The sequence below is a fragment of the Diadema antillarum genome, unplaced genomic scaffold (genome assembly GCF_040938485.1).
Source record: "Diadema antillarum isolate AM-2024a unplaced genomic scaffold, OU_Dant_1.0 scf00000022, whole genome shotgun sequence".
Lineage (NCBI taxonomy): Eukaryota > Metazoa > Echinodermata > Echinoidea > Diadematoida > Diadematidae > Diadema > Diadema antillarum.
Window position 1 is genome coordinate 4,839,149 of NW_027270911.1, and position 61,897 is coordinate 4,901,045.

At 38.3% G+C, this 61,897-nt stretch overlaps 1 protein-coding gene and 1 pseudogene across 1 annotated transcript; both read right to left on the reverse strand.

The window, feature by feature from the left end:
• Positions 1-30,695: 30,695 nt before the first annotated feature.
• On the reverse strand, positions 30,696-31,583 carry LOC139731462 (bombesin receptor subtype-3-like). Its single transcript, XM_071642350.1, has one exon. It carries the CDS (start codon positions 31,581-31,583, stop codon positions 30,696-30,698), a length of 888 nt encoding a protein of 295 aa, XP_071498451.1.
• A 13,341-nt stretch (positions 31,584-44,924) lies between these two features.
• Positions 44,925-60,727, reverse strand: LOC139730652 (uncharacterized; annotated as a pseudogene).
• Between the last annotated feature and the right edge of the window lie 1,170 nt (positions 60,728-61,897).

Below are 61,897 nucleotides of genomic sequence, written 5' to 3' on the forward strand. Positions count from 1 at the left end.
GAAAAGTGAGATGCTGGTTAAAAACAAAGATCACGTATCATCGCCAAATGAGGGTCACAGGAGTAGGCGTCTCATACGCCCTCTTCACAGTCGTGCAACTTGTCTTTATAGTCCTCATGTGGCGATTTAGCAAGGACATTTTTGGAAGTGGAGATCGGGTTGATCGATGAAGTGGATAGACAAGACCATTAATTTTGTGGTCACTGCCATCACTGGTGCGACCTCTTTTAAGGGTGAGAAACTTTTTGCAAAGTTGTCAATTTTTAGACTTGTCATCTTAAATCCAGTGCTTTATCGTCCAGCAGAGATGGCTGGTAGCTCTCTAAAATCCCTTTAATGCTCCCCCTGCTATATTACGGAGAATTTTAGTCGTATTCATTTCACCATCCTCACTCCCTTCCTCATCCTACCCCCGGCTGTCTTTCCCCCAGAATCTATCGCACACTTTCTCAATCTCTTAATTCATTTTCCTCAGTCTTATCAATCTCTTCGTTGTCTTTTTATCTACGCCAGTTTATTTCCCTTTCTGTCTCGTCTGTGTGAATGCATTATCAATTTGAGATGTCTGCATTTTCTTTTCGCATTCAGGAATATTCAGACTTACAAATTGTTATCCTTCGCAATTCTCCAAGCTGATCAGTGTATTCAGCTCGTTCCTTTTCAAAAGATTCGGAAAAACACGTCATGCATACGGAATCAGATTCGAATATCCTTGATCATTTTGTCTCCTCTCCGATCTTAGGTTGAAAAAGAAATGTAAACATCAGAGCTTACATTTTCTCGAGCTTGTACTGATTTGATTTACTTTGATTTATGCGTTCCTCGTCTCTCTTTCTCTCTCTCTCTCTCTCCCTCTCCCTCTCTCACTATTTCTCACGATTATTCTCTCTATAGTCACATCAGATAAGTGGGTCAGGTTTATGGTGTATAGATTATTTCATTTGCTTAATTTCAGATACACACTTACGGTGTACGTGAAGTATGCATATATATATATATATATATATATATATATTTATATATATATTAAGCATGTACACCCATGGCATCTATGTAGGCGTTTGTGTGTGTGTGTGTGTGTGTGTGTGTGTATGTGTGTGTATGTGCATATGTGTATAGGCTCCTAATGACATTCATTCCTCCCTTAATGTCTGTATGCATGAATCTAAGCGTCTCTAACACTTTTAGGACAGGATATACTAGTAGGTGAATGGATTGTTTAAACACATCACCATTTTACTCCCGCGAAAAATTGTATCAAATTGTGATAATAAACATTCTCCCGCTTCCCGCCTGCCTAGATATGACTTCCAGAACGGTCTGGTAAAGATTATCCCTATTACAGAAGACCGCTCTATCATATCGTCAGAGCCTGTTAATGTCTACTGGACTCTGAATACTTTGTATGCACAAATTCTATTTTTAAAATGTATGAAAAGTTCACACGTCGAGGATGTAATGCGTCTGTACTGTATATGACAGTGAGCATCTTTGTAGCCATAATATTCAAGGCGCTTCAGCCAGATCGTGTATATAAATACTTTTCGTTTAAATTGCCTTCCTAGGGAACGCTAATGAATGACAGCAAAAATGCATCCATACAAATCAAAGAACCATCTCGAGTTTGTTCTCTTGCATCATTATATTCCGTCGTCTGCATCTACAGGAGCACATTGTTAAAGTGGGTTTATGTCTCTGGACTCATTGGCAAAAGATTTTCCGTTCGAATCCTGCCCATCGCGATCATCCATGAACAAGCTGTTTTATTCACGATGTTCCTCTAGACAGCTCTAGACCAAGGGTGCATTAAATTATGCTTAACTTTCGGATGCCATGATCAGCGTTTTAAAACATGATTAGTGCAAAACACGGTTGCGTCCTGACTCACTTTGATTTAAACGCCGTTTTAAAACGGCGATTCATTACGCAAAAAAAGAATGCGTTTACGACCCGCGGTTTCCTGTGATCAAGTACTGGGGAAGCTGTAACACAAATCACGTTTACGATCAGAAGTTCTCTCTAAACTCTGTATGGGGAAGTACAAACGCAAAATTACGTACGCTGAACAGCGCGCTACAATGGGGATTATAGTTTTTCAACAGAGCGCAGGATATTCATGAAATCGGTTCTTTCTCGAGCAAAAAAAAAAAAAAACCCCGACAACAAACAAAATGTGCATAAACAGCTACCCCCGTGAACGACGTTTTGGATCAACATTTTAAAGCACTGATTCTGCCTTCGCAAATCTATTGAGCATAAACGCACCCGAAGTTATATAAATCATGGGTTCCTGACACTGATGTGATTAATGATAATGGCAGGGCTCTCTGGCAGTGCTAACCCGGGCATAGATAGCCGCGTGCCACTATCATAAAAAGTAGCTGTATATTGGTACAATCATTACCATCAACATCATCAACATCGCGATTTCGTTTAAATCAACTCTCATACCGAGTAATAAGTAAACATGGAGTCCTTGACGTATCTTGAGATGCCCTCATCTCCTAGAGTAATTTTAAATTTTACAAGCTATGCTTTTCTTGTGAATTCCTCTTTTCCCTACAGAGTTACAAAATAAGATTGTATTGGTTACTTGTTTATCTAAAAACCAAAGTTAATATAATTATGATATTGTATCCATGTTTTGTTGAAACTTACGTGATTCAAAGTTTCTTAAAATATGTACTCATAGAAGCGTTATGTATATTGCTTTGTATTACTTTATATGGAAATAAAATCATTTGAATTGAATTGAATTGAATTGAGACATATAACAGCATCTCTTTCATCTGTGGCATCCTGGCGAGTGGTGGCGTCCTTCCGTAAAGACACAGAATATTGTTTCCTTGCAAGGCACACTGTTGTCAAGAGTGACAGACGTTGTCTGGATGGTGTCGTTGACAGACATGAGATTGTTCACAAATCTACCTAATACCCATCTCCGGCAATGTGACGCTCTTCAAAAGTCATCATAGTTGATATCTCTGTCAAACTTCGAAAGGTTAAGCAGCGCTAGCTGATATCTCTCACTGTGTCTATGGCGCACATACTGTATTTCTTTTCTCGTCTCCGCAACACATCCGATGCTGTTTAGCTCTATTCTTTTTATCAAATTTTTCTGTAGTTTGTTAATTTATCCTCTCCGTTCTTTATTCTTCACGCTAATAGTACATTCCATGTAACCCATGATTCCTTATTTTTTAGAATTGTCAAGTTAGTGTACTCCCCATCCGTTATATTGTGAGGGAAATGTGTGCTGAGTAGTAATACACTACTAAATTCTCTTTTGGATTTAGTTTGGAGCCTAATTTAATCAATTTGTCTTTATTTCCAACTTTCTTTCTTATTCTCCAGATTCCTTTTTTTTTCTCTCTCTCTCATTGCCACTTTCCTTTGTCCCTACTACTGCAGCAGCATAACTTGATTCGAAATCCCTGTTTGACAGAGCATGACTCGCGAAACAAAATTTTATTCTACATATTAAAACAAACTCCGCCCTCTTATGGCGAACCAAGGCGACGATTTTTGAGGATGAACTTTAATCTCCGTATGTTGCTTCCAGCTGAGACTTAATTCCGTCCAGGTGCAGGGCGCGCGAGAGACGCTTCCGCTGTGCCGGCATGTTCGCTTCCATCAAGCACATGACATAACTGCGAAGTGAAATTTACCTCGACTCAGGGGAGGTAATATACAAAAATAACACGCAAGGACGAACCCTAAGTAGTACATTCAAAACACTTCTGAACATTTTCTCTAGCAATGTTTATTTTTAGGGCAGTTGAATTATGTACTATTTATCCGCCATGTTGGTGGCTATAGTACAACGCATGCGCAGTAGTAGGTCACTGTCATATTCTATTGGCCAGGACTGGGACAAGCACCAGGTGCGAAATTCGTTGTAATTAGGATGTAGAAAGGTTCTTGGTGTACTCTCTCTCCTGGATGAGTAGGGGCTGGGACCAAGTTATATGTTTTACTCTGCGTAACAGTATACGCAAGGGCTTTGGAGGGAAAGCATGACAGTATTAACACTGTAGACGTTATACCCTGGTTAAATAAGACCATAATCATTATTAAAATTCATCAAAATAAGGAATAGATCATAATATGACTCAAGGATAGGACACCCACAAAGAGAATTGATGTAGACCAATAAGTCTTGCGATCACAATGTGAATACAATAAAGAAGAAATCATATCACAGAAACGGGAACAGTGGTGAGGGCATGTTTGTTTGTTTGTTTGTTTTTGTTTTGGTGCATAATATTTTGTTTCAACGCAAAAGGAATGTCCCAAGCATACAGTATCACCTCATGCCTCCGTCAGAAATCTATGCGTCCATGACACAGCAGTTGTCTTATTATCTTTAAAAATATCAGTGTTTTGCACTTTCCATTGTAAGACGGCAGCATTATGTAGTTGAATAAAGATTAGAAACAAACCTTCTTCATTATAATACTTTCCCATGTCCGCATTGACAGCGATTCTTTTTACAACAACGTCCGTTCATTTGTAAAATATAACTCTATGTCTCATATCCTATATAAGGATGTTTTGGACAATCCAGAAGGGTTCAGGAAGAGTGCAACGAACTTTGACTCGACCCCGAGAGGACTATCAACCCTCTCCGGACGGTCATGATTAAAGGTCACGGACGTCTTGGGCTGTTAAAGGTATACACAGATGGTAAGGAGGGAATCATACGGAGAAATTAAAGGGCAAGTTTCCTTTCAACATTTCATGTCATCATTTCGGAGGAATTAACCGAGTCAAGTACTTTTTTCAATATCCTATGCATGTCTTGGGTTTTATCTATATCTTTTTTTTTCTGTAACGGGAGGGGTGATCAAATTTCTTACATTGTTTTCTTTGTATGTCTCTACTATACTGTGACGTCACGACTTTAATATAGTTCCAATCGGGGTTGTGCATGTAACAACCAATTACTAAATGAGATTTCTCTAAAACTTTCCAGTTGGTGCGTAACTATTCTTACAGCAGTCAATCAACTCAATAACTGAATCTACATTATTATAATCGTGTTGAAATAAACCCTCCCTTTAATGGTGGCGACAACTCTGCGGAGGTATGCACCATTAGGTGTTGTTCAGTTTCAGTAAAGAAAAAAAAAGGACGGGAACCAGGAGTTGACCGGTAAGCAATTAACTCCATGAGTTACTCTATAGTGTCTTACCCTCGACGCCCTGTCTGGGCCAATTTGGTGGGCTGACTCGGTGGACACTTCTTATGGGATTGACTGATATTTTATGGATGAGCGCCATGCACGGTGCGACGCGTTTTCCGTCTGGCTGTCAAAGTTAGGTCAAAGTACCTCACGCAGACGATGTCGTATAATATGAAAACCCAGGAAACAAAGCCTGTATATTGCCTCAAGCGGACCAATCAATTAGTTGGGGAAAGGAAAACGAAGATGATACCGTTGTAATTATCAGTCGGTCCCCTAACACTCGAAGAAATAATGCGAATTGAGATCATATAAAACTGTCTCGAAACCTAGATGTCATCATTCGCGCCTGAATTGATATCTCATTATTATATTTCTTGTCGTTCCATTAATCTATTTTCTTCGCAGTGGGATCAAGTCTGATGACTTCACAACAAAGACAGAGATGACATGTATGTACTACTGGAACATTTTAAGAATAAGATTCTTTATCAGGAATTACATTGTTTCAACTGTACGTTACAAAAGTAGCATTTACTGTTGATTACGAAGAAGGTAATTTATTACTCTAACCCTATGTAGATACACCAAAGTATTATTTGCATCTTTATATAACTAAGCTTGTTAGTCATACGTTTGTGGTGTTATTTGCTATACATTTTGGCCACACCAAGTCTAGACATGCCCTAATTTCTGTTGATTTCGCTACAACTCGTGAACTCGATACCAACAACCATTTTTATGCTCTGACGCGCAAGAGCCTGGTGTCTGCTTAAACGACATTTGTAATTTTTCTTGTAAGGTCACTAAACACCACCGAACTCAATACCTGCCACCAAGAACTTTTCGCGCGAAAAGGGCAACGCCGACCAATTAACAAGCATTTACGACCATAAAGAAAGAAAGGTCGGTGAATAGAAAGTACACTTGTGATATCAAATTGCCTTTACAAAGTTATTGTCTATGCTTTATACAGTAAAGAGAAAACAGCAGTATTAGTCAACTTGTTGGCCATAAATCTACCACGTAAAAAGGTCAGAAGTTGACTCTCGGAACTAATATAATCATACACATCTTTAATGGGCATTAAACGCAAATACAAATATTAATTATAATGCAACCTTACAACCATACAAAAAAGTGTGTTGAAAGTCCACATTAGGCATTATCATTTACATCGCGTTTTATATACTTTCAAACACTGTATATATATATATATATATATATATATATATATATATATGACATAAGATTTGGATGATTGTTAAGGTAGTAAGTATTGTTGAAAAGTTGAGTTACCCATGAATTGTTGCATTAGAGCTGTTAAAATGTTGGAAAGTTGCATAGAGAGTGCATGTCCGACTTGTTGCGCTGTAAAATTAGTTAGTCGTAATGAAACCTCTCGTATAAGTTCATGTTTCTGTTTATGTTTTGAGAGAGAAAGAGAGAGAAAGAAAGAGAAAGAGAGAGAGAATTGCCAAAAAGGTATATGCAGGGAACATTTGAAAGGTTTTAAAACTGGTTAGAGCATGTGGTTAGCAGCAATCCTGACATCAAGGACCCGAACATTACGGAATGGCACTCTCTATGCTCTGGACTGAACGGAAAACGTTCATATCTAATCAAGATTTCAAATCGGTCAAAGAAAAAAAACCGCTTCTTTAAAAGGATCCTTTCTCTCTCTCTCTCTCTCTCTCTCTCTCTATATATATATATATATACATATATAATATATATATATATGTAATATATATATATATATATATATATATATGTGTGTCTGTCTGTCTGTGTCTGTGTGTGTGCGTGTGTGTTTGTGTGTGTATATGTATATATATATATATATATATGTATATAATAAATGTATAACTATATATATATATATGTGTGTGTGTGTGTGTGTAGGCCCTATATAGGAAATATTGCCACTGTTTTGCTATTTTCATTTTCGATCTCTTTTGTTTCTAACAGGGGATCGACACAGGGGCTCAGCTGGTTCTTCTCTGTCTACCCTTGCTCATTATACTACATGTACTACATCGAGTCCTCTCATCTCTCTTTTTGTCTGTCTGTTTCCTCCTTCCTAGTAAACACAATAAGCTTATGATATTGGCGAAAATGACTTATGACGTCTTACGTAAACACCGACGCCATAAAAACCATTTGCAATATTCCTAACTGGTTGTAACATTTACCGTCCATGCCCCATGAATTACGCCACCCTGTAGAAAAGATACCCAAGTGCACTGACGGGAGTCGGGTATTGACATACCAGAGCGCGGCGGCATGAATACGTCACCGTATGCATGTAACTAAAGTTTATTTATCTTGACTCGTACAGTTATTTTCTTTTCAAAAAGTTATCTCTCCCTCTCTCCCTCTTACTTTGTCTCTCACTCGTTCTCTCTCTCCCATCACATTGAGTGTCTCAATAAGTATACTTTGACGAACCTTATAATTTTATATGCTTTGCTTCCTTTGTTATTCTTCGCAATCTGTAGTTTTATTGATTGACTACTCGATTTCATTACAACTGATGTGATGATATTTCTTTCAATCATAATAGAAAATGGTCAAGTCCTCTTATTATCGTCTGCTGAGATCAAAGATTCAGACTATAATTCGTTATGGATGCAATCTAAGCTTACTTTGTATATATTATTGAAATATCGCAGTAGGAATAATGGAAATGGAAGTGAAGCAAATCATATAAACAATGAAATGTATAGGATGTGTATAGGGTGTTGTGCATAACAAACAAAAAATAAATTTTGAAATAGATCTACTCGGTGTTAGAGCTGTATTAAACATCGCCGAAGCAATTAACGTCTAAATCCTTCCCACGTTACACTGAGAATGGTTAAGCCCAAACACAATGCACACGACCTCGTTTGTCTTCGTCATATCATTATTTGCTCTTATTCCCGCTGATATCTCCAACTATACACAATCAAACTAGAAAAATACTTATACATATACTCGTTAACAAACGCGGCGGTTGATGCACATTATATTTGCAGATTCTTTTCTATCACATTGTTTCTCCTTAAACAACAGTGCGTTTTCAATCCTGGGAGATATAAATGTTGGCTTCATCTAAAGTATCCTGTACCATTTGTTCAAGTTTGCGAGCGAGGTTTCTTGTTGCATGTGTTTGTCATTTTTCGAAAATCCATTTGTATCTTAGTGAAAGTGATTAACAACATCACACCAGCTTATTATACACGCAGTATTCGTCCATCGTTGAAAGCATTATACCACAAAAACAGATAATCCGACACATTAAAAAAAAATGTTATTTTCGTGCGCTAAATTTTTAAGCGAAACAGCACATTGAATTGTCCTTTTATAATCAACGAGGCCTATGTATATTTTTGTGCATGTGTATACACATCGTTTTATACATCGTGCAATATCGGACATTATAAAATGGGTTCAAGAATGTAGCCAATAGGAAGCGCTGAAATGAGTCACATGTGCTTTGGTTACTCAGTCCCATTGCACTGCGTGTTAAATCCTATTGCCGATCGTCTGTGCACGCGGCGGCTCCTTTGAATTGCATGCATACGCGCTGTCAATCCTGTAAACAACTTCTAGTTTGGACTGCCGGCCGGCCGGCCTTTCTTCCCTTGTGCATAACATGTACGTGTGGCGTACGTATCATACGTACAGTGTACAGTAGACCAAGCGTTGTGGGACCGGACGCGTACATGGAGTCACTTTGAAGGGCAAATCCAACGATTTAGCAGGTTAATTCTCACGCCGTTTTCAGAGTATGTTGTCTAGTAGGCCTATATGAGGAGTCTATATCAAGTCTTTAAGGTAAAGGGTGCATATTCTATGTAAAATAAGTAAGTTTTCATGCGGGAACTTAAGTGTCCGGAAACCCAACCCCCCATCATACTTACATGTACGGGATTTCCGAGTGCGACGTGCGTAAATGTTTGGGACGAACATCTTTGGACGTCTTGACCCACAGAGGTACGTGAAAAACGCTGAAAATGCTGTTAGTTTTCGAATTTTCGACCCATTTTATAAAACAAATGATGCACAGGATTATTTCGTGGCGTTAGTGGAGGCGTATAGCTCACTCTCGGGTATTTACAATGTAGTGCAACATGCACTCGGCTTCGCCTCGTGCATATTTCACAATTGTAAATACCCTCGAGTGCACTATACGCCTCCACTAACGCACTCTATCCTGTGCATCATTTGTATAGTATGGTGCGTTATTTGACATGTCTGAATTAGATTACATTTTGTTACATTACGTAATATCTTCCGTTATTTCATTACATACAACATTTGCGTGCGTTGTGTCTGTAGAAGTGTAAAAATGTGCGTTTTATAATCTGACACGAAGAATATACATAGGAATCATCCTTTCACCGAGAGTCTGCATGGATTTATGTTTGTAATACATCTCGCACAGTGTCGCATGTACATCACCACTGCCAAATGAAAGCAGGCGAAACTTGAATCTGCGTTGTTTAAAATTCACCAAATACTTCAGAGCACGGGAGAGGTCAAGCTTCGATATACCCAGGGAAATCAGCTGACAGTATAATCCATATACCTCTGTCTTTCCTTCTTTCTTTCTTTTTTTTTTCTCTCTCTCTCCTATTCATTTATTTCCCTGCCTATCTTTCCAACTATCCGTTCTGTCTTTGTTTCCCATTCAAGGACAGAATTCGATATATCGCCGCATTTTTAAAAGAATCTGATTCCAGATATCTTGATTATTCTGCGGATTGCAACACTTGCAACAAATGTAAATTCGAGCATATTCACAATCGCTTGCGGGGAGAAAAGGACAATCTAGATGTGTACAAACCTCTGTTTTATCAGAAGTTCTGCGGTTAGCAAAGAAAAAAGTATTAAAGTGTACAGGACAGTTAAAAAAATAACAAAGATTGAAAAAAAAAGATAAAAAAAGACTTTGATTATACGTCCCAGTAGTGATGATCAAATATAATCAAGGAAAAAAAAACTGTAAAATATGACGGGGGGGGGGGGGACAATAAAGTCGCATCTTTGATGACATAAAAAGAATCTTGCTTTGCAAGTGGCACATAAAAAGGATCAAATAGAAAGAACAATAAAATAACGACAGAAACAGAAACAGAACAGTAAAACAGAGACTCCAACCCCAAGCACCTTCTGATCTGGAGATTCTCCCCCCTAGCAGACGGGAGACTCCAAGTTCATGTGTGCGAAGCGTGAAGTTCCTAGGGTTCTAGATGTTCTCTGGTGCTATCCAAGGCTTATTTTTTTCAACATACGATAGCAATAAGTAAGAAATCCTTTCCAACGGGAGACACAGAGCCAGGGCTGGAGAAATTAATCTCAAGCGGGAGAATGGGAGATTTTGCAAAAAATGGGTTTTCGGCGGGAGATCTCCCGTCGAAAACGGGAGAGTTGGAGTCTCTGGTAAAAGAGGAACACTGACGAGGAAAGAAAAACAGCGAGAAAGAAGGAATGATATGCAGTCAGGGATGTCCTGCCGGCTTAGGACATGTCAGACATGTCGTTTTGATCAATGTTTCACAAGGAAAATTTGCAGAAGTACAGGAGGACATGTTAATGTTATGATTTTTTTTTTCAAAACCAATCTGGTGGATGATGGATGCAGAAGCGATTATGCCATTTTCAATATTCATATTTTAATAAGTGTTTTAGATGATGTTATGTGCTTCGCCTGCAAATCGCAGTGTTCTTCATGTTTCTCTGTCGATATTGTGAATACGCCCCTAGGAGGGTACTTTCACAATGCAGCCCTAGATCTGACTGATGGGTATGTTGAGATAGAATTTGATCAATTTTGACAGAGATCTGCAGGGAAATGCCAATATCCGAGTCTTTCATCCGCAACCCACGGGAAAGTTTGGACTGGGAAGAGTATTCGAACATGTGAAGGATCTGGTTTTGATTGTTTGTTTGTTTGTTTGTTTGTTTGTTTTGGATACCTGTGCATATCGTGTTTGGTCGAGTTGCCAAGTTCTAGCTCCTTCTGAACGTAACCCCGACATTGACTTTAGTCAATCTGAAGTAGAAATATTCTCTTACCTTGCAAACAAATAAGCAAGAAAATTTACCGGGGACGTGATACTTTTCAAGTTAAATAGCGCTTCATTTCATTCTCTCCCTTCTCCCTCCCCCCCCCCTTCTCCCGTATACATCAACCTCACAAAAGGAGTCAATATAAATGGTAAACAACAAAGACACAAACGCGCAGCGCACGCACGAAAATATGAATTGAAGAATAAACGGAATTTTTTCATTCCAAAGCATCCAGGTCATTGACATTACGAAAGAACTGATAACTTTTATTTTTGACCGTAAAGAACATTCGGTCATCGAACTCGAAAGCCAATACCCTGAGTGGTCTCTCTTCGTTTCCGTCCTTCCGCAATCCAACCATTTAGACATCTTCCAGCACAAACATTCTTTCCTAATCTGCACCACGACTCCAATATTCGGACTCAACGCAATGCTGTATGAGTATCGGTAAACATTCCATTGAAAATCAAATTGGAACTTAACTGCCTATGAACTAAGTCCACTTTTACAATGTAAGAATGTATACCTATATTTTGCGACACGTTCTATGAAATAAGGTAGGTGGCCGATTCGATACCGCCGTCATAAAAAAAATCATATAGTCAGTAAACCATAAACTAAACCCTGCATCAAAAAAAAAAAATGGAAAGGTTATTTTAGTAGACAAAAGAATAGTTGATGAAGACAAAACAAAGCCTGCTTGCCTGGATGGACATTTGTCATCAAATCGTGAAAAATTGCCAAACACGTTCAGAATAATTTTTCTCTGATTTGGATTTGATTGGATTCGGAGATGAATTCCTGCACTATTTCAATTGAGAGTTTTCTTCCACGGGACAGATAAATTATATTGAAAAAAAAAAGAAAGTACGTAATACGTTATTCCTGGACGTTCTCTCAAGCGTGCAACGTTAAGCCCTTTGACATTTAGGTACATGATTGTGACTCTCTTCTGCAGAAACTCACACAGATTATCTTAATTAGAAAAAAAAATGATATCATGTTAACTTGCATGCTGTCATCGTTTCTTCTGTTGACGATATCATACATGATTTTATTTTTTTTTTCTTATGGGAATCGGAGCGCTGGGAGACATACATGTATAGGGAAAACCATATGGGAAAAATGAAATAAGAGTAAGATACAGTCATGTCAAAATTACTGCGCAATGCCTTCTATACCGTATCGAGTATTGTAGTCATTCAAAATGTGTGTGAGTTTTTTTCTGGACTTATATACCATAATCTGTCAATAGGGCGACGACATAAAAACCTCATGTCCCGTGAAACACTTGCGTAGACTGAACAATTTAATGGACCGAATATTTCAGACGTTTAGATGACATCACCGAATCCATAGAATTTTCCGAAAACTGCTGAAGTTCATGAATACCTTGCAGTAACGAGCATTCGAGAAGTTGTACTTGGTCTGCTTTAAGGAAATATTGGACGATGTATTCTATGTACAGCAAAACAGGAGTAAAGGTGAAAATACAAATTAACAGCTGCTACAAAGTATGGTGGAGTGCGAAACGGCGACGTGCTATACGTTGCAGTCGTACTTACATTGCATGGAAATTGCAGGGTTCTACAATGTTCAGCGCATCCAAAGTGTGTTGAGTATTAACATTAGAATGTGCATAAAACTCGCTCCGATGTGACAGGAATAGCGGCTATTCCATGGCCCGGAAGTCAACTCGATACTCGTACTCGTACTCGTACTCGTACTCGTACTGGCGCGTTACACTTAACTAGAATTTCGACAATCACACTAGCACCGTATATTATTATTCTCTTTCTTTCGTAATATTATTTCAGGTCACTTCCGGCATGGATAACTAGACTTGGCGTTATACATAAATAACACCTGCTGCAGACCTCAGACTTTAAAAGAAACCCGCCAACTTCGTCTGTAAAGCATAATAAGCCTATTCAAAGCGTTTGCTTCAATGCAACAGCTTAATAAACTCTCGATCCTAAAGCAGATGTTCGTAGCTATGAAAGACTATAATAATCAGTGATGATGTTTTCCAATACAGTAGTTGTGTGTCATAGGCATGGTGTGGAAAGAGAAGTGTATTCCAGTCACCGTGGGGAGTGTCAATTATTGGTTCTGCATGGTCATTTTGATGGCATCCAAATAACATATCAAACGAATGGCAATATTCCTGGGGTGTCTGTGTATATGAGACAAGCGTTCATTCTCTTCTGCTTTTTCTTTCCTTTTTCTTTCTTTTGCTATCTCATTTCGATTTACTTTCATTTGTTGTGGGTTTGTTTTATTTTGGGGTTGTTTTTTTTTTGGGAGGGGGAGGGGCGGGCAGCACTCAGCAGACAGTTGATACTAAAGATCGAAAAGAAAAAGGCGCAATGCCCGTTTCAGTCGGTTGGTATAGATAGCGAGTCTGCAGTTTACCCAGGAAACGTTAATCAATAAAGTTTGACCCCCTTGCCACACGATCAGTGTAATCAATACGTTCCGATGTCGAGGCGTGAGTAATAAAAGGAGAACAGTTACACCAACCCGGTCGGGTGACCAATCCTTGACATACAGACTTATACAGCCATTAGGATTGAGAAAGTTTTCGCAGCGGGATTGTTCCCGCCGATACCAAAATGGCGGGAATCGCACTTCCACGTTGTAAAAGCGGTGTTTTAAAAAAGACCTATAAATAGGCTCTTGAAACCCTTGCAAAATTTCAACAACAGATCTAGCTCGCTCAGACCTTAGCCAGATTTTTCCGGGGACCCATGCAATAATAAGTTGGCGAAAAAGGTGATTGTCAATATTATTACCAAAAAAACAACAAATCTCACTGATTTCGAAGATCAACCGCCAATACTATTGAAAAATTGAAGTTGTCACGATTCTACGTCATCTCGGGGTTGCATGTTTTCCCATTTGGAAATTTTGCAAAAAGAAATGCCTTAATTCTTTGATAGAGGTCTACCTTACTCATAGCGTAATGGAGGTCAGGGATACGGGCTTGTGCTTGGATTTTGAAGTGATAGTTATGCTTCCAAAGCATCGCAACTTCAATATTGTTACATTTCCATTCATCTCAGACATCACCAAGACTCACAATACTTGTCAACTTTCAAACTTCTTATTTTGCCGTGTAGTGGACTTCGAGGCCTTCTGATAAGTAAACCAAAAAAAAATAGAAAGAAAGTGAAAAAAAGAGTTCTTCCAGCACTTACTGATAAACACGTCGGCGGATTGAATAGTAAGATACAAGTCAAACCTGTCTTAGCGGCCACCTGTCTATAGCGACCACTGAAAAATCCCTCGCATGAAATTAGACCCTTTATATAGCGATCACCTGCCTAACGCGGCCAGCGGCCACTCATTTTGTATCCCGTGGTGAATATCTACCTGCGTATAGCGGTCACAAAAATTTAGCTGATCCGTTTAGAATATGCTATCAAACAATGCAAGTATTGAAATTCAAAATGGTCATCGACCTTTCTATAGCGGCCACCTGTCTTTAGTGGCCACTTTTGTTGTTTCCCTTGGGTGGTCGCTATGGACAGGTTTGACTGTATTCCAAACGCGTTCTCCGGGGAGCGAATGTTTCCATTAAATGACATTATACTATCATGTTGACTGGGAGAGATAACTAAGAAAAAATTGATACAATCTATAACTCTTTATGTGCTTTGAGTACAGGCCGATAGGCACATAAAAACCTTATAGCGATTTACACTGTGCCCAAAGCACTTTTCGCAGAAAGGGGTAAATCACCTGGAGACGCAAACTCTTTTACTAGATGGAACAAAAATGACCTTTTTTATCTTCTGATTCTTGTTGAGAGAAAAAAAAAAGATTGAAGGAATAGATTTGATTCAGTGTTAAAAAAAAAGAAAACGCCATTTAGAAGTAGGCCTGTAGTCATCTCGTCGTGTTCCACAGTGAGGCCACATTTCATAAAACTTGTTATCAGTGACAAATTTTCATAGTTGTTATAAGCTGCTGAAATCCTTGCATCTGATTGGCTGAGAGCAAAATTTTCGCCACCTTTCGACAAGTTGATGAAATAACTGAACAATGCCACAAAATGATAGCCTTCACTAAAAACTGGATGAGAGTATAGACTTCATCAGCATACAATCGACCTTCGACACTGCACCGCATTTGATGGGTTTAACTTCCAACTTTTTATTTTCCCAGCAGCAGTTGCCAGAATGTCAAACAATTGAAAAAAAAAGAGAAGAAAATAGACAACCGGCTGAACTCACGCAAGCAGGTAACTAATCAACTCAAACCAATCTGTCATGTTATAGGTGTCGCTTACGGAATGCAAAAGACTAATCTTTAAAAAAAAACCCAGAAACTCAATCCGAGGAGGAAAAAAAAAATCTCTTGCGATTTGATTGAAGGACCTACATCTCACAATTCTTCATGCAACATTATACTCCGGAGTTCTTTGTACAGCCATTTTTATTGAGGTTTGCTGAGACAGATTCAGCAGAGTGCTCGTCGCGATGAAGCTGTTATGTGATACCCAACCATGTTTGTGTGCTTCATTTTCTTTTTGCTTGGGTTTTTGATGACTAGGACAACTCGATGAAATACAGACAACTATATGATGTGCGGAGTTGATTACACTGGTATCATTGGGTTTGCGCGGACACCGTCTTTATGCGCCGCGTTCACACAGAGTTTGGTCACGCCACTCATCAGAACGCTATAGATTGTTGAAACGTGTTGTTGTTTCACTTGCATCAGAAAAGATGGCGGGATAGCCCATATTCCGCCGCAATAGCTGTTCTTCCATGGGGTCCAGTTGGATGTATAAGGTGGGACCACTTCACCGGGTTAAACACCCTGCTCTTCACGATGAATAAATGAAGTAGGATCTTTAACGTGCATGAGTTGTGACTCTCTCACACACGGGACCTCCATTTTATGTCCTATCCGAGGGACAGTGTTTTGCCTCTTACTAGAGGGGACGATATGCTTACACACAACATTGCTCAGTGGGACCCGAGGATCAACCCGGGGTCCTTTGGTTGGATCATGAGGCAGACGCGCTACCGACGGAGCTAACTCACCGCCACTTGACCTGGCGGGTAGATAGACGAATCCATTGCTGCTAAAAGTCGGTTTTAAAAATCCGTTACATCATCTTCTTGTCTCTGTAACATGGAGTGACCTTCTCCAAAGCGATCCCCAACTTAACCCTATAAAATTAATGAAATAGTGAAGGCTGCGAGTGACTATACAAAGAAGGTCATTTTTGTTTAATTAGATGTGTGGGGGTCTCTTGCGTGAAAATGGATGCGAGTCGATAGCATTATTTTACGCCGATATTTCAGCGCCGCCAATCGCTTTTCACTCGGAGAATAATGCTTTGCACTTAACATTCAGTTTTAATGAGACTCTGCGCAGTAGAAATTTAAAACCTATGTATCAAAACATTGAAATAGAATTGTTAAACCTAGTAAACACGACCTATTTTTCGGCTAGCAGAAATAATTTTGACTACTTTTTCGTTAATCCACAAAGTGTGGTTGTTCATTGTAGTTACTGTCCGAGTACCTCAAAAGTCAACAATCAAATAAGGGAGGTAGAATTAATAGTATACACTACTTGAAATACTAAAATCGTCTAAATACTGACACATAAACGACGTTGGTATAAAGAAAGCGTCGTATGAAGGGATACGAAAAAATAAGTATAATGAAATCAGTTTTGATATTATCATCAATGAACATTTAGGATCACTTACAATGAATGAATTTTTGCATCGAGCTATCTTTATCTGCAAATGATTGACAAATAGCCCTTTAACCCCATTTTGTATTTCTATGATTTTTTCATCATGGCTACTATACTAAAACACTGAATAATAGGTGAAACTTTATGTTGCTTTAGGATCTTTTTGATGAATTCATGACATATTTTTCTGTGGAGATGACAATTGAATAATTAAATGAAATGTCCAGAAAACTTCTAAAGGTGCTAAATGTCAGTATTACAGGATTTGTATAGGTTTGATTCCAGTAACCACACTTAATGGTGTGCTGTCCGGGGCTTTTAACCCAATCAGGGGTAGTGAAAACTCACCATACCACAGTATCATGGCCATCATTAGATATCAATAACAATTTTAATAAACAACCAGCAAATATTGCAATAAGTCAGTACGGTGCATAAACACAGTGTCTTCAAATTCAATCTCAGAGCTATACTTCGGTAAACTCAATGTATTTATGGGATAAATCGAACGTATGTCCGATTTTCGGATCTCATACAATGACAACACATGTGGCCATTGGTGAGATTTGCATTGGATGGCAATCGTGCCAGACCAAAAAAAAAAATGGACAAAATAGGATTTAGAGCGTAATCGGGTCAGCCAATTTTGGACGAAATCGGATTTGGAGCGTAACGCCGAGACTGCACCGGGCATACACCAAGGTTCACACAGCAAATATCAAACATCCGTCACTACGACCCCCGGTACGACGTGTTAAAGTGAAATTAAGCAAAACGATCGGAGGGATTATGCTCTTTATATAATTCTGGCAACATCGACTATGGCGAAGGACCACCACATTGTAAGACTTTGTCTGGATCATACCATTCAAACTCTTATTTAATCCGCATCAGCAGGCTCCAAGAAGATACTTTACTTCCAGAGATTATGTGAAACATTTCTTTCCATCTCTTTATACGATACAAACATATCTGTCTGAATTCCGTCGGAGACGCCATGGTGCAAGTATTTGACCGGCAATTACTTTTGTAATTTGTGTAATGAAGCGAGTTATTGAATAAAGAACTACCCGATGAAAGTTGGCCATATAGTGATGGTGATAACTGCTCACTTTATTAATAACCCCGTGGTAATCGAGTAACGTCGTATCATAATATGGTTCGGCAATCCCCTTGATACTAGGCTTTATGTCTTCGTTGCCAACCTCGGTCAGACGACTTTAATTGATTTCAACACTGCCCACTCTTTATAGATTTTGGGAGAATGACTATAAAAGAAGTCGCCACAATTCCACCATGTTGTCACCGAAAACTTGCTCAGTTCCAGTAAATTCCTTCTGCAGAAAGGCAATGAGCTTTAGACGCTGATGATGTCTTTTAGTGAAACTGCGTCCGATGATTTAACCTTTTATATCATGAGGAACTATGATACCTTTCCGATTTTCTTATTGCCTTTTGTAGTTGATTGTGCATGGCGTCGACCAGTCACCATTTCGAGTGTTGTTTAGTTCAAAGTGAGTCTTTCCATATAGTTTTCGTCTTTGGGAAACACTCAAGCAAATAATGTGCAATTACTTCATACTGCCATCTGTTCTTTACTTTGAAGTTTCACAAATGATCAAACGTTCATACTCAGATCAAATCAACGATAGCAAGGAAAATTCGTTTCTTCACTTCATGTGGTTGTTAATGGCGTCAAACTATCACCTTATTAGATTTATTGAGTTCGAGGCAATTTGAGTCGAGCTCCTGCTATAGGCCTACACACATGCAAAATTAACCCGATTTCTGTTTCAACTTCCCTTCGGCCCACGGGAACCGCCCCGACCTGATGTTAACTCTCCACGGGACCCAATGGCGTAAAAGAAGCCTAGATAATGGTTACCAGTCCCTAGTGATAAACATATTTTGTGTCATGGGGGAAATTAACCTTATTCCTCATTCCTTCTTCGTGGCTTTTATCGTGGAGTGGGGAAAAACAGAAATGAAAGAAGAAATACACATGCAATCGAACCGCCACAGAGTTTGTGAAAGGTTTGGCTTGCAATATCGGATATGACCAAAGTTTATCTCCAATAGAGGACACATAAAGCGGAAACTTTTGGATTGTCCTATGAGTTCACACTTCTCAAGCACCACAGCGAGAGCGCGCGTGTTAATTACACTCTGCGAATACTCGAAAAACCCGCGTAAAACGCGACTCTTAAGACGCGAATCAAACCAAAGACAGTGTAACATTCTTGGATATGCCCCGGGCAATATTCTTTTGATCGCTGTCGAATGACGCCATGTATAATAGCTCATGGGCTGAAGAGGGCTTGAAGAACACTGTGCGATTTCAAGCATTCATGTAGACGGAAGAAAAAGAGGGTAGATTGGGGTGCCTTTGAAATTATTTCTCCCCAGCTCGGTCTATGTCTCGCTTTGTCTTTCTGGCTCAAACATTCCACGATGCCCTTTCGGTTGGTTTCCATTAAGGCTTCAAGTAGCTCTTCTGACCATTTTTATTTCTTTTAAACTCTAGAATGTTCTTTTTGTCATTACCACGCCGTTCCTTCTCTTTTATCGAAATGACCCTTTTGCATACAAAATGATTTTAAGCGTCTAAGTGGCAGTCAAAGTGAATAATGCAAAGTGGAGCATGTTAAGAATCGTTGCTCTAGCCATGTTTTTTTTTTCCTTCTTTTTAAGTGGATGCATGTTCCATGCGGTTAAGGCTTGACAATCGCGACACATTATAGTGTAAGACGATATCTTTTGCATTTGCCATATCCCGCGTCGATCACACATACAGCGATACCCTCTGGATTATCATACATAACACTCTGCCATTTGCATCGACGCCAGTGTCTGAAAAAAAAAGACCTCCAGAACAAAATGCAAAAGCAAAAACTTGACACAATCTTGAGAAAAAGTTGGCAAGTACAATACAAAGTGTGAAATGAGACTATTCATGTATTTGAACTGGCACTATTTTATCGTCTGTGCTCTGTCATGTCTGTAATGCACTTTTGCTTCTTTTGAGGCAGGCTGTCAATGTGTGTGCGCTGCAAAAAGTCGGGTGTTAAATATGAAACACCGAGCTGGTCTTGAATTTCCGGTGCTCATTTGTGGTGATAAATTAACACCTCCGGGTGTCACTTCAAATTATAAAACTATTTTTTTTTTCTTTAAAAAGGTAATCAGGTACTGTTTTCTTGTTCATTTTGAACGAACAAGTACTTTGCGGTAAAATACTTGAATTTTGAAAATAATTTGTGAACACATTTACACCACAGTAACATCAGTTGGTGTGGTCTCTTACTGACACTGGACGGATGTTGTACCATTGACATTAACACCAGCAATATCAAACCACCATCATGTAGTGTCATTGATGAATTAACACCAGCGCAGTGTCAAAATATTACCAGCTACAGTGTCAAGTCAACATCACAAAGTGCCACGTCAACATCACAAAGTGCCACAACGTACTTTCTACACCTGTCGGTGTGGTCCTCTAATGGCACTTGATCAGTATTAGATTTAATACCCATGTTGCTAAATCTAACACCAATCTTTTTGCAGTGTGTGTGTGTGTGTGTGTGTGTGTGTATGTGTATGACTGTGTGTGTATGCATTTGTGTATGTCTATGTAATAGTGAAAAGCTTTGATGTGGTTGACCTCCCATCAGTCCCCCGTGGTAATTACTGGCCAATGGTGGCGCCATTTTGACAGTCACATCCTCGTCTCGTAAATAACGGAGTGTCGAAAAAAAGAAAGGAATCAAAAAGGAACGACCGAAAATCTGCTCCCCACCATTAATCCTGTAAAGACGGAGTAGGCCTCCCTACATCCAAATATGTCAGGTCATTCCTTTAAACCGAAACGGAGCGGAACATGGCGAGTGCTTTTGCTTAATGTCATTCAGCTCCCTCAATGCCAAGTTGATCAATGCGGCGACTTGCCATTAAAGTGCGTCTGCAGACACTGATCTCTTAGATACCCCCTAAGATATTGTAAAGATGGGACATTTGCCCTTGTTAATTATGTCGAGAGAGAGTTTGGTGGGGAGCTTACCTTAGTCGACAAATCTGTATTTGATTCTTTTTTCTTTCAAAAGTGGCACCAGGCCGTTATCTCAAATTATTGTGAATGCTTTTCCCTGTTACGGATGTGTGATTTCAATACATGTAATTATTATTTTATAGAACGTAATTCATTTCCATGGCTCTTGTTATGGTGGGACTCCACTGCATATGCAGGGAGACATTTTCGTTGTGTCATGTTGTTTTGTATTGTGTTGTCTTGGTTGTGTGTTCATTTATGCTCCATTGAGCATTATACTTTCACAGGTATGGTATGTACTTTGTTTCATGGCAAATGATAGTTTTCAATAAGAACAGAAATACGAAAAAAAAAAGATATTGTAAAGATCAGTCGTCTGTATGCTAAACAGTTCAGGTTCTTTTTGTACACATACTAGATTTTTTTTTTATAAAGCAAAAAAGAAATAAAGATCGAAAAACTGAAAGACGTTTTTCAATCTTTTTCGCGAATAAAAAGATTTATTTTCAGACCTTTGAATGACGGCTTACGCATCTGAATCAAACTTGCCTATGAGGTGATCGTCCATAGAATTAAATGTCTCGCTTTAAATGGCGAAAAGGGTTACGATCAAGGAAGAAAATAGTCAGTGAAGCAAGTGTCTCGGTATAATGTTGTCTGTTTGAGCACCCATCAGGCGACATCAAAGCGCGCATGCGCAGTTAAAGATTTACATTAACGCCACGAATCAGGAGATGTTGATGATTTCTTGACACTGTGTCCATTATCGGATTGCTGGAGGGCGTGTGGGGAACTTTAAAGCGGCTATGAGATAATTGAAAAAGGGGATAGTGCAGTTGGTTCTTCCGCTTGACGTCAGTTATCAGTCCTCTCTCTAAAGTCACTAAGGGAAAGTAGTTTCGGGGATTAGACTAAATCACTGAGCAAGACATTGATAACGTACATGATATACTTGAGAGTGGATAAGTTAACTCTTGTGCATTCTGGACTTGCTATATAATCATATGGTACAATAGAACAGAAAATGTACTTCAAAACGCTTTTTAAAAAGCCACAATATCATGAATACGGAAGATGTCGAAAAGAGACATCGTTCACCTTTAGTCAAAGCTCTGTCAGTAGCAGAAATGGTTCATACAAACAAAACAAATCAGAACAAATCAAACAAAAACAAACCGAAGTTAGTTACGAAATAGTCCTTTACAAGATATCTTGTAAATTTTTTTTTTACATTTCCTCGTTAACTTTTGTTACATAAAAATGTCGCGTTTTCAGTTGACAAGAGGTTAAGCATGATCATGAAATATTCAGTGATGTTGGATTCAAACGTTGATGTGATTTCATTGTATGATTTTTAGCCGTCAAATTGTAGTTTCTAGTACTTGGTGTTCTTTATTTTCTTTCTTTCGGCGAAGTCGCTATTTTGGGACCCACTTGAAATTCAATTTTCTCAAACTTTGACTCTCTGACAGCCTAAGTCTGTCCAAGACGCACTAAAACGGATCTGCTGACGCCTGACTTTCGCTGACGCGGCTTTAGCTGACAACATGGCGTTGCAATGAAAGAGGCGGCTCACCTATAGGCAGCTCAAACTGGGGCGGATCAACGTTAGCACTTTAGCCTAATCCCCCCCTGCCTGTGAGTTGAAGGCGGGGGAATCCCCAAGAGTGACTGGGAAGCGGTCAACTCCAGGGCTTTCACATCTAGCCGAGATTCTGACAAACGCTCTTCATTTTGAGCTTCTGATCATTTCTCCTCCTCAGCTCAATGGAAGTGAGTATATGCCATCAAGAATGTAAAGTTGCAACCGTGCGGGTAGCTCGAAATCGAACATGTTCTATTTACCATAACCTCGTATTCCACTTTTTGTACTTTTTGTTAACATCTATGTCGAAAAAAAAAAAGCTGTCAAAAATTCGTTGATTATTTACGATAATTGCGATGCTGAAGTATGTCTCTTCATTGCATTTTTGAAGCTTTTTTTATCGACACAATCTGGCATTCCATTTGCTATAAATGAAGCTGTTTATTAGTTGTCAAGTTCTTCTAATGCGATGTCATATTCATACTTATACAATTGCGCAATAGACGTTGTATGTGTTGTTTATGTAAGAATTCATTAAGTTGCAATTCAAGTTTCGTTGGCAGCATGTATAGATTCTTACTTCGCTTTTTAAAACATTTAATGATAAGGGGATTATTTCCTATTTTGTATGAGTATTTGTCATGTACAGAGAGGGTGGTAACACCATTTTGATGAAACTTTCGAAATCCTTTCGAAATAAAACCCCAGCATTTTATTAATGATAACGTGTAGGAACGACTACAGTTTTTTCTTGTATAACTATGTGTTTACGAACACCGAACACAGGACAGATATTATGACATGTGTTTACTGCTAGGCGATATGAAGACACCAACGTGGCGCCACGTCTACATCATTACTCATTTACAGGAGCAAACCCGATGTGACATTGAAAGAAAAAGCACAAAATACACAAAATGTGGTACTAGTAAGCTGCATTTGCTACGACGCTGGAATGAGCAACGGCCTTGGCGCGAATGTCATGCGTAGTTAGGAACGCAGCTTCATGCTGGAAATCTACGTCATTACACGTCTGGTGCTTGCGTGGCGGTTGGCGTATTGTGGCGAGACTCATGCACTCTGCCAACCTTGCTACCTGGGTAGCAGTGACCGTGAACTAATTACGGCATGGGCCCGATAAAAAAAGGGGGTGGTTTCGGAAGTGCAGGTGTTTAAGCTGATTAATTAGCGGGGTAGGCTAGGGTGAGCTTGATAGACAACTTGCTGACTGTCACAGTAAGCGATGACGGTGAATGGAAATCACCAGTACTCAATTACGAACATTAATATAAGGGTTACACGACGCTACCCGCGACGCTGGACCCATACGACTATTTCACGCTAACTATCCCTCCCCTTTTTTGTTACTTAAACCCTGCTCATTTCACTACTTCGGTTAGTTTCTTGGATGCCCAGAAGGTCACTCCTATTCTTAGTTTTTGAGAACTTCTCATCTTATTTAATGATAAACGCGTTTATGACACTGTAATTTTTGTAAGTATTTTTTTGTATCTTTTTGAATAGTCAAGTCTCATGATTTTTTTTTCGATGTACTTGGTGCTTGATGCTAAAGTTGTTTTTTTAAGCGATATGACTGTATATCATTATCAGGAGCAAAAGAAGATGAAGTAACTGTATAACTATATGATTACATACGACAAAACAATCACAATGTTAAAATTCGTGAACCATTTTCATGCAGTGTGGAAAGATAACAGTACTTTCAGTAGAATCGTGCGTGCAGTAACAATCGCATTTTTGATGACAATGTCAAGTTCCTGTGGCAGTTCACCTTTTTTGTACATCTTGTCTTGAACAAACATAAATTGTTCGATTGGGATATACGTGCAATTATTGTAAAGGAGGTCTTCTCTGTAGGGGTGCAAAGCTGCTTCCCACACCCCTCCTGCTCAGTATTTTTTTTCTTCAATTTCACATTTCCTGATCCATGATTAAGGCTTATACGTCAAACAGTATGTCATGCATTAAAGGGGATGGCTAGTAACTGATCAGTGGGAATCAGTGGGAATTCTGGAGGATGATTGTTCCAATCCTTGTGGGACTCATTTTAAGAGTACATTATACATCTATTGTTGTGTGAAAATTATTTGCTTCAGAATGGTCTCATATTCAAGTAATGTGCAGTTTAATGTTTCCAGGTTAGCGTGCCTGGTCAGTGACGGGGCATTAATCTGCACATTACTTGAATATGAGACCGTTCTGAAGCAAGTAATTTTCACACAACAATAGATATATAATGTACTCTTAAATGAATCCCACAAGGATTGGAACAATCATTCCTCAGCATTCCCACTGATTCCCACTGATCGGTTACTAGCCATTCCCTTTAAGTGCTTAGTGTTTTTGAAATATACAAAAAGGATGAGCATTACCACCGTAGCACCAGTGCAATGGTGTTGTGCGATCAGACCAGACCCTGACGCAGTAGAATCCAACTGACGCCAATGACGTAAAACATGATCGAGACCTTGTGTATACATTAAAGTTATCAATACAACCTCACAGAAATACACTGCTACTATAGCACTCCGCTGTCCTTGAGTTTCTTCGCTCTCACACACAGCCTGGTCAAGGCTGCGGATAGGCTCAGAGTATTCGTTCTTTGTTTTGTTTTATTCTGTTTCTTTGTTTTGCTGTCGTTGGTTTGTTTGTTAGTTGGTTGGATGGTTGTTTTGGTTGGCTTTCTTTGTTTGAATACTTATTTTGGCATAGTTATGGGATTTCAATGTGGAGATAACTACGAGAAGTTATAGTTCGTTATTCCAAAGGTTCGTTACTCCGGAGGTTCGTTATCTGAAGGGTCGTTTTCCGAAGGAAAATTCGTAATTCCAAAAGTTCGATACTACGCACCTTTTTTTTTTTCATTCTCGGATTAACAAACCTTCATAATAACGAACCTTATTTCATTTTCGGATTCTTGAACCACATCGTGACATTGTTTCGGTATGAACATAATTTGCCTCTGTCTTGACCCCTCTCCCCACTCCCATCACCACCCAAGTCACCACCACGCAAGCTGTACCTTCAATATAGTATTCCTACCTATACATACTTTCGATACCACGGTGAGAACGAAGACAATTATTGACGGCGAGGTTAGTTATCACTATCTCTAGCCTGTGGGGCCCCTCCATTATGGCAATTGTGTCTGTCCAATCAAAATTACGTGCTACTGATAGTTCTCACTGAATCGATGGAAGCCTCATAAAGGGGTTGGATATCTTCGTCGCCACCTTCAGAATGCAAAAATAACGTCCGACCTGTGGTAATGTTACTTTACCTTATTCCGCAAATTGGTTGCGCGCATTGATCCCAGAGACCATTAACTCAGTTAAGTGTCCTGCGACGTGGATGCTCGACGTAAAGGTGTAGGTATACAATCATACATTTTGCCTTTTTGCTATCTATGGTCTCAGATTTTGCTACACTTAAGTAATAAGGTAGTCCAACTGCTGCTGTTTTGTGTCGACGTCATGGAATATCAATTTGTTAGAGTGTTAAAATGCTGGTCACATTTTAATTGCAGGGAGTAACGCCCGAACGGGATAATTAATGATCGCGGACCAAGATGAAAGCAAGCAAAGATTATCACGTTTCTGACATGTACGACAGCAAGACGGAGCTATAGCTAAAAACGTAAAAAGATTAATGTTTCAGTGGCAATATAGCTGAAATGGACATGGGTCCTTTACTAATGTGGTGTGTTGAATTGACTTGAGTTTTCCGTAGTCTCTTAGAACATTACAGAGATATAAATGACTTGAGATCAAATGGACAGAAGAAATTAGTAAAGTGCTAGACAGTCAATTTTGTGAGGGAACAGGTTTTGAAACCTCTTGCGCGCATTTATCTTTTTCTTTTTCCCGATGTCTAAGTAGGCCTTGAATATCTTTCAATGCTTGCTCTTCGTATTCATCTTGTGTGTGCGTGTGTGTGTGTGTGTGTGTGTGTGTGTGCGTGTGTGTGTGTGTATGTTTGTGTGTGTATGTGTGTGTGTGAATGATGGATAACATACAAGACATACCTCTAAAATGAAAGACAATAAGTTGGGCCAATTAATTCTTCGGGTTTTTAGAATTCCATTGTACCTCGTGTCAGTAAATTTGATATTTTTTCACTCTCGAGCTTCAAACAGAAAGCATATAAATTCTCATTATCATAATGAAAGATCTGTGAATCCGGGGAAGCCCGATTTCCTCTTTATTTAATCAACAGGTCCATGCCCACTCTGTCATGATTAGGAAGTGACCGTTTCTGTTTCTGACGTTCGCTGTCATGCCCAGTCAGTGCCTTGATCAATTCGAATGATAATTGCAATACGTCGTTAATATCAGCCAGTATATCCAAGGTTATCAGCAATTATGCGAGACATCAATATTGTCTGGCCTTGCCCACAGCCGTTTGGGGTGAAAAAAAAATGACAATCTATCAACACTGTCATGAGGGAAACCAATTTAGTTCTCTCGTGTAGAAAACGCTTGACATAGAATAATATGGTAAAATTCGAATTAGCAATCCAAACATATTATTCTTCAAAGGATATTTTGTACCGAGGTGAAAGCATGCGTAGGCCTATATCCCTCTAGATTACGTAATTTGGGTCGGCAAATTCAGGTTTTGTTTTATTGTTGTCGGTGGTGTTGTTTGTTAGAGCCTGTTGAGGAGTTGCTTTTTTTTTTTTCTTGACAAGCGGAAAACTAATGCGCATGAATCAATGATGTACTATGCTTGATGATGAAGTTGATTTGGATAGTATTGACCATATACCCTATAGTATTGTTCTATATGGTAGACGGCTACATGAGACCCTTTATTCATTCTCGAATCAAAGAACGGTCTACCCAGTGTCACGCGTAGGGGAAAAACAACAACAAATAATCAGATTGAAATATACATCGTTGGCACGTTGATAATGATTGTTGTAGTCCCATTGTGAAAGTTTGACGTCATGCTCTCTGATCTCTGTCCACGATTCCCTTCGAACTTTGAGTTCTCCCCCTTCCCATGGTGGAGATAGAGATGTACTTCTCAAATTTTTTTTCTGTTTCATTTTCCTTCTTTAAATGCACTCTTTCTCCAAGAATAGGATTTCGTAGATTGATATCCAGCCGCCATTATTCTTGTTTGAGTATCACTGTCTGTTGTCTGGTATAGGAGCGTTGACTTTACTACACAAATTCGATGGTTTAGATATAGGACTATATAAAGCTGAAAAGAAATACATTAGCTCGGTGGCATCTTCACTTCTCTCAGTGGTTCTTGAGTTACATTTCCTTCGTGGAAACTTCAAGAGATGTGAGTGGAATGGGACTTTTATTCAAATTCTCTTTTGGTTTGTTTGTTTGCTTGTTTATTTTTGGGTTGCTTTTCTATTTTTTCAAAGCGTTTGGAGACCCTGTTTCGGCTTGATGACGGGTTGACGGTTTCGCGATTGCCCATATAGTCTAACCCATTTCCAAGTAAGAAAAGGTAACAGGATTCCACACTGCTCAAGACCAAATTTTATCAATTCTTGTATTTCAGAAAGAGAGGGAGCGCTCGCTCGCCAGGGTTTCACGATGACCACTCAAAAGAAAATCGCACTCAGTGATCGAAGCGCTGGATGGGTCCTTTGGGGGAGACAGCATCACTCTAACAGCAACGCACTATTGATAGAAAACAACAAAATGTCCAATTAATGGATTGGACGAAGACTGGAAATGGATGTAATTTCACTACGAACCAGAGGCTTGAACGCAGTGTGCGCTGTATACGCCTTCGGCCGTTTTGGCAAAGGCGCAATGCCGTTTACTGTCATGGAGGGGACGGGGTGGGATAGGGATGGGTATTGAATAAGCAGGTTTAAAGCGACACAATTGATATGGTCTGTTCGCCATGCGTCCAACTTAACGTACCTGCTGAAGCGTAGACCAACAATTAAACCCCTCGAAATAAATTGATATTTCCAAGCTGTACTTGATTCTCTTTCCTTCTCATTGGTGCACACAGCGTAAAGGGTATTAGCCTTTATCGCCACTATCTCTTGTTCATGACCGTCTTCACAAATACCATCACGATTGTATCGCTGTTATTATTCAGCGCTCATCATGATACATTGCTAGTCCAACTGTGCTCCATTCCAACAAATGATTAAGTTGCCACTAATAGCTAAAACAATATCAATTGCAATTATCATCATTGTTACCTTTGCGGCCAAATTGTTCATTATCTTATACATGTAGGACCCTAGTACCGGTAGTTGGGCGTCTCGCCTCTATCGACACTATACATCCGGTACAAGTGTCCGGAAGGACATACCATAGACACGATAGCACTTAAAGGTAGTGCATATTATTTCCAATAAATTGGGGTTTACAAAATAAGTGTCAACGTGGTTGTGATCATATAACAACCCACACCAAATATTTAAAAAAAAGCGTTTATGAAAGATATAAATATCTATGAGTGGTCCACATTTCTTGTCGCATCTGTGATAATATCGTGACCCCTGGGAATTCCCAGCTTCAAAGAAAAAGGTTACTGCTATACAACTCTGAAAAAGTATGAACAAAGCTAAATTCTACCATTTTCCCTCCGGTACGACTTGTCATTATCCAATACCAACCAAACCCAAGTTTGGTTGATAGTGGACAGGACTGGAAAAGGGCGCCAATATCTTTTAAACAACCATGTTAACTTATATCATAAATCAGAAAAAAGAAAAAAACAGGACTCTAAACAAATTCTTCCTGGCATCTGTCGTCTATCAGTGTGCGGTAAGATTATCAAAAGGCGCTTTGCTAAAATACTGTCGCATACTGTAACATGTACATACACACAAAACGAAATTGCCTCATAAGGCAATTCCGGAGGATTTGCATCATTTTCACAGCATGTAGCACAAAATCAATAGTGCCCTGTATAGATTTGTAGACTTTATTGCTGTCCTTGACGAGATAAACCAATACTCTAAAAACCCCAAGATATCATACACTCAAAAAAGGATGATGACTTTAAGAGGCTCACATAATATTTCAGTCATGCAGTACCTGTCATTTCATTACAATACCAATCACTTAACAAGTTCTCAATTGTAGAATTTTCATGCTTTATTTTTTTCCCTCTTCCCTGGGCACACAACGCATTCCTATGTGAAGCTGCTACGTCATCATCCTCGTTCGATGTGATCTGTTATGAATTTTGAAAGCATTCCTATTCCTCAATTCAATCAGTACAGCTTCTACAACTATGTACATAACACAACATGTGTAACCAATTTATATATCAGTGTTTATATGCACAAGTCTAAACATCATCTGGACGTCTCCTTTAAGTATTCCAAGGGACGTCAAGCTTGTCAACGGGATATACACTGGTCCGTTTTGTTACACTTTGTATACAATAAGACGTATATTATTCACGGTGACACAATTGTTTGTGCGACAAATGCTCCGGTCCTATTTTTGCTAAGGACATAGGTTTAGGGTCGGAGTTGCGATAGGGTTTTACGTTTAGTTTGATTTGATGATTTATAGGATTAGCAGTTAGGGTTATTTCTGTGGGTAAAATCTGTTTCGTCTAGAGCATTTCATTGGAGTAATTGTCGTAGGAGCAAATGTCATGGAACTATATTGTTTACGCGCTTATAGTATTATTTGAGATATTTGACCTGTCATGTAACTTCTCTCTGGCTAGAATGCAAAACAACTGGCTTTACTTGTAAGCCCTAGTTCTCTGATTCCATACACAAGCAGCCAACGTTCCTTGTAGAGATGATGAGCTTAAAGGCTTAACTGAGCTTTGATAGCGACTATCAAGCTTCTATATGGGGATACGCTGCTCACTCGTTTCTCGCTAATACTCCTGCTTTTGAAGTTAACTGGGTTCTTTTTTTCCGGTGTAACAACGAGGAATGCCCACAGCGGAAGAAAAGAAACCCTACAAGTGTTATCACGCCCTCTCATGCACCAGCATACACTCTCTCTTCATTTACAGCGTCAATAAATAATGAAAGAATGGAGGTAGAGTCAAAATTCAACATCATTTTGTAAATTTGTTGGATGCGACAGCGTAAATATTCAATGTGAAATGATGGCTTACCTTCTCAGAAAATGCGGAAACCAGCAGAAACCAAAGATGAAGACAAGAACGAGCACGGCCTTGGCCAGTCGCCGCCGTGCTCGGGCCTGCTTACTCTCTTGGTGACCCTCGCCGGGCATGTCTCGCGAGCTACGGAAGAGCTGGATAGCGATCAGGCAGTAGTAACAGGTGATGACAGACAGTGGGATAACGTACATGATAAGACAGCGCATCACTTCGTAAATCCGGGCCTGCAAGGTGAAGTGCGGCAGGCTGAAGCAGAGGACCAGGGGCGGGTAGTCGTAACTCAGGTAGGCGAGAAAGATGGACGGGAGGCCGAAACATATCGCGAACAGCCAGATGCAGATCGCCACGAGGCACGTGCGCCGAACGACGGGCCGACGGCGCCGCTGCATGGGCCGCACGATGGCCTTGTAGCGATCGAAGCTCAACGCCGTGAAGGTGAACACTGAGACGCCCTCCGACACGACGGGCAGGAAGGTCACGAGCTTACACATCATCTCTCCCAGCAAGAAGCTCTGCTTCACGTAGGACAGAATCGTCAGCGGCACGTTGAGCAAGAGCACGAGCAGGTCGCCCACCGCCACGTTGGCGATGAGGAGGTTGGGCACACTGCGCATCTCCGAGTTGAGCAAGACGCTGTAGATGAGTGTGCTGTTGCCGACCACGCCGCAGATGCCGATCACGACAAGCCAGAAGATTTCGAAGCACTCGAGGAAAGTGAGCTGGGGTACGATGATGGGCGGTGTAATCGTTACGTTCCCGAACATGTCCGTCCCGTTCCCGTACATGTCCGTCACGTTGTCCAGGCCGACGTTGAAAGCAAACCCCACCGAAACAGGGTGGATTGTGGTCTCAGTCCGCTGATAGCTAACCTGCTCCATCTTTTCAACCAGTCAAAAGGCGTTTGAGATGAACAAAGATGCAAGCAAGTGTCACAAATATTGTTCAGCAGAATGAATGTACGGACAAAACGATCCGTCAATGAGAAACTCTTTTATGGCATGCAGTTTCGTCGTGATAAAGATAAAGACACAAATTTTCGTTCAAACTGTCATTGTCATTACTGCCCTGTCAGAGAAAGTGATAAATCAGTCAGGTTTTAATGCAGTAAACTAACCCTTAATCATATCAAATTTCTACTTTAAATGTGTATATTCATTTAGGAAGATAAAAGTCTTATCAGGACTTTATTGACTGCCAATGTGAGGTCCTGGTAAGCAACTAACAAAACGAAAACTGTCAAGATTTGTCTATTTGCAGCAGTAATCCACAACATAAATCCCTGATAATCGGCCTTTTCCCACCGTTACGTAAAGAAAAAACTCCGTCAATTATCTGAGTTTGTCGAGCAAGTGAACTCTCATCAGGACAAAATGAGGTAATAATGCGACGTGTCTTTTATGTTGTGACAGCCCTTATGTAATACAATCCCCTGTTTGACAGACTCAGTCACGCTTCGCCGCAAACACAAGTCTTTCTTGATTTGTTTTTGTTATTGGCAAGCCTGCGAGACTAGCAGATTTGTTGTTGTTATTGAAATGGTCGTGACGTTTCGTACAATGGTGTTGGTGATAGGTTTTCTCTCGCCGCTATGCTGCGTAGACGATGACTCACGCTGAAAACGAGAATCGCTCATTGATGATAGTTATTGTTTGCGAGAGACGGCAAAGTCTGCAACAACTCCAGCAGTTATGCGATTTCACTTTTTAGTACTCCCTTCGTACACAGACGCTATTGTGTCAACTCTCCAATTTCTGTACAAATTGTAATACACATTGGCTATCGCTGACTGTACAACATTCAGAATCATTGTGCGAGAAATTCTTCCTGTGCCATATTATTCCACCGACGGTCCGTCGTCCGCTTAAAGCTCCACCGGCTTATATTACAGTCAGCATAAGCTGCACTTTCGAAGTCTCGTAAATCATTGCGAAGAAGACCACGTGTAGATTTCTTGTTTTAGTGTAGAGAGAGAGAGAGAGTACTCGTCCTTATTCCGTGAAAAGGTGGACACTAACACATGCACCCTTCGTGTAGTACGCGAGCCGTTGCCGTTTTCATCTCGTGGAAGCTGTGAGAGCGAGCAGCAGACATTAAGGGTATCCACCGTTTAACCAGCTGAGCAAAGTTTTCTCCTTAGCAACAGCTCAGGAATGATGACAAAATTTTCGAATGTCAATAGAGAACGTAGAGGCAAGATACCATATCACTTTTGCATGTAGTATCGACGAACCGTCCTGAAGATTAATAAGAAATTATCTGGGTTCTTTTTTTCCCCACTCAATCTCTCTCTATGCAGATTACACAACAGAGTGATCACACTTTTAGATGACGTTTACGTTAAATTCGAACATGTCGTCTTTCCTCGTCATTCCATGGGATTTTGTTGATAATACAATCGATAACTGCAGCTCAAGAAGAAGTATGATGCCAGCAAAGTGTATTATTCTTCACGAGATTAGTTACAATTTTTTTCCTATCAAAATTCTTTGAGTGCAGGCGTCCTGATCGGTTTAGCGGATTTAGTGGAGTAAAGGATGCCAGCATCTAACGTCAATCAAAATCCTGGGAACAAGAGCGATCCACTTAGAGATTCTAACGTCAGACATTTCGTCACATGCTGTAATGACAAATAATATTTCGTTTCACAAAATGGGTTCTTTTATCTATGCGACCGACACTGAGCGTTTAATTTGTTGGGAGGCCGAAACGCGAATGATCCACCACCGTTGACGTCTCCTTGTAATAATGCTGATGCGAATGACCCGCCGCCAACTTTTCAACTGAGCATTATCCTACACAAGTCGTCTGCGCACAATGCCACAAGAGACGTTGAGAAGTTGCATCAAAGTGAAGCATCAGTGCAATCGATGCCGATTTGCTACAAATCTCGACAAACACAACAATACAGATGCTGGCGAAAATCCCAGCCAGAATGAGGTAGTCAGTTGAGCGAAAGGAAAAGGGGGGAAAGTATTCACCTGAGCAAATCAGACCGCTGATATCCCATTTAATGCTATCCACTACGCGCGCTTAAACACATGTGGACATAATATTGACAAGTGCAGACGGTCGGAGTGTCGTCGCTCGCTCGCATTTAGCCGCCGCTAAAGCGAGCGTGCAATAGCAGCACTCATCAGATGCGCACGATCAATACTTCTCTAAGCCACGCCTCCTTTACACCTTTTGATTGGTTGACAACTCTAACACCCACGTGTGGATTATTGACCAATGACTATCTCTTTACGACAACACTAAAAGTAAGATTGGCCCTCGCGATCTTCCTGTCATGTACAAGTTATTATTTAACATAGGTTGACTTGTGGAGTTCGGTAGTTCCTCGTTTTCGTAATTGGGTGTGGGGGTGGCATGTTAAAATGCGTACTAGACGATTCATAATAACATGTTCGTTTTTAATTTGTTGTACTATTATTTAATCCGTTGAATCTTTCAATGTCCTCCTGAAGGAATACTTGCTCACTTTGCTTTTGCGTGCGTGTGCACCTGTTACAAGTAGGGCCTACATCATACAGTATTTCTTTAAATCATCGCGAAGCTAGATCCCACTCTGTACTGAAATTCATGGACGTTTTCTTCATGCTTTTATCGATCGCCTAGCAAGGTCATGAGCAATCAATGAGGTCGTCACGGATAACATTTCAGCCCTACTTGCACTGACAAGAGCATTGTGTCAGATCCTGGTATAATCGCAAAAGAGCAGACAAGACAAATGTATACCCTGCCGTGTAGGAATGGTGTGGTATCAAAGAGTGTAACATCTCTTTATGCATAATCGTAATAGTGAGGTGCTGTCATTGGTCCAGTGGATGATGCCTCGGACGCACTATCTTAAGGTCCCCGATTCGAAGCCAGTGGTTGTGTGCTCAAAAACAATACCATCCTTATTGGCCTCATAAAGCCAGCTCTAACGATCAAACACAATTTGATACAAATTGCTAGACAACCGCAAAGCGTTTTAAAGATAGCATTATAAACAGGAAACTTATCTTAGGCACATAATATGTATACATTCTTCTGATCCCACTTTTGCTTTGCGTTGACTTGCTCTTGCATGATAATTATCATGTCTTCAAAGAGGCATTATTTATATGACTTTGCTAAAGTTACCCGCACTATTTTACATGACAGCGGATTCTTTTTAAAGTAAGAAATACCAGCGCTCGAGATATTCAAATTCATGAGACACAAAATGATATACTTTATGTAACCCTTCAATGCATAATTCTTACATCTAAACGCAGCAATGAAGAATCTGGCGAAATGAGAATTTGGCTGATTGTATAAAATTAACTATATTAACACGAAAGATGTGCAGTTATAAGAGCCGAAGTTGTTTCTCTTCTAAAGGCTTTTATGCAACTTAAAGCAATTGGAAACGTCTTGAAAATAATAAACACCCTGGACATTTTTCTTCTTATTTTTTTTTTGTATAGAAACAAGACTTTATCTAAGTAATGTAAATCTTGACTTTTTGTGGAAAGTCATAATAGTTTTATTCATTTCCTTTACCAGACTCATTCTCTGAGTTCCTTTTATTTCTTACCTGTTTTTTCTTGTCAGATCATAAATAGCATTCGTCTATAACTGTAAATGAAAAGATATGTTCATCTCGAAAAGACAAAACGAAAACAAACTGTTTCAATTGCCTCACTGCGTAACCGAAAAGGTAACATTTCCATCTACACCTTTGTCCATGTAAATGAAGGCATTTATTCATTGTCGCAACACTGCTTACATTAAGTATTTCAAACTTTCATTCTCCACCATTCCCCCCCCCCAAAAAAAAAAAACAACACCAATAACAACAACAAGCCAACAAGAGCTTGGAACAAAAATGAAACAACCAAATGACGGTCATGCCACTGATGATGGCATGAGTGTTTACTCATTGAATAACCACCCTATTGATTTGAACTTGTGGTAACAGACTATAACCTTTGATTTAATCTTTTTTCAACCCTAACTAAACTAGCCGGCTATTGTGGAGAGTGTGCCGCCATCAGGTGCTTCGTCGTGTAAACCCTTTAGTTGAGAGTTTGTGTTATGCTGTTTAAAACCGCAATGGCTTCTAAAATAGATATCTATTTTCTCTGCTCGTTTTATGTTATTTCTTATGTGTTTTATGTTCTTTCGAACCGATTGTTCTTTAGCTGCATCATATCTATGTTCGTTGTGTTCTTCTTTTTAATTGTGTGCATATGCAATGTAATGTATATCAACGCAGGGCTCCCTTGTTAAGCAGGCCTTTGTGGCACTGAATGGGACTACCCTGCTTTTAAAGAAGACTTAATAAAATTGATAAAATGTAATATGCCGCAAGCAGAAGCTGAAGCTTAAAGGGGATGGCTAGCAAGTGATCAGTGGGAATCAGTGGGAATACTGGGGGATGATTGTTCTTATAATTGTGGGATTCATTTAAGAGTGCATTTTATATCTATTGTTGTGTGAAATTTATTTGCTTCAGAACAGTCTCATATCCAAGTAATGTGCAGCTTAACGTCCCGTCACTGTACAGGCATGCTAGCCTGGAACCGTTAAACTGCACATTACTGGAATATGAGACCATTCTGAAGCAAATAATTTTCACACAACAATAGATATATAATTTACTCTTAAGTGAATCCCACAAGAATTGGAACAACAATCATCCCCCAGCATTCCCACTGATTCCCACTGATCAGTTACTAGCCATCCCCTTTAAAGTGACATGCTATATGCGTGCACTATCATTAGAATGGGAAGATAATAAACAAAATGACTGATAATGATAGTAATGATATGATAAAATGATAATAATAATTGATAGTCTTATATCCACTAAATGCGTCTTCAGTGTTGCCGCTGCGCTTTCTGAGAGCCCCGTCGTATAATTGCTCCAGCATATCCAGGTACCCATTCATACACCTGGATCAGATGGCACATTGTGGGCGAAACATGTCACGTGATGATGAAAGCACTGGACAGGATTCTAACCCTTATCTTCATATAAACATAGACCTGATCAGAAGGAACTATCAGTAATTCGTGACTGTGATATTTGACAATTAAATTGAAATATGCCATCCTTCGGGAAATAGTATAGAAAAGGCAAACTAAACATTTGTGAAATTCTTTGAAATATTTAAACAGCTTCTGAAGTCATATATGTTCGCATCTTGTTTTGGTTGGATATTCATAGAAGATCTCATCGGGTATATATTTCTATCTCTTTCTACTTTTTCAACCGTCCTATGTACAACTACATAATGTATGTTATTCTCTTTATATGTCCCTATGCGCCTCAGAATAGACCACTAGATCGATGGCGCATTACAAATGCTGTACTTATTATTATTATTATTATTATTATTATTATTATTATTATTATTATTATTATTGTTGTTGTTGTTGTTATTATTATTATTATCATCATTATTATTATTATTATTATTATTGTTGTTGTTATTATTATTATTATCATCATCATCATCATCATCATCATTATCATTCACTGAAAACGATGTTCTTCGACGTAATGATGCCACGCATCAGTGGTGTGGTCAATTTTCGTTACACGGACCGACAGCGTGATGGCGCCACGCAAGAAAATGCTGTGTCAGAGGAGGCGCCAATGCTGGTACGTGCTTTGCAGGTGATGCCCACACACAGCTCCAGTTATCATAATACTCGCTTGGCACATAACGCGACCACGCAAAACGGGAGCGAACAACTAGTGAGCATGCGGTTGCCCCTCAGCAACGTGTAGAGGGCAGTAAACAACAATGGCAGAGGAGTGTGTTGGAGTGTTTAAAAGACATCAATGATGTTGGTTTGGTCAATTGCTCCCCTACAGCTTGCTCACACTATGATCTGTAAATCACATGTGAGACTTCCATTCTCACCGTGTAATGACACGGTGTAATGACACGTACCGAAGCCTTAGTTGTGATCCATCTCGTTGAAGTGCAATTGACATAAGGACCTGCTGATCGAAATGTTCACTAAAGCTGCCAGTTACTCATCCTAAGACTACATAGGAATTCCTGATTGCAAACACTCTCACAAAACCAAGTTCCGAGAATAAGTCGTTTGTATGTTTGATTTATTTTTTCCAACATTATTTCATACTTTAATCACGATTCTTTTCAGCCATATCACATAAAATACCAGTACAGATTACAAAATACAAAATACATGATATGAAGAGAGAAAATAAATGTGTAAATAACAAATCACATTAATTATGAAACTATACATCGTATAACCAAAATGTGCGAATAATTCCCTGAGAAATTATGCAGAAGAAAGCCTGCCACTATAAACAGATGCTTGAACACGTGGTAGCCCAGGAAACCTAACAAGGTCGAAAAACCAGTAGAAACCAGTAGAAACCAGTAAGCATTTTTAACTGGTCTTTACTGGTTTTTATTGGTCTTAACTGGTTTCAACTGATACCAGTTGAAATCAGAAGGTAACTCCAAATTTCCAGTAACAAAATAAGCAATTCTAGCTGAAACCAGTTGATACCAGTTTAATCATACTGGTACCAGTTTATACCAGTTGAAGTTGCAGTGCTTACCAGTTGAAACCAGTACAAGTCTACTGGTACCAGTTGAAGTCTTACTGGTACCAGTTTATACCAGTTGAAGTTGCAGTGCTTACCAGTTGAAACCTGTACAAGTCTACTGGTACCAGTTGAAGTCTTACTGGTACCAGTTTATACCAGTTGAAGTTGCAGTGCTTACCAGTTGAAACCAGTACAAGTCTACTGGTACCAGTTGAAGTCTTACTGGTACCAGTTTATACCAGTTGAAGTTGCAGTGCTCACCAGTTGAAACCAGTACAAGTCTACTGGTGCCAGTTGATAAGTCTTACTGGTACCAGTTGAAACCAGTACAAGTCTACTGGTGCCAGTTGAAACCAGTACAAGTCTACTGGTGCCAGTTGAAACCAGTACAAGTCTACTGGTGCCAGTTGAAACCAGTACAAGTCTGCTGGTACCAGTTGAAGTCTTACTGGTACCAGTTTATACCAGTTGAAGTTGCACTGCTTACCAGTTGAAACCCGCACAAGTCTACTGGTACCAGTTGAAGTCTTAATGGTACAGTTTTATACCAGTTGAAGTTGCACTGCTTACCAGTTGAAACCAGTACAAGTCTACTGGTACCAGTTGAAACCAGTACAAGTCTACTGGTACCAGTTGATACCAGTTCATATCTCATTGTGTACCAGTTGACACAAGCTGAAGTCTACTTTTTGAATTCGATTAGTTCATCCATTAAAACTGAATTAAAAGGTTAACAAAACTTAGTTAAAACATTACATTAAAAAGTAAACAAAACACAATCAAACAAAACATTTGACGTGATTGAACTTGGACTCTTCATGACTTCAATTAAATGAAACTGGAACCAATTAAGATCAGTTGACACTTCAACTGACAGACTGTATTTTGACCAGTTTGTGCGTGTGCTTGTGTGTGTATGTGTGTATGTGTGTGCGTGTTACGGTGTGTGTGCAAATTAGTTTACACAATTTGATACCCATGTAACAGACTGGACTTGCTTATAACTTCATTCCATATTAACACCCACTAAATCATTGAAATTCAAATACCAGTTGATACCAGTTGGTTTCTATTGGTTTTTACTGGTTCTTTTGCTCATGAATATTCATAAGCTATTCGAATTATCTTCGTGAAAATGAGACAATATTGTTAAATTTACCTTTTTTATGATTTTAATAAACATAGAAATGTCTGAAATGCATCAGAAATTTATCTAATATTATTGCCGTGATATTCACAATTTCAACTTGTACCTCTGATGAGGTATTTTCATATTTTTATAATAAAAGTTTGATCTACTTGGTAACCATGTCTTAAATCATTACAGCAATATAGCCCTATATACAAATGTATATGAATGAAATGTCCCTGGTACTAACTAGGTATAGGATGTATAATATAGGCTAAGCCTTAATGTAGTAGTAGGTATAGGCTTTAGGACTAGCTGTAGGATTATGTTAGGTTAGATATTAACAATGTCCTGACATACACCAAATAATTCAACACCAAATTAATTTTGTCAACTGGATCCCAGTTCATACCAGTTGATACCAGTTGACAAATGGTACCAGTTGATTCCAGTTGGACGAATACCAGTTGATACCAGTTGAATGAATACCAGTCGATACCAGTTGATTTCTAGTCACTCATTCCAATTTCCATATTGAAACCAGTACCAGTACCAGTTGCCAACTGGTTTTTCGACCTGGGTACCGACATGATATATGGACTACATATTTTATTTAGCTGAATGGGAAAAAGACCTGAACATATGAATGCATTATGTTTTACAAGGTAGTGCATCGAGACCGATATATATATATATATATATATATATATATGGTAAATTATGATTATGATGATTACAGGGTGATGATGAGAAGAGAGATAAATAAGACAATGAAGATGAGAGTGATGGTGGTGGTGATGAAGGTAATGGGGATAAAATGAAATGGTAGGCACGGAAACATTCTGTACATTTGCTGTAGATTTTAAATCTAATTCACAGAAAAAAAACAATCTGATCAAACAAAACAAAACCTATACTCAGATTCTATATTCACAGATTATAGTCTGCCAGTGACATAGTGTTCAATCTAGCCTTTAAAGAATATAACGTATCGCATGACTCAACATAATTTGGAAGTGTGTTCCAAAGGTCTGGTCCATTATGTCTCATAGATTTTTGTGCAATAAGCCAGATCGTAATTAGTTCATGTACGCCTTGGTGCAAATGAACTTTCTTTTTTCTCAGTTGGTTAGGCACTTCACTCATTTTAAAGCGGTATAATGCATAAGCTTGCCCGACATACCAATTTATGGAATTCGTGTTCAAACAAAGCATGAACTTGTGTTTAGAACAGGTGACCAGAATAGTCCGTCATACCAGTTGACACTTTAGCAGGCATCTAATTCATTATTTTGTATGGAATGCAATAAACAATGTATCTTTTCATATAGAATGAATTTTTGTTCATTTTTTAGCAGATTTCAGGTTTTAATGAAGTTGTTAAATGACTGTGAAATAATGATACTAAATAAAGACAATTTAAAAGGTAAGGTATCTTGCAATAGTAAAAAAGAGTGATTAAGAACTAGGTATTACAATTTCTAAACATTTTTAATTTCATTCCTTTGTTACCACATATCTCAACCTCTACTTATGCTTTTTTTTTTCTTACGTTCCCTATCTCAAGGCTGTTTCAAATTCGTCAGTTTATTTTCTCCCATGCCACTTCAGCCTCTGCTCACGCATTCTTTATTTTCCAGACTTCTCAGTTAAGTCTCACCCCTTTCATTTTCTGTCAGCAGTCATCGTACCCTCTACTTTATTGCTCTTTTCTTCATCCTCAATCACACAAACATCTCACATCATCACCCTCTAATTTTTTGTCTCTTCCTCGTCCTCAATCACACAAACACATCTCAAAACAATGTGAAACCACTTAAACTGAATCAACTTTCAATCACCAGTGATATTCAATGGGGGAAAAAGCTATAAGTTTTCATTCAAACAAACATGTAATTTCACCCTCTGTTTACACACTTGTTTTCTGACATCTCACTGTCATTTTTAATACTTTATTTCATTTTATTTCTCCAGCCATCAAACCCTCCACTTAGTTATTTCTTCATCTTCCATCACACAAACACAAATCAAAAACTTTGTAAAAATTGACACAAGAAATCCAACTTTCAATCAATCGATGTCCAGTCAAAAAAAGACATACATGTTCATAAAAACAAATATGTATATTTATTTCAAATCATTTTAGTACATATATTGCTAAGGTAACATACCCATACAAGCTATACCTCTTCGGATGGAATTGTCTCAGTGAAACGTTTTAAGTTTGAATCTCCTATACAAACTATACTTATTCGGATAAGATTGTCAAAGTGAAAGGCATGTACTATGATATCAAGCTTGGGTAACATACAACCTGTTCAGATAAAATTGTCCCAGTGAAACATGGTAAGATAAGATAACAAATAACTCGGATAAAATTGTCTAAGTGAAAGATGGTTCCGATAAAAGGCTATTTGTATAAAATTGTCTCAGTTTGACATGGTATGATAGGACAACATACAACCCATTCAGATGAAATTGTCCCAGTGTAATAGAAAGATAGGATAACAAGCTATTCGGATAAAATTGTCCCAGTGAAGCATAGCATAAAAGGCTATTCGGATAAAATTATCCCAGTGTAACATGGTAAGGTAGGATAACATACAAACTATTCAGATGAAATTGTCCCAGTGTAATAGAAAGATAGGATAACAAGCTATTCGGATAAAATTGTCCTAGTGAAGCATAGCATAAAAGGCTATTCGGATAAAATTATCCCAGTGTAACATGGTAAGGTAGGATAACATACAAACTATTCAGATGAAATTGTCCCAGTGTAATAGAAAGATAGGATAACAAGCTATTCGGATAAAATTGTCCTAGTGAAGCATAGCATAAAAGGCTATTCGGATAAAATTATCCCAGTGTAACATGGTAAGGTAGGATAACATACAAACTATTCAGATGAAATTGTCCCAGTGTAATAGAAAGATAGGATAACAAGCTATTCGGATAAAATTGTCCCAGTGAAGCATAGCATAAAAGGCTATTCGGATAAAATTATCCCAGTGTAACATGGTAAGGTAGGATAACATACAAATTATTCAGATGAAATTGTCCCAGTGTAATAGAAAGATAGGATAACAAGCTATTCGGATAAAATTGTCCCAGTGAAGCATAGCATAAATGGCTATTCGGATAAAATTATCCCAGTGTAACATGGTAAGGTAGGATAACATACAAACTATTCAGATGAAATTGTCCCAGTGTAATAGAAAGATAGGATAACAAGCTATTTGGATAAAATTGTCCCAGTGTAACATGGTAAGGTGGGATAACATACAAACTGTTTACATGAAAATGTCCCAGTGAAGCATAATACAATACGACAACAGACTGTTTGGATAAAATCGTCTCTAAGTGAAACATACTAAGATAGGATAACAGACTATTCGGATAAAATTATCCCATATAACGTACAAACTGTTTGGATAAAATTGTCCAAGTGAAACATACATTGTACATGTACTAAGATAGGATACCAGACTATTTGGATGATATTGTCCGAGTGAAACATGCAAACTGATTGGATAAGATTGCCCAACTGAAACATACTAAGATAGGATAACAGACTATTCAGATAAAATTATCCAAGAAAAACATAACAAGATAGGATAACAGACTATTCGGATAAAATTATCCCATACAGAATACAAACTGTTTGGATAAAATTGTCCGAGTGAAACATAAGACAGGATAACAGACTATTCGAATAATATTGTCCGAGTGAAACATACCAACTGATCATATAAGAGTGGCTCACCGAAACATACTAAGATAGGATAACAGACTATTCGGATAAAATTATCCAAGCAGTGAAGATGGGATAACAAGCTTATTGGATGATATTGTCCCTGTGAAACTTTTTGAATAAAATGTGTAAGTGAAACGCATCAAGTAAGGATAACAGAGACAAGCTATACTTATTGGGGTAAAATTGTCCAAGTGAAACATATTGAATTTTGGGTAAGAGACAACCCATGACATTCAGATAAAATTGCCCGAGTGATACTTATCAACTTTCAATTAGATACACATACACATACAGTGCACTCCCAAACAAAATGCTCGGGACCGGCAGTTTTCTTTCGTTATAGCGAAATTTCGTTATAACCGAACAAATACAGTAACGAAAACAAGGAAGCCACACATATATGATATTCTGTTTGTTGAATACTAGTCATACACTGGAAAGCTATGTGAACATTAAAACAAATAGTTAATCAATTTCAGATTATTGTATTACAATAGCGCAAGTTCCCCTAGGAATCTCTGGGTGACACACCAAGCGAACACACAGTGATGTGACGCTTTCGCCCGCTACGTATTTACGAAAGCGATCCGCATTTCGTTAAAACGGAGCAAATTTCTTTTGTTTTTTCTTTTATTGAATAAAACATGTGCAAATCAGATCTCAACCATGCAGGTTATGATCATATATCTGATTAGTGCCTGCAGTCTGTAGCTCAGTGATCTAATGTGGTACCCAACAAATAAGACATAAAACCTACATTTTCCTCAGTTTCTTTTTTGGAGTATATGCATGTACAACCTCTGAATTTGTCATTACAGCGAGAAGAAGTTCTGTCTTGTTAACAGACCAAGAACAAGAGGACCTACCCTCTGACTCTGGTGCCTCTAATACTAGGAGAAATGTGAAGTTTGCCAATAGTCAGTTACAACCACTTGCAAGGTATACAAAACAAGGCATTACTTGATATGATGACATATTTTGGACAGAGAGGCTGTGAAAACTTTGGGACATGAATGTTCACGATGATCTCAACACTAGCGAAGATGGGCAAAATTACTTCCAACATACCGTAATGATATGCTTACAAAGTCCCATCGTGAAAATGCAGACGAAGAATTTAGTGGTCACATGTATGAACTACCATATTCTTCGAGATGCCCAGCCGCTTCTTTTGCTCAAGTACAACAATGTACCTATCTTCCTTGAACCCCAAAACCACCTTTTGGCAGGGACCTAAGTCTTCAACTCCATCTGACAGACCTTTGTATGACAATATCCCATTTGGGATTAATACTTTGAGAAATAATATGAAGAATAATTGTGAGATTGCTGGATGAGTCAACCGCTACACAAATCACGGCTTACGCAAAGACAGTAACAGCCCTAGATCCGGCGGATATTGATAAAATGGCAGTGATGGGGCAATAATCTGAATTGTTTCTAACAGAGCTCTGCCAGAACCAGTGAAGAGAAAAAGAAAAAATTGAATGCCAATATCTCAAAGCAAGTGCAGGGGACAAAGCTTAGAACCTCAACATTGGGATCTAATGACAGATTAGGGTCTTTGGGTCTAATTGTTTGGTTTAAATACACAAACATCAGATCCAGATTTATATAGAGGCTCACTACTCAACTCTGCTTTGCCTCATTGAATAGAACACCTAAATCTTTCACCTTGTGCGACATCTTGTACCATCATACTCATGACCATTAAATATTTGTACAATATCAATCCCCCCCCCATATAGTATAGAGGCTAAATCTATGAAAAACAAGTGTCAAAGTCACAGCGCATGCCTAAGTCCAAAGAGTCTGAATGTTCACTGATTGCACAGTTCTTCCCGTTTTTCTCTTAACTGCCGTTGTATTTCCTGTGGTAATTTGCCATGTCCTGTCAAATTGAACGAGCCTGTTAAAAACGATGTTTTTGGAATCGTGGAGATGTATGCTTCACTTTGTCCGTTTCGTCCCGGCTTGTTGAGTTCATCCCATTGTGAAGTTGTGGTGCCTGTAAACCAATGGACATTTACTGTAGCATTGTGTATTGCAGTGATCTTTCCAACTTGGGGCCATTCATTCCGGAAGTCTTCTAGGAAGACTGCTACCATCTTTCCAACTTCAGGAGTCACAGTCTGTCTCCTCTGGTCGATCTTGCGTCCCAGGTTGACCTAATATTTCACAGAAGAAACAAATCAAAGAAGATTTACAAATGTGGATACGCAAATGTACCAAACAACCTAACATTAGCAAATTTAAGAAAAATATAAAAATGTTGAAAGATAAGGTGAAAGTAGATGATGATCTAGCCTGACATGTCATCTGTCTATATACCACAGGATACAGAAATCTGGATGTAGTTAGTAAGCCCTGTATTTAAGTGTGTTGTGTCTAAATGCCAAAGATTCATCAAAGTCCAGCTGCTGTCGTGAGGAATGAACATATATTCTGGTAAATTTTGAACTGTGACCTTTGAGTGCTGTCCTGCGAATTTCGGATTCAAACTTGAACTGTATGTTAATGTAATTAATAAACCAAAAATTGATAAAATCTGTCCAATATCTTTTGAATTATTGCTAAAAAATCAATACCTCTGCAGTTGGTCTCCTACACTAAGCTCAACAGATGATTTCAGGTACTTTGCATGTAAACATACCTTCTCACATTAGCTGGTGAAGCAGAAACTATTAGCATAACTTCTTTTTTTAATCTAATTTTAATGAGACTTTCAGTGATTTGCTGGGGTAACTTTACTTTCTTTCTTTTTTTTTTTCAAATCATCATAGCTTTGAATGTTAGTCCTGGCATAGTGGGCACTGAGTTTTGACCAGTGGATTTAGAATGCTAACTTGACCTTTATCTCAGTTTCTTGTACCTATGATACCAAATCAAATTAAAATTGCCCATTATTTGTAAAATTGTTGACATGTATTCTCATTTAAAGAAATGGTATAGTATTGGTCGAGATGTGGATTCAGTTATTAACTTTCTGCAAGTTACTTACAAACCACTTTATGAACAAAGTGAAGCAAAATGATCCCAATAAAAGGTGGGTCTTACCATTTATTAGGATTGCTTTGGTTTGGATATCTCAGCCATTCAAAACCGAATCTTCACCAAATAAACTTTGAATTTGTCAAAGAATTATAATCTCTTTCATATTTCAAAAGGGTTTTCACATTATCTCTTTAAAAAAAAAATCATCAAAGAATTGGAAACCTTGCGCCCAATCTCAACTGAAACTGTACCATCCCTTTAAAGGAGAAATGTTACGGATATTCATCCTTCAAAAGATGATTTACACTTTAAATATATTAGGATGGACTGTTACCGGGACTACATCTCATAAACTCTTATAAGACATAATTTAATCTGCAGTGAATTAAGTTTGGTCATTGAATAAATGATTTTAAATGATTAATGCATTACAAAGTATTTCTGCTATTCATGATTGAGACTTCACTGTAAATTGAAACTCACTGGAGGGATGGGATCTTGCTCATCATTGGACACATTGACGTCGGAATGGGGTTCCCTACGCTGATCTGTCTGTGTAGAGTCCTTAGCCATTAGAATATCCAGCAGTATCCAATGGGGGTGGGAATCTGTGAAGATATAAACAATTCTAAACATTAATTTTGCTACAACTCTGTCTCAAAGACAATTTCATAATCAGACACATAATACATTATAAGTCCTTGCGCATAACTTATAGTGGCCACTAGAAATATGAATGCGACCAGAATAATTGAGGGGGCAGAATAATCCCCTTCATTTGTTTTGTTTGTTTTGGGTGTGTCTTTTTTTCAAAACCATACAGAATACACAAATGAGTCTACAAAAGGAATACAGTGCACTCCCATTCAAGAACTCCATGTGACCAGCAGTTTTACTTAAGTTATACAAACAAAATTTTCTTATAGCTGAACAGTAAAACACATAAAGATGTGCAGGTGAATGTTTGGAGACCAGAATTTTTCCTTCTTTGTAACAAGAATTTTGTTATAACTATGCTTGTTTAATGGAAGCGCACTGTATAAGAAGATGCTTCAAATACAAGAAAATACATAGGAAAAAACAATTTATAGCAAATTGTCGGTCATTCAACCAAAAATGGGCATTTTCGAAGTTTTATTTCGGCATGAGAAGCATGCTACTTATTAAACATATGCATAAATTACCTGGATTTATGCTGACTAATTGTTAGAGCAACTGACAAAACATTCGTACTTGGCGGCTTTTTATCTGAAGTTTGTTTCCTATAATACTTACTATCATCTGCTTCCAAGGAGCCAAGAAGTTTCATCCATTCCTGATGCTCTGGTTCAGTAAGGTAGGGCCGGTACTTGGTCATATCTCTGTAGAGACGGGTGATGTAAAGCTCCTCCAACTTCCGTTGGACAGCTTGTGGAATGCCAGAGGGGTGTCCTGAAAGGATGTGGCTGCAGCCCGTTGTAGCCTGCCATTCGGAACTATTACTCCATTTCTTTGTGTGAATGACAGCCTTTCCCTTTACTTTGGTAATTTTGAACTGGTGTGGATGACTGTGATGTGATGGCCTGTTGATGTGTGTTTGTAACCAGTCCCTTATGTTGAAGATGTTGTGTATTCTCTCAGCAGTAGTATTTGGCTTGCTATATGACTTGGGAATGTGCGATAGCAACGAAGACAGTGTTGGTATGTTGTGCTTTGATGTATGGGTTGATATACGGCTGAAGAGCTGATCGATGTCTTCATGTGTATGCCCCTTCATTAGAAAGCAAAGTTTCACCTACAAATGAAACAAAAGCAAAAATAAATATATCAATCAATGGCACTATCATAGCTGCAGTTACTAAAATTTCCTCTTCCTCTACAAATTCTTTTCTTCTCATTCTTTACCTTCACAACCAATATACATATATTTTGGTGGAACCACTAAATGAAAAGTATACAGCTTTAGGAAACTAGATTTGATTGTCAACAATTTTAGTTGTATTTATTGATTTTTTTGAACAAACTTTGTACAAATGAAATGCTTTTCTGCTCTACTTTTGACTACCTCATGCATGATTGAATGTCATCGATAAAAATTGGTGATACCAAGTTCATTTGCAGGCTAACAAACAAAACTTTGGGTTAGTATGTACCTTGGTAGAGTGTTTTGTTTTTTTGGTGGAAAATACATCATTGATTTAAAAAGAATAAAGTAGAAGAAAAAAAGTACATTTTCTCCAGTATTCTGCAATCATTTTTTCACTATTTTCTTCCTTCCAAGGGGGAATCATAAAAGCCATTACTTAACAAATTGAAATTCTCCTTCTCATATAATCTCACCTTTTTAAAGACATCAAGTTCCACCAGCAGAGCACATAGTCCAAGAATGCACTGATTCTTATTTTCTCGTCCACAGTTGTCCATCTGAAGATACAAAGTATCTGGAAGCGTAGTGGCATATCTATGAAGAACCTGCAATAATAATAATAATTATAAACACACCGATTAGCATGATACAAAAAAAAAAAAAAACTAGGAGCGTCGCCATGGCAATAATGCATGCTTCTCCTAATAAGTCCATAGTACATTGTGACAATGTGTGAAAAGTTTCCCATAATTGGCAAGATAGTAAAATGACATGTTTGTCACAAATGTCTTAAGTGTTCACTCTCCTTGAACTAGGTTTAATTGAATTGATGGCTTTACTATGAGAGAGCGCGTGTTTGGGGATTGGACGATTTTAACTGGAACTTCGACCATTTCATAAGTTTATGCAATGAATAATTTCCACGGCATGGAGAAAAGTATAATTTCAGTATCAAATAGTAAAATTGAAACTTTTTTGTCTGACTTTTGACCCTTGACCCCATGACCCTAAAATTCCCAAGAGACTCACTGTCAGGCCAAACTTTCTCGGGAGAATCTTTACTGGGAAATACATGTGTACACTAAATTTCAAGAAAACACCTTCAGGCATTGCATAGATATAGGGAGGAATGACAGTGATATTTGAGAATTTGACCTCAAACTTTAACCTTTGACCATGAGCATGTGCACCCAAAAGTTGATAGGCACAACTTTGCCTACTCATATATATACATGCCAAGTTTCACTGGGATGCCTCAAATGTGTTTTTTTAGTGGCGCAGTCAACACAATTGATTTGGACGGACGGACGGGAAGACGAATGGACAATTTAATCCCCAAACATAATGCCTCCGCCTCCACTTCCAGGCGGAGGCATAAAAAAGACATATCATGTGTCCTTTAGACACAGATGACATTGCTAGACATGATTATCACACCCTGCATTTTAGTGTGATGAACCTAAACATAAAAATATCACAATTCATTCAATATTTTTCAGGGTAATGTGGGGTAAACCATGCAGTGCACGTGCATAGATAATTGGCTGTGCCGGCCCTTTGCCCTTTCCCATACAGACTTTAAATTTGAAGTTGACCAGTATTTCAGTGTGATGTAACCTATCCATAAACAAGAATTATCAAAATCTGTACAATATCTCTCAAGTTAACACACAGATATCTTGACGGATATATGAGCTGTGACTTTTTACCTTAGACCTACATTGTAGGGCCGCTAAAAACTTAAATTTGACAGATGACCGTTTTCTGCTCATGCTCAAAGTGGAACTTAAAACTGGCTTATTGATCCCTGATGGACGAGCAAGTACTAGTAACAGTGCTTGGCAACCGTAAGAAATGCCGCTCAAAAGAAAAATCATTGGTATTGCACATGATTCATCTCCAAGGAAGTGACCTGGGCAAGACATAACCCCTTTTGTGACATTTTTATGGTGTCACACTCCATACTATACATTTAAAAAGAATAAATAATTGTACCTGCCATAACAGCTTCTGAACACTTTTTTTTTCACAATATGGCCATTGACTGAATTTGTATAAAAGATTTTGCAAACAGCGGATATAATCTTCTTTAGAGTATTCAGACTCAGACTAACCTGCAACAGGATAGTTGAAGTCAGGTTTGAGTCGTGTGGATACTCTTTGGTGTCCACAAACATGTGCTGCCCCCTTCCATGTACGATAGTTCCAGTAATGTGGGATGGAAGTCTCCAGGCTGCTGACAAGGACTTCGACATGCGGGTAGAATCTGGGTATACTTGTTGACTTTTGATCCATGCCATCAATGATGATGCTGATGTATTTCTCTGGGTACTTCCTTGCCTTCTGTGCATGTTTGTAGTATTTAAGCCTTTCAGTCCTGTTCAAAGAAAAAAAAAACATAATTCACAATTCAATACACAGTACAGTAACAACTGCCATTATAACAAAGTTCTCGGGATTAGCAGTTTTCTTTTGTAATAATATCTAAATTTTGTTGTAACCACACAACTAAATGATAAAAATTGATAAAGTGGATAATGATGCAGTATGAATTTTTACTTCATTGAAACCGGAACTTTGATATAACCCTGTTCATCATAACGGGAGAGCACTATGTGAAAATAAACTACAAATACAACTGAGAGTGATCAATTCCCTGTACAGTGTTGATCCCCTGCAAACAGGTAACTTCAGACTTATGGGTTAAATAATTTCAATAACTTTGTAAAAATCTACTCCAAGTTACTTTACTAACTGGAATGATAGAAATATAACAGATACAGGTTTGAAAATTCCATAAAGAAATTTTCAAATATTGAAAATTTGAATCAACATTTAAAGAGTTGTTGTTCAGTCAAAAACTTGACAGCAGAGCATATTGTGTTTACACTACTGGTCCACTATCCGGAATGCAAGCATGAAGTTCATCTGCTGATTGTATATGTATTTGGTACCACACTGTAAAGCATTATGGGGAGGTACGTGTTATACATTCCAGAAAACAAAACAACATTCAAATTGTCTTTGAATCAGTGAAGAAAAGCCATAACACCCAGACACTGTCCTAGATCCATGTTCCAAGAATAGTGAAAATGTAATAATATGTCATATTATTATCCATACAGAGGATTTTTAGAGCCCAAATACAAGTGTTATTTTGTCGACACACCTCATAACCTCCGACCAACTTAGAAAGTTTGTTGAACTCTACCAATATTTTTTTTCCGAGGCGACCAATGTTTACAATATTGGACGGCAAGAGGGGGATTCCCCAAAGTTTTTATAAACTGCATCATGATTGGTTGAGATATAAATACGAGATAAACTGACATATGAAGTAAAAACGTCTGTGATTGGTCAATCACGAATTAACTAAAATATAGTTTCTTCTAAAATTCTGTGTATATACAAACAAGTTTCATATATCAATTAGTTGATATTGTTTTTCATACAATTTTTTCAAAATATCACTTTCATAACAGGAAATTCAATTTAGGTTTGATGAAAACAAGTTGCATTTTTTTTTTTTTTTTGGAGCATGCAGGCGACGATTGATTAGCTCAGCGCTACAGCTAGATACAAGTAGCCCACTCGCGATATACAAATACATGTAGCCAGCCGCCGCTTGCATTTGCATGCATGTTACAGTACGGTCGTTATGTGTTATGTTTTGTTAATACAAGGAAATATTGGACTCGCTAAGTGAAACATTGGACTCGTCTTCGACTTGTCCAATATTTGTGCATAGCTCGTCCAATATTTCCTTGTATCAATCTCAAGGCCATCCAATATCATATAAATATTACCCCATTACTCAAAACTTGACCTTTTTTCAACTACTTTGCATGCATTCCAAAATGTGAAAATTGATCATTTACTTGAACGATATTTTGTCTTATTTGGGTATTAAAATTAGCAATAATGGCCACCAAAACATCAAATATTTTGCAGCCCTGCATGTAGAGACAAAAAAAAAAAATTACTTTTGTTGAGTCAGATGCTCCTCCCTCTGTTGATGGAGTGCTTGTCTTTCTTCTTTTTCATTGGCTCTCTCGATGCTCTGCTTAAGCTGTGTACACACGTCGCACTTTGAAAATCTGTTGACCTGAAGAAAACGGGGAACATACATTGAGATCTTTATTCGTTGAGGACAAGAAGGATCTGGGATTCTTTCAGCAACTGACTCTTTTTATCTGTGTGTTATTTGACCAAAAACAATTATTATACAAGAAAGGAAACACTATTGAAATCACAGCCTCACAGATATAGGTATGGAACAGGGTGTCTTACTGATTTTAAAACAAAATTAAAGATAAGGAATTCGTTTTGGGAGAGATTTTGTTAGTATATATGTACATGGGAAATTTTCGCGGTGTTAAAATTTTCGCGCATTTCGCGCAACCAGAAACAAGCGCGAAAATAAAAGCACGCGAATGTTTTTGCTTGCCATATGTGCCTGTGCGTGATGTCTTGATTCCGCAGAATTAAAAACACGCGAAACTCTTCCGACCAGGCCAAGCGCGAAAAATTAGTCACACGAAAATATCCACTTTTACAGTATATATATATATATGTATTGTACATATATATACATATATATATGTGACCGTGCACCTCAAAACGAACATAAAGTCGCACACACTGATTTTGCGTAAGGACTGAAAATAAGTGAAATGGGTCAACCTAGCCGAACTTGACTTTTTCATATTTTCTGAAAGAGCGGGTCTTCTTTTACATTATGCTAAAATTTGGTATCATAAAACGGGCAGGGAAGTGTGTTGTTTTAGCAGTTTATTTCGAACATTTTTGGTAGAATAGTGTGATTAGGTGTGTTTTTAGAATCCCTTTTTCATTTCTGAAAAACCTCGTCCACACTCTTCACTTTCAACTCTAGTAACTTTTGAAAGGATAGTGCTACTGCTTTGAAAAATGGCATTAATTATGGGCAGAATGTGTTAATGAGGCATGCTTAATTTCAGTTTAATCTGATAATCCCTTCATTGTTGTTACTCTGGTGGTTTACTTCCTGTTTTTTTGTCCCATTCATCGCACAGCCAGCACGGTTTGGTAAAGATTAAGCGCTTGAATAGACACTGTACTTCAGAGCCTCTTTTCTCAGTTCACACTTTTCCTGAGTTTGTGCTTTCTTTCCAATATTTAGATAGGTTAGGAGAGTCCGTTTGATTTGAGTTATACATCATTTTAAAGCTTAAAGTCTGCTCTTTCAGAATATGGTCTTAACTACAAATTCATGTCTGGCGACTTTTTGTTTGTGTTGAGGTGAGATTTGTAAAGCAGAATTGATAGGGTAGAATACTCATATATATATATTGGGATGTAGTGATTTTAATATACACGCATACAAAGACTTGGCTGCAATTATCAGACCAAGCTTATTTTACCCTTGTCTAACTGGGGTCGAGGTTCAACTTGACACCCATCAAGAAGTTGAGATCATTGTACAATAGCCAAAAACTGTGACAATTTTTTTAATGAATTTGAAACCAGGCACATCCTATGGTAGTCCTTCAAAGTTAGGCCACAAGTTCCAAAGTTATAACATATTTCATCACAGCACAATGACTAAAAACTGTCAATATTTGTGAATATGTACGACACTAGAAACCAGGCACATCTTATAGTAGTCCTTCAAAGTTAGGCAACAAGTTCCAAGGTTACAACATATTTCATGACAGCACAATGACTGAAAAACTCTCAATATTTGTGTATACATTAAGACACTAAGAAAACAACAAAAACATAAGAAAAATGTCTGGTTTGAAAAATGTTCACATCTTCTGATCAGGATTCCATGCTTACATTTTCCTAGGGGTCTAGTCAGGTGCCCAATTGTAACCAGTTTTGGAAACTCGGAATAATGGGAAATATGGCTGTAATTTGGAGATTCCATTGAGGCACCAAGATTTCTTTACTTTTCATTTTTAAGCAGTATGGTGTTTAGGCAACTTTGTCAGGAAATAGATTGTTTGACACCTACACTATCCCTATCAGAATGGAGCTCAAATAGCCCTGTACATACTGTCCCCTCCATGGAAATATGCAGGTATGGTAAGATACAAGAGTAATGCATCCTGATATTGACCATTTCACCATAGCACCAATAGTATGATTACCTTTGGTATTGACACATGAGACATCTCTTTTCTCCATATGCGTAAGAAGTGAGCCTTGCTACACACTTCTTCTCCGTGCTCCTCCAATTCTTCCCTCATGAGATTGTACATTGTTGCTCGGGTCAAGCAGGATGGGAGATGTATACGCTCTTGGGCTGGCAGTTTGTCTCCAAATCTTCTCGAGAATCTATCCAGCCACATTACAGCTGAAGCTACTGCTTTGGACTGTAGTCCTCGTCGCCGTTGATTTGGAGGGAGATATGTCTGATATCCATCTATAAAGGAGAGTTGTAAGCATAAGCATTTCCAAAATTAACACAACCATCCATCACAATCTACGTTTGTATACAGCATATCACTCTATGACATGTAAGGCTATTGTGGTTTCAGCATTTGGCTCTAAGAACTCCCCAAATAACCTAGCCTAGATAGGGTCAATGAGAGCATTTAAAGCACGATGGGTTTTGAACCTGCAATCTACCAGTCGTAACATCACTGCTCTATATAACCACATGATTTCACTTTCAAATATTGACAACCGTACAAGAATTTCACCATCTTAACTAAGCTAGATGTTTTATAACATAGGACAATGATATCAGAGAAGACTCAGTTGGTGAAAAAGATGGCACACTGGAAATTTAGCATTTAGCAAATGAAACAATTTTTGGCTAACTCCCTGAACCAACTTAAACCACCCACAGGCAGAGTGGAATACTGGATGATCTCAAGTATGGTTACTTCGTTACTTCTTCTTGTTTTGTTTTGTTTTTTCCAAGTCTATTAATATACATTTAAAGCGTACCAATACTATGGAAATCAAATTAGTGTACAGCTCAGATACACAAAAACAGCAATAATTCACTTGTGATAGCCCCTGAGAGCATACATATTTCTATAAATCAGATAATACCTCCACAACAATTTGGCACAATTGGAGTGACAAAAATTCTAAAATTTTGCAAAAGGCATGTCTCAAGTCTCAAGTATGTTCTACAAATATAGCAAACATAATACTCGGGTATTGACACACTTTATTGAAGGTACAATCACAGTTCAACCTCAATTACCCACCCATGTCGGGACCGGGGCTCATCCGGATAAGTGAATTGGCCAGATATGGGAGACACAATGTTAATGTATATAGCTGCCGTCCAAGTGCACTGGCAGCTAGGCAGGTAGCGTACCCCGCAACGGTGGTGTAATCTATGCTAGCCTGCGCAAAATAGTGGTCCCTTACTTTTACAATGATAATAAGGTGTGAATTTATGTTAGTTCTGTCGGGAATATTGTAGGTAAATCGTGTGAGTTTTGTAGACATTCTAATTGAGTTTAAAGTCACTGTTTTTTCTCAATCTTTAGATTTAAAAAAGTCCTTCACTGCATGAACGTGTCCAGATAATAAAGATTTCTGGATAAAAGGAGGCTGGATAATCGAGGTCGAACTGTACCAGATACCAATCTTATTCTTGTTGTTGGGAACAACTACTGTTTATTATTCAAATCGGAAGTATGCAATCCAATACTAACCTCGAAAATGACATTCAATCTGCCAAAAACGGGTTCTAGATATCCCAAGAGCCAATCGCCATCCACGTTGACACACCTCTGTGGCCCCAATAGTGTAGAGGACCTTCAGAGCATTTCCAGAATCTTCGTGGTGTTCAAGAAAGTACTGCAGTATCCACTGTCTCTGCTCACACTTTTTCTTCTCTTGGAAGGCATTCCTGCACAGGGCCACTTCCTTCCGGGACACCTTGTGCAGACAGTAATTCCGACAGCATCTCATGCGAAGAATAGATGTCAGTTCTCGGCTGTGCTTGGTTGACTTGATTCTCTCTACAATGAAAAACAACAACACAAAAAAGAGCATTATAGCATGCAGTTACCAGTCTTGTGACTAACATTAGTACAGATAATGCTTTTTCCTTACAGATTACAGAAAAAGTTTTAACTCACAACATCAGAACCTATCAATTGAGAGAAAATGGTTAAGATCCTATCCTGGATGCTTCATCTGAGGGTTGTTTTTTTGTTGTTGTTGTTGTTTTTTTAATGCTGTTGTCACAAGTGTGGACTCATCCTTGTTACTATTGCACTGAGTCAGACACAAGAAGGTAGCAATATTGTATGTATTAGGGAGAGGGTGTGCCACAGGCACCCACACTTGCTGAAAGTGGAGTTACTCAGAATAGCAAAAAGAATGTAATGAAGTGAAAATGCGAATGGAAACAGATGAAATGATTCTTGATTTATCTTTCACATAAGCATCCATTCCACACGTTTTGTTTGTGGAGATGTACGGGAGCTTCGTGAAGAATTCAACCTCTGATGTCTGCAACCAAAGTTTTTCATGGGTTTTAACCCAGCTTGGCAATATACATATTTTTTTCCAATTGAGCAGTTTCCACTTTCTTTCATGTTGAAATCCCATTAAGAAGTTAACACATCTTGATATTCACACAGGCAATTTTTCATTGTTTTGCATTGGAAGTTCCATTGCTTTAACTGATGCAAAATTTTGTAGGCATGTAGAGCTTGCCAAACTGATCATATCATATAATGATGGCAAGATTAGACATAGCCATCTTGGTTAATTGTCATGTTTCATTCTGTTCGTGTTCAAGACATCTTGGTAGATATAGTTACATAGCTTGCAAAATCAATCAACTTATTAATGCATGCACACAAACACAAAATCTCTTTGTTTTTCATTACAGAAACAAAAATACCTACATTTGTACATACATAAAACTCAGCTTCATGAGCATATTTTAATGAACTTAAAGTCTATATATCACCTTCATGTTCATGACAATGAAGAGTTGAAATTGAGTATGTCAATGTAAGGGTGTGATTGCTTTAGAAGTAATAACACCATACACATTACCACTTTGATTTCTACCTGTCCCCTTTTAAGATGTGACCGATATCTACTGACCCCCATTGTATCAACTAACTCGCTTTAAAGTGACAAGGTTCATATGTTTTCATAACTTTTCATTTGCATTGTCATGATAGATATCATAATATAGACAGGGAACTTACTTCTTCTCTTATCACAGGATGATGTTACACTGATGAAAGATGAATCCGAGTTGCTGTCAACAAAATGAACACGAGCCCGTTTCCTCCCCCGTGAAGCTGAAAATATAAATACCAAAAAACATACATTGTGTAAATATATACAGTTTGCAAAGTATGTTATGTAAGAAGCTGCTCAGGAACTATCGATGCTTCATCAATTTGTCAGGAAAATTCAGCCTTGTAGGGCTTTCAGCATGAGCCATGGGCCATAATAAAAGCATTGTGTGTTCCTTGGGCCGATGGTAACACTCAAGTGCACACCCATAGATTAATAATCAAAACTCCCCTCAATGTCTTGCGCAATATTGTTTGTAACACCCAAAGCAGTCACAAGACACTTTGGGACTTTTTTTCCCCTCAATTACAGTGCAATCTTTTGAGGATGACTTCATAAAGGTCGGGCATGTGGTTCCAAAGTTATGTAACATTTTACGCTTGCATGTCAGGCCAAAAATTGCTCAAAAACATTATTGTATCTACATTCCAATTCAAATTGTAATTAAAACCAAAATTCACAAGTGTATAATCATTTCTGTTTCTACTGATTGACATCAATTGCTTTTGTGATTGTTGTGGTCATTAAAATCTTACTAAAAAATTTAATTAAAAAATAGTAAGGAAAGTTGGAAACTTTAAGAAATTAAAATAAAAAACTAGATGATACATTTTTATACTGATTATTTCTTTTATTACATTTGGTCCGAATTCTAAAGGAGAGTCTGGGCAAAAAATAATACTCAGCTGCTTTGGAGCTTTATTTCCTCAATTAGAGCAAGCCAATTAATTAAACACACATTACTGTATACTTTGTATGTTTATCAAATCTATTGTAAATAGGGACTTCTGGACAATATCGTTAAAGGCTACCAGTAAATTCATGATCATGGAGTTCAGCAATGCACCAGTATTGTATGAGTGAATGCTGCATTCCTGTTGAGGTTGGAGTTGATAATTTTGTGAGTTGTTGAATCCGCACATAGCTCTCGACTCAAAATATGCCAAAAATAAAAAACCTTGCAAAGATATGGCACATACAATGGCATAATTGATTAACAATTATTCTTTCTTAATGCGATTGACTGAATAGTATACACTCTGTGAGATTACTTCACAAGTGATGCATATGAAATATATCGGGCGTTAGAGTCATGCTAGGAATATGACACGAGACGTAGAATTCATTTGCAAATTATGTGAAAATGTATTTTACACTAAAAAGATAATGTACACCTCAGTAGTTATATGCAATTATGGGAATGCTACAATGTACAAGTGAACACCAAAAATTATGAAAAACACTTTCTGGTATTATTACCTCTAACATCCATGATGTCCACCTCTCCTCCATCTTCTCCACCAACTGCATCTCTCTCAGAGCCACTGCCTACAAGCACAAAATATAGTTTCACATGTATATGACACAACAGTAGTTATAATATTTTTCTATGCATAGATTAGTGAAAACTCAAGTCAAGGGAAATTCAGCTTCGTAATGTATTACATATTTATTGATGGAACTAGCATTTAAAGAAACTGTACACGGAGCCCAACATTAGCAGGTGCCTGAAACACACTTAAAGGGAGGGTACAGTATTGGTGGAGGTGAGAATTGGGCTTTTAACTTTTTGCAAGATATCAAGCAAACACTTATGATATAGAACAGAGCATACCATTTTAAGAGGAATTCAAAGTTTATTTGATGAAAATCGGGTTTGGAATGACTAAAACATCCAAAAACAAAGTAAAACAAAGCGATCGTAATAAAGTGTGGGTCCTACACTTTATTAGAATTGCTCTTTTTTGGATACATAATCTCAGCCATTTCAAAACTAATTTTCATCATAAAAACATTGAATTCCTCATAGAATTACATGCTCTTTCATATTTCATGAGAGGTTTCTCATTATCTCACCGAAAAATGTTAGAAACCTGAAATTAGGTCTCAACCAAAACTGTACGATCCCTTTAACCAGATTTAACCATTTGGTGCTTGGGCATTGAAACTGAAGAGGGTGCCTGAACATGGGTGTCAAAAATTTCCTCAAATGAGTTTGTTTCTTATCATTCTAGGCACCCAATACTGTACCTTGGGTGCTTGTCTGAAGCACTGTCATACATTATGATACTGTCACTAAAGAAATCGAAGTTACTGTTTTCCACCATCAACTTTCTTTTCATGCATACTAGAGTATTCAAATTTCATTTTTATTTATGTATGAATGTTAATGAAAACTAATCAGAGCAGAACCATGAATTGCATATGTACAGATTACAATAATGTTGTTTCATAATAAGTATATATAATTGATGTCAAAAAAAATAGACAAGATAAATTTTATCTACTTCTGTAAAAAAAACAAACAAACACTGCACTTAAGCAAAACAAGAGTAGACAAAAGAATATTTGTCAAAAAACAGAAAAGGGTTTGGCAGTTGAAAATACCTTGTGAATGATTTAGATATTTTAGGATGATATTGCTTTGACTGCATGAGCACCAGCACTGCAGTGAAAATCAGATCAACCAAAAACAAGAACAAAGATTCTAAATCCCAACCCCAAGAACAAGAAGGCCAAGACCGGAACCTTGAAGTTTAAGACCAAGACCAGAAGATAAAGACAAATATAAGACCAAGACTGGTATTTACTATAGTGACACAAATATAACTAGAAAAGTACTCGGAGAGCGCAGACCTCCGCCAAGCATGCAAATCATTTTCACCACTGATCTTGTTCTTCCGTGGAGATAACAGTGATTTCCACACGTACGTACTTATAGCATTGCGTGCTGAAAGTTGCCAGATTTCCCAATATAGAAGCCTTTGTTATGTCATGAACACTCAGCTGCACGGCGTGCCTCACCCCAGCAGAAACTAGAGCACGCACTTTAGTGCACGCAGGCAAACCTCAAATACGCGCAGCCTGAACTCCCAAGTTCATTGACCCTACCTGCCACAATGTCAAAAATCCTTCATAAATTCCCCCAAAATTCTTGGATCACTACCAAAAGTTAATCATTTGGTACTTTTGTCATTCTCAACCTTTCCTGCAAGTTTCATCCCAATCCGTTAACTACTCTTAGAGATATTTTGCACACGAACAAACTAACTAACGAACAAACCAACGGTAACTAAAACATAACCTCCTCCCTTGGTGGAGGTAATTACACATGGCTAAAACTTTATCATCAATGAGAGGGTGATGAGAGAAAGGTGATAGGAGGGTGATGAAGAAAAGAGGGTAAAAGTGACATAAATAGCAGAGGGAACCAGGAAGAGAGAAAGGAGAAGAGAATGACTAAGAGTGATGTAGAAAAGAGTAACGAGAGATGAAGAGAAAAGATTGGAGGGTAGTGTAAATCAACATGCCTCTTTGGTAAAAATCTCTGATAACTTACATACAGTTATGCATGAAGTTCATACTCAGTATCTATTCACAAACCTGTAGTATTGTTTAAGTCGACCTCTGATATACCTCCTCCTTCATCATCCTTATTCCATGTATTTGAATCAGGGTCACTGCCTTAAAAAAGAGAGAGAGAGAGAGAGAATCACAATCCGTTTTGAGGTTACATCAGTATCACTACGTTGTTTTGTGAATGCCCACGGCAGAGCTGTTAGCAGCACTGCTGGGTCAGGCAGAGGGCAAAAGGAGGATTATATAACTCTAATTTCATCAAATGGATTATCCAATTAACAACATTCAATCACTCAATTGTCTGAAGCTTGGTAATTTCAATTTTAAACTAATGTGCCTTAAGCTGTAACAAAGCAACAACAAAAACAAAAAAGAGAAATAATCAATATAAGTACATGTCCAAATATCTAGGCTCTACCTCGATGGATGTGCCTCATTTGTGTGTACATCCAGTTGCAGGAGTTATGACGACAGATAATCCCCAAAACTTAGATATTTCCTTTGAGTTTTATTGCTCCTTTGCTTTCCACATAACCAAGATATTACACTGTTCTACAACTCCAAAGATTAAATCTTTTATCAAAAGAACATGTGCTGTAACATTCTGAAAGCTTTGCATTCTGTTCTATATACAATAATTTCAAAGCTGAAAAATGCATGAACCCTCGTCCTTTAAAAATATATCCATTTCACAACTTTTTTTGTTTTATGGTATCTGGTTATCTAATCACAGAGTGGACAAAGACTTGCAGTTCTCATGATTGCTCCTACAATTATTCTGATAAATCTCTTATGTTGTTCAGATCTTTGACTTTATATAACTATGGTATAACATTTTAAACAGAAAAGTGTCATTATTCCAATATTTTTACCTGTATGAAAATCAAGACAAGAAATCAACCTAACTGGAATTTTCAGTTTCAAGGGTTAGTTGTTTTTTTTTCAGCATTGAAAGTTTTATACAATGGGCCTCTGATCTGGAAACAGATACCTATGAAACATGTAGCAGGATGATAATAATTTCACTGCTTGTCCTCTTTTTTTTTTTTGTGGGGGGAGGGGGGAGGCCTCATAAGTTATAGTACAAGTACCTGGGACTTTGACATGACTACTGAACATCAATTTGGAATGAAGTATTGAGTGCTACAGTACTAGTATGTACTTAGCACTCTCATTCAATGCTCATTCACGTACATGTAATACACAAATACCTTCAGGCAACCAGGTCGGGTCATGTATTCATGTACAACCCTACCAAAATTCAAATGA

Bases quoted from the DNA above. Each gene is read 5' to 3' on its own strand.
- LOC139731462 (XM_071642350.1), bottom strand. From the start codon at position 31,583: ATGGAGCAGGTTAGCTATCAGCGGACTGAGACCACAATCCACCCTGTT.